This window comes from Alosa pseudoharengus, unplaced genomic scaffold, assembly GCF_046254945.1.
Source record: "Alosa pseudoharengus isolate Yale_2024_CS ecotype anadromous, Long Island Sound unplaced genomic scaffold, YU_APseudo_1.1 YU_APseudo_1.1_scf_20, whole genome shotgun sequence".
NCBI classification, from domain to species: domain Eukaryota; kingdom Metazoa; phylum Chordata; class Actinopteri; order Clupeiformes; family Clupeidae; genus Alosa; species Alosa pseudoharengus.
Window position 1 is genome coordinate 8,036,611 of NW_027468664.1, and position 60,948 is coordinate 8,097,558.

At 43.4% G+C, this 60,948-nt stretch overlaps 5 protein-coding genes across 6 annotated transcripts in view; 2 read left to right on the forward strand and 3 right to left on the reverse strand.

Moving 5' to 3' along the window:
• LOC143136015 (serine/threonine-protein kinase 38-like) overlaps window positions 1–9,427 on the reverse strand; it is a 14,891-nt gene extending 5,464 nt beyond the window's left edge. The window contains exons 1-7 of the mRNA XM_076296441.1: window positions 9,180–9,427; window positions 4,628–4,767; window positions 4,206–4,257; window positions 3,760–3,882; window positions 3,084–3,167; window positions 2,729–2,852; window positions 1,036–1,190 (exon numbers count right to left, since the gene is read on the reverse strand). Of these exons, the coding sequence (XP_076152556.1) occupies window positions 1,036–1,190; window positions 2,729–2,852; window positions 3,084–3,167; window positions 3,760–3,882; window positions 4,206–4,257; window positions 4,628–4,761 (672 nt within the window). The 5' untranslated portion in view covers window positions 4,762–4,767; window positions 9,180–9,427. The remainder of the gene's footprint in view (window positions 1–1,035; window positions 1,191–2,728; window positions 2,853–3,083; window positions 3,168–3,759; window positions 3,883–4,205; window positions 4,258–4,627; window positions 4,768–9,179) is intronic.
• Window positions 9,428–12,359: 2,932 nt separating this feature from the next.
• On the reverse strand, window positions 12,360–17,350 carry med21 (mediator complex subunit 21). Its single transcript, XM_076296443.1, has 5 exons — window positions 17,296–17,350; window positions 16,894–16,991; window positions 16,475–16,589; window positions 13,365–13,465; window positions 12,360–12,859 (listed from the first exon to the last, which is right to left on the reverse strand). Exons 2-5 carry the CDS (start codon window positions 16,963–16,965, stop codon window positions 12,680–12,682), a joined length of 468 nt encoding a protein of 155 aa, XP_076152558.1. The 5' UTR covers window positions 16,966–16,991; window positions 17,296–17,350; the 3' UTR covers window positions 12,360–12,679.
• Window positions 17,351–17,433: 83 nt separating this feature from the next.
• On the forward strand, window positions 17,434–30,830 carry tm7sf3 (transmembrane 7 superfamily member 3). The gene is made up of 12 exons (XM_076296442.1): window positions 17,434–17,732; window positions 21,111–21,265; window positions 24,328–24,478; window positions 24,949–25,069; window positions 25,709–25,880; window positions 26,239–26,416; window positions 26,632–26,718; window positions 27,234–27,314; window positions 29,090–29,242; window positions 29,648–29,745; window positions 29,888–30,050; window positions 30,509–30,830. The coding sequence occupies exons 1-12, from the start codon at window positions 17,660–17,662 to the stop codon at window positions 30,760–30,762; spliced, it is 1,686 nt and encodes a 561-aa protein (XP_076152557.1). The 5' UTR covers window positions 17,434–17,659; the 3' UTR covers window positions 30,763–30,830.
• A 2,662-nt stretch (window positions 30,831–33,492) lies between these two features.
• Window positions 33,493–37,187, reverse strand: fgfr1op2 (FGFR1 oncogene partner 2). Of its 2 annotated transcripts, none has more exons than XM_076296445.1 (6): window positions 37,101–37,187; window positions 36,035–36,171; window positions 35,772–35,889; window positions 35,375–35,517; window positions 34,552–34,656; window positions 33,493–34,432 (listed from the first exon to the last, which is right to left on the reverse strand). In XM_076296445.1, exons 2-6 carry the CDS (start codon window positions 36,167–36,169, stop codon window positions 34,295–34,297), a joined length of 639 nt encoding a protein of 212 aa, XP_076152560.1. In that variant the 5' UTR covers window positions 36,170–36,171; window positions 37,101–37,187; the 3' UTR covers window positions 33,493–34,294. The 2 variants fall into 2 exon arrangements, with proteins under 2 accessions (XP_076152560.1, XP_076152559.1); XM_076296444.1 differs by having other exon boundaries at window positions 34,552–34,665.
• A 2,177-nt stretch (window positions 37,188–39,364) lies between these two features.
• On the forward strand, window positions 39,365–60,704 carry gas2l3 (growth arrest-specific 2 like 3). Its single transcript, XM_076296446.1, has 9 exons — window positions 39,365–39,511; window positions 47,176–47,231; window positions 51,279–51,453; window positions 52,478–52,596; window positions 52,771–52,912; window positions 54,451–54,514; window positions 54,934–55,072; window positions 55,844–55,951; window positions 58,026–60,704. Exons 2-9 carry the CDS (start codon window positions 47,208–47,210, stop codon window positions 59,250–59,252), a joined length of 1,998 nt encoding a protein of 665 aa, XP_076152561.1. The 5' UTR covers window positions 39,365–39,511; window positions 47,176–47,207; the 3' UTR covers window positions 59,253–60,704.
• The last annotated feature ends 244 nt before the right edge of the window (window positions 60,705–60,948 follow it).

Below are 60,948 nucleotides of genomic sequence, written 5' to 3' on the forward strand. Positions count from 1 at the left end.
TGGCATTGTGAGAACCATGCCATGACAAAAGCAGTGTTATGACCAGGGAAACTGGCCACAACATGAAATGACAAAAAAGTAAATTGAGCTCGTTTGTTAAACAATAGGATAAATAAAAAATGGGAGGTAAACAACAAAGTAAGGAAAATGCGGGAAGACCAACAACAGGCATGGTAGCCAGAACCAAAGTCAAGTGCAAGATGAAAGATTGTGCAGCAGCGGTGTCACGCAGGATGCGTACTGGAGTGAGATGTTGGTCACCAAACACAAAACCATCACTTAGAAAAGATTCAGTCTTCACCCACTGAAAGCGCTGTCTTTATGCTTCGGGAACCAGTTGGTAACAGCAAAGAATATGTTTCTTAACCAAATCATAATCCACACTTTGTTTAAGCGAAAGTGACAAATAAACTTCCTGAGATCTGCCAGTTAAAACTGACTGAATCAGAAGCATCCACACCTCTTTAGGCCATCTCAAGGTAGATGCAACTTTCTCAAAGTGCGGAAAACATTTTTCCCACATCTCTCTCAATAAAAGGTGGCACAAGCCTAATGTATTTGCTCAAATCGAAAGACCCAGTGTGAACATTAATATTCTCTTGTTCAGCTCTGAACTCCAAATGTTTCATCTCTAGCTCGTTCTCTGTGGCTTTTAAGTGCAACATTTTTGTCATTATCCAATTCTTTACAGTAAGGGGTACAATCAAGCACAAATGAAAGTAACTAGTAACTAGAGGAACAAAGGTTTTGACTTTAAATGAGAGTTGGTTGTTTTTGTTTGGTAGAGGTTTCTTGCAAATGGTGTGGCTTTGAAGGAATTCAAAGAAAGAGATTTCCTCCAAAAGAACTTCTTCATTAAGCACATACACCATGTTTGCATGCCCCTACCATGTTGCGTACAAATTAGAGTTTAGCAGTGTAGCCAGTGAAAGTAATCAAGATGTTTTCATTCCTTTTTCTTGTTTGTATGCTAACAAGCAACAGTAATCACATTCAAGATCAGTGTGCGGTGTTGGGGATAAGTGTGTGTCTAACCCTTGAGTCAAGCAGGAGGTTGTCCGGTTTGATGTCCCTATGAATGAAACCCAGCTGGTGAATAGAGTCGATGGCCAACACGGTCTCGCCAATGTAGAACTGAGTAGCCTCTTCAGACAACGTGTCCTTCTTCATCAGCAAAGTCATCATATCACCTAAACGAAGAGGGAGTAGAGATGAAGACAAGCTGAGGTGTGAGGTGGGACCGATAGACAGAGATGGCCCAATGCTTTGGCCCAATCCCATCTCTATTTATTACCCCTGCGCCTTCCATTCTGAAACTGAGTTAGAAATTTTCCTTCACGAAGTGGAACAACCCTATGAGAACTAATAGCCTTGTCATGCAAACATTTATCTGCACAGCTAGGCAATGAGCAGAGCAGGGCAGTACAGAACATTTGTTGCAGACTGATTTTTCAACCTTTATACATCAGACATAGGGGTCATTCTGTGGCTACACTGACATTATTGTGGATTCGTTTGAATCCGAAAGACTGGATCACCCTGTGTCAGATCAGAGAGAATCCAGGAAAATGGTGGCTGTCTCAGATTTCGCTCAACGTTTTTCTACGTAATGTTTAGGTCCCAAATGAAGATCCGTAAAAAAGGAAAAAGATTCCTTGCCTTCCCAAACTCAGAAGGATGGAAGACAAACATATTTTCAGTATGACTGGACCACTGAAAGTTTGAACTGCATGCCCATTGATTTTGAAGAAGATTCAGAACAAAAAAGCAAAAAAGTGTTAAGTGCAAAAAAGAGTGATATTGATGAACAACATTTTAGTACCTACATGGCATCAATCAGTATTGTGTCTGCAAATACAATACTGTATTAATGTTTGAGGTATCCACAGGATATAAACATAATTATGTGAAATTAAGGATAAAACGGCATAGGTGCATTTTTTTTATAATTTGCATAGGACAATGGCATGTGGGGTAGCAAGTAAGAACCTAAAAATATATATGGGAACTGTTCAATGTTTGCTCATTTAGTGTACAGTCACAATGTTGTACCATCTTTCCTTCATAGATAAATAAACTTAGTTAGCAACGTCTCAGGTTTTGTTTCAACCATGTCATGAATGGATTCCAAAACCAAGGCCTGTAACATATTTCTGCCCAAATCCTGTCTTCACAATTTTCCAGCTCTTGGTATCATTTCAATTTTACAGCTTGAAAAACCTTAAAGCAAGCCTTTCTGTGAATTACACACATTAATTAACTGTTTCACCATTTTTATTCTGCAAACAAAAAGCCTTGTGGATTGTAACTGTGTTGTAAAATATTTGTTTAGCTATTTTCACATACATATGTTCCTGCTAGTTAGCTATACCACATACCATTTTAGTCCTTTGAGAATGACCGAAACTGTTTGTGGATATATTGTATAGTTTGTGGATATTGTAGTTAAACACAAAATATTACTGATATCAAATGGATACAAAAAAACAAGTTTGTAATACCCTTCATTTTTGCGCGTTTCTCTCTGAATCTAGGGCCTTATAGAAAGTCAATAGAGTATGTTGTGCAAACTTTGAAAGGTTCAGGCACACTGACACTAACTTCAATCCTACAAAGTTTGGGCTGGCTATCAATAATATCTTTCATGATATTGAAATATGGCTTCCCAGATATAATGTGTTTTACTGCATAACCTATTTAACTCAGTGAGTAGCTACGAGGCACCCACCTCCAGGGAGGAACTCCATAATGAGGTAGAGGTTCCTCTTGTCCTGGAAGCTGTAGAACATCTTCACCACCCAGGCGCCATCTGCTTCCACCAGTATGTCCCTTTCTGCTCGGATGTGTGCCACCTAAGAGGAGTGATGCCAGGCGAGGTGCCAGGTGGGCAGTATGGAGTAGAAGGATATGGAGTTATTGGAATAGTTGGGCAGTTAAAGGGTAATTATTCACAACAGTCCATCATAAGCAACAGGTGTAATCTGACTTAAATAAATGTCAACTAAACCTCCAAATTTGAAAACATTTTACAATATCTTTTGAGTCCTCATCAGTACTTAGAACCAGATCATATTATAACACACCTGTTCTTTCTCCAACATGTCTGCTTTTCGTAAAATCTTCATTGCATAGATGTGTCCCGTGTCCTTTTTCTGAACTAGGCGCACCTGGCAATAAGAAAATACATGCATTAACATCTTTGAACACAGGAGAGCACTGTGGTATTTTCACCTTGAATAACCCACCCAACTTGCAATACCCAAAATAGCCTGCAGGGGTCAGCTTTACATAGCAACCATTAGAGTTATAGCTCCATTTACAGCTCTGGCAAACATCAAAGGGTGTTAAAAAAAAGTCAGTATGGCTATTAAAAAAATTTTCTCTGACTGAATGACCATCGGAGCAGTACAAAGCCTCTTGGACACCTGGCAAACATGTTATCTTATCTAAGAGACTGAAACTGTAGCAATGTTTAAGTGAGTCAAAAGCAATAAAACTAATGGCAGAGCATTAACTTCTTTTTACCGCATCGGCATTATAGTCATTATGTTTTTGGCGGGGTTTCCAGCATTTCTAAGTGCTTCTTTATCAAGGCAAAAACCAGCGGTATTCACTGGTAGTCATCAATTGGCTCACATCACATCACAGTGGCTGCCAAATGTACACTGATGTAGCATCCTCTATTAGCATTTATTAGTAGGATTTCCTAAATAGCAGGGAGTACGCCAAGTAACATAACTCCAAGGAGAGCATGCATACTTCTCCAAAGGCCCCTCTGCCGATGACTTTGAGGGACTCGAAGTCGTCCAGGCCGAGCCTCGTCCTCTTAAGCCGCAGGAACTCTGTCTCCTTCCGGGCATGCTGAGAGCGCCTCATCACCTTCTGTGACCCATACAAAAAAACACAGGTTGTTTTGTAATATTAATATAGTGTTGCCATTAGTTCATATTAACATAGTATGGCCATGCCCTTAGTTACAGTTCATGAGTTCATGCCACACTGTCTTGACTAAATGATCTTTGCAGTCTTTGAGTGTTTTAACCAAGGTAAGGTTAACAGGCTACAATAATAAAGTAAGCTACACAAAACTTTAACAAAGGACCTCTATTCATTTGTACACAAGGGTGCCAGAACAGGAAATGTTGTATCCAGGAATTTCCCAAAAATCCAGCCTCACGCCCTTTAGCAGCACAATGGTCACTCACCTCATCATCCAGCAGGCCCTCTTCGTCCATGACCTTCTCCAGTTTTTTCTGCCTGCAAAGAGAAGCAGTGTTAAGGGTTGATAATAATATGGCCATGGTGAGCATGCTTTTCAAATAATTTAATTTAATTTATTTAAAATCATAGTAAGAAAATATAATTACAACCAAGGTTAGTATATAATGATTTGGACAATGCCTCAACCTAGATCAAAACGGTCATAGAATAGAACAAACATTGATTGCGGTGTCTTCTCTTAGTTTTATAAATTGATATCTTTAACAAGCTTGCTCATGCCATAAATCTTGCAAAGATATGCTTCACAACTCCACCTAGGCATAAAGTTCATAGGATTTTATATATATATACTATATATATATTATATACTTTTGTGACAACTACAGAAAGCAGAGTGGGTGAATACCTCATCTCCCGCTCCTCATGTTGTGTGAGCAGGGTGCTGTAGAAGTTCTCCAGCGTGAGTTTGGCCACCGTGACTCTCTCTCTCGTATGGTTGCTCATGGGGAGGGGGGCGGCCGTCCCTCCAGTCATGGCCATACTATCCTGTGGACGAGACACAAGCACAGGCTGCTCTAGAAAAAAAAATGTACAAGAAAGAAAGAGAGGCGTCTTCCTAAATATCAAACTCAAGGACCTTTCAAGGACTTTTCTAGGTCCAGTTCCCTCAAACTCAAGGACCCAACTGGAAAAATTGTGAGACAGAAAAGAGAAAAAGAAAGTGAATAGTTTATTCACCAACAGACAAAAACATTCACTCAAAACCGTGAATACGCATCATCAACTATGAGAAGTTAGTTTAAAGCCTCCAATAGCTTTGCAAATGGCACTGTTGATAGTAGCTTCTCTAACATGTCCTTTACATCAGCAAACAAAGCAAGCACTTGGCCTTTGTTTACATCAGCAAACAAAGCAAGCACTTGGCCTATAACAGGCAAACAATGCTGACCTTTGCATCGGATGCCCTGTCACCATAATTATGGCAAACCAGTACAGTCTACCTACATCCCAACCTTTGTCCTTCACACAATCTAACAGATATGGGTTAACCAAGTGACACAAAAACTGATCAACTGATCATTGATCCAGATCTCATTTCTTCCCTAACCAAATTGAAAACATGAAAGGAACTGTAATGTTAATCATCAACAATCCTGCTGTGGGGAAACACTCTATTTAAAGGAACCATATGTAAGATTGTGGCCAAAACTGGTACTGCAATCACTTTCAAATTACTGTAAAGCGGTGTATCCCCCCCCCCCCCTCCCCCCTGACTCGAGGTTCCAACACGGATGCGGAAACACTACTGCCTTTGTGATTACTAGATAGGTGGAGGGTGGTGCATCAGGCCAAAACGCAACATGACATGACAAAACACAACATCAACATCAGTTGAGGGCTGCAACTTCACTTTTTAAATGACAATATCCTGGCCGGACTACTGTTGTCAGTGATATAAGTATTTGAAATCAACATGATTTCTTAATGTCTAGTGACTTATCAGGGCCATTTTATGATTAATTGAAATACATTTCTTACATACGGTTCCTTTAAGTGTCTTTTTAAGTAAAATAATCTTCAAAAGGCTTAAATTCCCGTTTGATAACTTCTGTAAAAAAAGGTGACGAAAGAGCGTTCTCATAAGTTTCAGAGGCTGATACATCCTGGCAGGATGTAAACCAATCTCAGGACTTGGTGTTGTTATCGTTCTTTTGTGCATAAAAACAGGATACTGCTGCATACCAGTCACATGAGCTGGATGGTTGCGCTGCCGAATCTGAAATTGACCGTTCCTATTCCATAGTTCCAAAGTAAATGGATTTGAAATGTTTCAAGCTTTTTAACGTCACTTTGCTTTAAAATGTTTCTAAGAGCAGCAGCCAAGAAAGTGGCTAAAGGTGGTTCAGGGTGGGTGAGCCTCTGGGTAACCTGCTCTGCTGGTTCCCTGTGTGAGGTTTCAGAGGGTAGGTGGCTTTCACAATGACCACCAACACAATGAGTCTACACGGACCACTCTGCCCATAGACCCAAAAGCATACATAGTCATACAATCAACAGTAGGCCTCTGCACCCATGTGTCTACAAAGCCACTTTCTATCTTCCTAGAAAGAGTAAAACAAGGGTGCTTCTGTAACTAAGGAAGGGTCTCTATGTCACACATCCAGGGGCATGTCAAACAACCAAGCAGTAGGCCCTACAGCTAAAGTATCTCCTTACCTTTTAACACCTGACCTTCAACCAGTCCACTTTTGTGTAGTACAGGAAAACATAGGCCTACACGCCTGAGGAAAAGACAACACGTGTAACCAGGGGAAAATGCCAGATAATGCTTGCAACCATATGCCAATGGCCAAATGTCAGGTTCTGTGATAAGCCATTTGCTAGCTCCAGTAGGAACCAGTCTGTGTCTAGGTTTTATGTGCCTCCTCAGGCATTATTCAAGGGGACTGAATTAACAAAATAGCAGAGCTGAACCGGCAAGCCACCGTCCCACAGAGTAGAGAAATTACTGAAAAGGCAGCACGGATGCAGAGCTTACGTCACACAAGAGGTCGTTCGGTGCTTATTTGCAACGTGAACACATTTACTTCAACAATGAGGTGGGTGTTTCGAGGGGTGCAGCTCAGCACCCCGTTCACCTTCCCAACCCCTTGGGAACGCTCCAGAGAGTGTGCCGAGTCTTCAGACCACGGAACTCAGCGCCCAAGACTGTGTTCGGTAAACAGGGGACCTGTTGACAGGGTGGCCTCCACCCAGCTCCCAGACAGGAAACTGCTCCCCTCCGGAATGAAAAGGACCCAGTCAGAACGACAGGAGGAGGGAGGGAGGGAGGGAGAGAAGGGGTGCTGGGAGAAGGAGAGGGGAGCAGCAGGCCACAAGCTGAGCCAAGAAACACACACTTCACGCCAGCGTGGGCTCCATGATGACCAACTACAGTACACACCTCCGTTTTTGGTCGTCGGAGTGGGAGAGGAGGCAGGGGAAGGGCAGATGAAGGGAGTGTCAAGCAGAGGAGAGCGCTGCAAGCCCACTGAGACACAGTACGGCCGGCCATGCAGGCCTATACCCAGAGGAGTCAAACGCCTGTGACAAGCCTGATTAGTCATTACAGTGGCAGTACAGGACTCGGGAGGGGAACAGGCTGATTGAATACCCAAGGCAGAGTGTGCATAGTCGGGGAGTGTTTGGGAGGATTGGCGCTAGTGGAAACCACAGCAGCCTCCAGCATCAACATGCTGCAGTGCACAGAGTGATGGGAGGAGACAGACTGGTCAAGCACATGCCACTGACAGAATGGGGAGATTGTGAAGTTGAAGGCCATTTTCGAAAGCATCAGAAGTACCCTACCATCACCACTAGGCTAATCGGCCAACAACAACTACCATCCCCACCTCTACTACTACAACTAAGCTACCAATAATCACCATCATAAGCTAACAGTAATTAATCTTCATAAACTGGGCCGAAAAGAGAAGGAGGCTGCTTTAGAGAGGACATATTTTTTGTAGATTATTTGCATACTGGTAAGTATAAAAATAACCTCTTTGGAGGAAAGAATGTCTTTGGGTCTCTTCTATGCTACGTAATCATCTAAAACTAAAATGTAACTATGGGATGTATGCATTCACCAACCAGACCTCCAAAGAGACCTGGCAGTTCTGAAGCCGCTCTTTCTTATTTGAATTTAAACATATCTTTTTTTTAACGCAGAGATCTGGTTTCAGGAAGCAAATTAAAAGAAAACTACACCATCAGTGTGAGTGTCTCCAGGCAAACTTTCTCACACCCACCTGAGTTGGCTGCTGTGAAATAGATCTGTTGACAAAGAGGAACCACAGACATCAAGTCGTATGTCTACTGATTCTCTTCTGTACACAAATCTCAGCGCTCAGCACCTATCAGACAGTGTTTGGACAGGCACCTGTGGTTTCTTCTACTTTCCTGTCAACTTTCTGAGGATAATGTTCCTCATTCGCCTTGCCTTCTTGGGCAAGTACAACTGCAACATCACCAAAAGTGTTGAGATAACATCAAGTTACCAATGTTTACCCTAATTTAAAATCAGTAAATGATACCTTTATTGTCAACATGCTTCATTCGCCATTACACTTAATATCCAGCATTTAACAGCCATAATAGTTCACCTGTCCTTAATGTATGAAGCATCATCATCAGTCATTGTCTGGAACCAAGCCCATCCAGTGGCACTCTGCATAACTTTTGAATGACAAGAATTGTGCCTGTCTTATCTAGGTAGATAACAAAGTCGTTTATAGTGAACAGGACACACACAAGGTAGCCTACCAGACAGGATAATAAGCATTTGCGCGATTGCCAAAGTAACAAATATATTTTCCAAGAAAGTGATATTAATCAGTAGTCTTACATTAGAAGCTGCCATTCGTTACTGAAATTCTTTCAGCTGAAAGCATGGCTGAGTCAGTGATGTCACATGCTACATGCGCACTGTGGTAAGTGTGCCCTAGGAGCGTAAACATGCAGCTTTACAGGTTCACAAGAATGCGTGTTTACATAGCTGACATGAAAGGAAACAAACAATTTGCATTTCATCGTCATATGGCTAATGTTAGTTTAACTGTCTCGCCATATCGGGATAATACATTATTCTGTGTACAGTCGGAGGTGGTGAAACATACGATATCTTTAAAAATACCCATACTCATGATGACTCCATAAGGGAGAAAGTCATATTATTCTAAAATTAGGGTCTGAGTCGAGTTACTTATTTTATCGCCATATTTCCTGAGGATTTTAATAGTAATTCCAAAAATACAGCGAACGCTAAATCCGTGAGAACAAGCGGTAACCTTACAACCGTACCGTTAGCTTGGTAACTGTGCTAGTTCATCAGCTAGCAAGCAGTAGTCACCATTGAAAAAACAAAATAGCAGACGTCGTTTTTAAAATCACGTTTGTATGTTTGTATGATCACTTACCTCGGTTTCCTGCTCCAGAGTCTAAAGATGGCTTGCTAGCTAACTAGCAGTCTTTATAAGAGAAATGAAGTAACACCAGTGATTTGATGCTTAGGCTATTTGTAATTTGGTCTGGCCAGAGGACAGCTTTAGAAAGCTTCCCCGTCCTCCAAACAAATGATTCCTCCTTATGTTTTTCTTTACAAATCATACATTTAAAAAAAAACTTGAAAATCTCTATGTCTGTCTATGCACAACAATACCCGATCCCTAAGCCTCCCTGTTAGAAATACAATTTCTAAGCTTTCCTGGTTATGTGCTAATATTATGTCCAGGCTACGTCAGACATGAAATGGCATTTACAGCATCCAATGATAAGAGAGAAACAGTAACGAATGTTGATTCAAACCAATCCGACTTGGAGGCGTTGGTGGAGGTTGGCAAACAGGCAACCGAGTTGCGTGCTATTTCATCCTAATGAGCGCTTACTATAATTATTTGTTTGCTGTTCATACAGAAATAGGAGAAAGGTTCAGTTTTCCACGAACATTTAATGCAAGTTTTAAATCGAGAAGCAACTGAAATACAAACAGGTTGATTACACTAATCAAACATTGTATGCGCATTTGTTTGCAAAAAATATATATAATGTATGAATAATCATAAATGTATCGTGAGGGATGGCTTTATTTGGATTTTAGACCTAGCCAAGGGCCAATACTTTTTTATTATTATTTTAAACTGTTTTCAGTAAGTTAATACAATGTCTTTGACATAAACCTAGTCCATAAAAATCAGTAGTTTATGTTTTTTGAGAAAACACCTTTTACATATTTCATAGCTCCTGAAAAAGAGCGACTGATGAAATACAGAAACCTTCTATTTTGGCACAGGGCTGTTTCCCAGATGTCTAGTGCTTGTCCTAGCCTTATAGGGACTGCTCCTATTGCCTTGAGTTGTTCCATTCCATGGATGAGGTCACTCATGCCAAGGCATAGGTCTATGCCCAACTAACACACTTGGGTGTGCCTGCCTTTTCTCTTTCTTTTCCAGTCTCTTTTGAACCTCCTGATTCACATTGACCATTATTAGCCTGACTAGGGAAAACCAATGATACTGTCGCTATATTTAGAATCTGAGAGAGCCGTCTCAGCGGGCAAGGCGTGCTAGTGTGACGTTAATGTTTGGCTTTTCTGTCTTTTCCCCTCTATGTTGTAGGACTTTTTTTTCTCCCAGCAGTACTTTCAAAACCACTGAATGAATTACACTCCTCAGCAGGTGGATAACCAACATTTAAACATTTAAAATGACCAAAGACTTTTCAGAGACAGATTTTCAGTGTAAAACAGAGAGAAGGGAGAGAGGACGAGAGAGGGAGAAGGGAGAAGAGAGAGAGAGAGAGAGAGAGAGAACAGCAGTGAGTTATATCATTTTATCAATATTATTATAGTAGTATTATATCTGTCTGATCAATATCAAATAGATCTTAAATATCAGATCTTAAAGTCTACAGTTCAGTATGCAACAGTACAGACCTCAGGCAATCATGGGCGGATTATGAACTTTTGGGCCCCTGGGCCCAGATGTATTAAGGCCTCCCCCCCCCACACTAATTGTCGTATATGTGGGAGGGGGGGTTTGGGGGTCCTCCCCCAGAACATTTTTAATTAGTTTGATGTGATTTCCTGTATTCTGGTGCATTTTGGGGATGGTCAATACTAAATTCAATCAGATTCATAGCCTACATCCTGATTTGTTGATATTGAGGCAATGATTTCATGCAAAGGCTTGGGCTTCAGGGCCCCCTGACCATTGGGCCCCTGGGCCTGGTAGGCCCGTGCAGTAATCCATCCCTGCAGGCAATCAGTACATTTGCTGTCAAAGCAGGGCATCAGGTCAACTTTGGGTCATGCAAATTTCTGCAGTGACCAATCATCAAAAGTATATTTTGCATTTTGACTGGTCTCACACCCTTTCTCTCCATGATTGTCCATCTTACACAACGCTACATCCTTGTGTCCCGTTTCAATATAACTGGACATGGTGTGGGTGTGAGGAAAATGGGAGTGGCTGGTTTACCTGCAGGCCACATGGGATTTCCTTCCTGGTCCTCACGTAGCTTTGGCTCTCAAATGAGCAGTTATGACACACACAAGCCAGTCAGATTGGAAAACTCTTTTCTGAATGGGTACAAAAATACGGCAAAGGTCAGCTTTTTAAAACACCCATATCAGAGGAACAGCATCACAGGGGTCTACCACAAAGGACTTTACTTGTTTATAGAAAACAATGTCAACTGACAACAAACACATAACTAATATTTCCTTTGAAAAAAACTTAGTTGTAAACAAAGTAACTACTTTTTACATTTGTCCTCCATACAGAAAATAGAAATACTTTTTAAAAAATCCCACTAAGTAAAAACTATTCAAAACAGTTGATAGACAGGAGTTAGGCTTGTTTTTGTTTTAAATCACATCTGCATGGGACCCACATGTTTATCACCTTCAGCCAAGGCTTGAATAAACAGATGTGGCGATGAAAACAAACATCTAGGGAGTAAATGCAAACAAATGGCAATAAATATGTTATAAGCTTCAATTGAGGTGCATTTCAGTGACGGTGTCTAAACATCTGTCTCTGGAAAAGTGGGTAGCTACATCCTTGTGTCCTGTACAAAATGGCAAACAGCTCACCAGATAGAAGCTGTGAGTTTGACGCCAGCACTTCAGTTTGAGCCACTCATGGAACTGTACAGGCTGAGGAGAACACTATGAGGGTCATACATTCACTCAACTGACTTACTCGGAACACTTACATTTACTGGGTATGACATCACACAGAGATATATCTCATCTCCTAGATATTCATTTGATGTGAAAAATGGTGGTTGACGTATGATGCTCTTTCTTTGCAGACATTCACAAAGCAGTACGTCTAGTGTATTAATAATGGTAACCTATATTCTACATCCTTTGATCTTTCTGTCTATATTTACCAGACATTGCACTTCAGATGACCAGACCTCTTGAATATTCTCAAAGGTTCAAGGGGCTTCATCTAAAGGAGATTACTGCCCTCTACTGGAAATGGGGAAGTCCACCCACGGCACAAGGCCTGATTTTGTAAAAGCTTATTCTTGTACATGGACATTATAATGTAGGTAACAAACACCTAGCACGCAAAAAACAACTAATAAAAGATTTTTTACAATTTTATTATTTTTCTCACAATTGCTCCTAAATTGCAGGTGGTGCAGTAATGACATGACCATTCAGTAAGTGAATGTGAAGATGAAATTGTTAACAAACTGACCGTCATGTCACAGACACAGACACACACACACACACGCACACACACACACACTTGATGGCAACAACAATTTTCCATGACTGTAAACCAAAAGGCAAAAGTACAAAAATCCAAAGTTACACTATTTTTTTACAAACTGTACAAATTACAGAAGGGCACACATCATTCAGAAGAGTCCATGAGTCCAGATCTCATCAGTCCCCCTGTAGTCATGACTCCGGAGGTGAAGGCTGGCTGGGAGCTCCACTCCGGGTGCGGAGCTGGGACTGAGCTATGTCCGCCAAGGCGCTCTGGATCTTTTCAAGCAGCACGTCCCCGCGGTACACAACCTCCTCCAGCCGTGCAGCCGCCTCATGGTTCTCCTCCTCCAACTGACGGAGGCTGGCTGCCTACGTGGCAGAAGGCGGGAAAAGTCAACAGGAGGGAGAAGAATGCAGAGGACAAGAGAGCGTCAGTGCTGGCTGGGAATACTGGATATGTTATTTATGGACTATTCATAAAAATTCAACAACAGAGAGCGAAAAAAACTGACAAGACAAAAAAACAGAAAAGGCGATGGAAAATGTAGCAATAAGGACAACTAAGCTCGAGATCATTAAACACAAGACATGGATGAAGATGAATACCATGAGGGTACCATGAGGCACACTGACAGCAGAGGAACAGACTAAACAGAACATGTGATGAGACAGCGAAACTGAAACTGAGGTAAGGGGTGTAGCTGACTGACCACAGATAACAAATTCCCAACATGCAACAGTGGCTGGCAACCATCTCATCAGCTGGACTAGGAACACAAACTAAAGTGGTCTCGTGAGCTGCATGTAGGTCCTATGATGGGGGTAAGACCACCATCACTGGCCTGGTGAAAGAACATGTTTTGACTTGACATACCTGGAGTGCTGCCGTAGATTCCTCACTAGGTAGAGAATCAATCAACACATCCACGTCTTTGGCTGTCCTTGCGATCAGAGCAGCAAACAGCTGGGCATACTCTGCAAATGCATAACATCCACTTCAAAACTGGAAATTGTAGTATTACTATGATGTTTACAACTGGTGGCATTTGGCAGGCACGTGCACACATAAGGGGGCTTGAGCCCACTGCCCTTTTTTCTTCCAGGAGAGAAAGTGCCCTTTTTTCTGGAGTGCTTTAAAAAACATGACTATACATATTCCTGTTTGCACACAGCTTCCCTGTCAAAAATATTGATTAAACTAAAAACCTAAATATGAGGTCGAGAGTGCCCTCCCTCCCCTCCATCCACGTCTCTTGTGCAATGCTGAGCACACGCAGCCAGGCTTCATGTCAGGCAGACAGGCAGCCCCTGTCAGCGCCCAGCCCAATGGTGGTGTTTCCTGGCTTGTGTGGAGGCGAGTGGTGATGAACGGGTAAGTAAAGTACCTAGGTTACAGCTTACTGGCCAAGACAAAAACAAATGTAGCCTACTGAACATGATTCTTGCTAAAGTGGACTAAAACATGAGCTACAATTTAATAGCTAGCTCCTTCTCTCACACCTTTAGTCTAGGGTGACCAGACGTTCTCTTTTCCCCGGACATCTTTTTGAGACCTAATAACATGCGTCCGGTTGGAATTTCAAAATCGCCCGGGATTTTGTTCTACCTTAGCTGGAGCATCACTAAACTCTTTCTACTCGAACCCGTGCCCCAGTACTGAACTGCTTCGCCCCAGTAAAATATTCAAGTCCAGGTTCAACTACCCTAAATATATATCGCAGAGTACTCGTTACACAGATGTCACTCAGATAGCATGTGAACAAGCTAAATCTAAGCTATGCAGTGATATTCACGGCAGCCTAAAATTAGAGGAGTGTTGATGCTGCAAATTCAGCACATGTATGTGTGTTTTTGAGTCATGCTGGACGTGACATTGGGGGTGTGGCTGCATCGTCGATTCTACCATTGAGTTCGAAGTTTGAGATTGAGATGTAATTTCGATCGATATCGATTTAAAATCGCAATCGTGACACCCCTTATTCCTGAGTCTACTTACTCTCAAACTTTGTAAATTGCTTAGCCATAGAGTATCCCATGGTTATTATATTGCCAGATTCCAGACAATCCCACTTACAAAGCTATGAATAGATATTTCTACTGGCATGCTTCCTAGTGACGTTAATGCAAACACATTTCTTGATATAAAGCCTGACATAAGACATGCAAATATTATCACATCATACTTTCCCAGATATGGGTAGCCCAGACTGTCCTGAAAAGGGAAGATATAGCATGTGTATGTAGTGTGACCACTTCTGCATAATTTCATGGAGTGGTGAAATGTGTACTATTTTCGACTTTTTTGTTTTGTGATTGTATCATTATACGGTAACTATTCCACCTGTGTGTGCATGGTTAAAGTTCTGAGGTGCAAAATAGTTACAGCATAAATATTTCCATCCATAGATGATAAAAAATAAGCCAACTTAAATTATTTTCAAAGTGCACCATATTGATGATATTTGCAGATAGATCTTCATCATACATGATAGACAGCCCTGCCTTACATGTGAAAGAAGGGAATGTATAATAGTACTACTGATTCTTTTGTAGAAATCTGTTGAGTATTAAATATTTGTGTGAGGGTATTTTAATAAATCGGTTAGTCAGACATTTGCTAGCCTATATTACCCACTTGTTTTAAAGCTATTTTTATTTGGAAAATTATGAGAAGTGCCCCTTTTTCACTTGAGCCCCCGCCCCCCAAAATCTCTGTGCACTTCCTGGCATTTGGCAATTTACATTACTTTATTTGGAAGCTAACGCAGAACTGTTCAGAGGGGTATTTCACAAAGGCAGAATTAAGACATCCAAGATAAGTGATAAAGCGAGGTTTGACATAGCGTTGTCTGGTCATCCTAGCTCAACTCGTTTCACTAATGCCAATCCAGGATGAGTAGGAGCGACTATGTCAAGCCAGGTGTATGTAATTCAGGATGTGTGCGCGTTCTCGTTTCTGCTCCAAAGTGCCCACGGATGGAATAAAAAAGACGCGGAAAATAGCGTCATTCACACAAAGTGAACAACCGCTTTTGATAGACTAACAATGAAGTAAAGTTATCCTTTTTGGAATGGGGAATCATGGCTATTTCTGTAAAACAGCAGAAGTAGGCGTGGTAGACAAACTGAATGCACATTTACGTATGCACCCACGTGTGAGTGCTTCCTTGTCTCGGCACGCAACATCATTAATGCGCTTGCCACTGCAAAGATGCACATAGTATGATATACCTTAATATTATAGTTGAAAATACCTTCGAAAAATTGCCCCTCCACTTCCAATCAACTACAGTAGGCTATTCATGAAACGTCTATCAATAAAATAAGCAAACAATGAGTACCTAGGCCTATGTTAATAATTATAAGGCTATCACAATTAAAATAATAAACATATGTTAGTAGGCAGACAATCTGTTTTGTTTTGCGAGCAAATACATTTAGCAAATAGTTTCTAAATGGAATAAAGCTCTTTAAAAATTAGCACGGAGGTCTGATGTGAATGACAGCTAGCTGAACCAATGAGACAACATAATTACCATTAGAATTAACTTAGCTTGGCTGTTAGCCTGGTCGGGACCAGGCTAGGTGCAGAGAATAAATCCCCATGGTAACTTATGTGCCATCTCTTTTGTGAAACCAAGTCAAGGCTAAATTCATCCAGGATAACCTAAAAATCCCAGCTTAATCCCTTATCTAGGTTTTGTGAAATACCCCTCAGCTTGGGGTTATTCCATATACATGGTTTAATGACAAACCTGGGTAAGTTCACTCAAAGTAAGTGGTAAACCTCCTAATAGAAGAGCTGTATGACTTCATTATCCTAACAAAACAATGTCATTAGGGCTCTTGTTGTAGGAGGTTTACACGTACTCTGATTTAACTTACCCAGGTTTGTCACTAAACCACGTACTTGGAATACCCCCATGGAAGGCATAGCCATAGTCAAAATATATCCGTTAACGTTAACGAGGTAATTGAACTTACCTTCTGTAGGGTTCGATGGTTGGTCTCTATTGATGGCTGTTTGAATATTGCTGAAAGAGGCTGGGGGAGCGCACTGCTGTAACACCCCGATTGCGTTGCAGAACTGATCAGCAAGCTAGAAACATGGGTGTAAACAAGAGTATGGCCTTATACTGAGGAGTATGAGTGCAATAACGTGAAGTGTGGAATGGAAGTATCCCTAATAATTGTATGTGAGATTATGGTGCTAAAATAACTATAGTGGTTCATGTTAGCCATATTCACATTCACACATCACTTTTACGTTAGCTTCTCAGTGAGTTCACTATTGATAGAGGAGATACTTCGTTTTCAAGACCATCTATATGTGCTTCGCTCGTAATATCAGAATTATTACTCTACTAAAATGCATTTAAATCCAAATTGTATATTTATCTTACTGAGTTGACAGCATCTTGTAACTGCGTTAGCCTGTCCGCCATCTTCAACGTCGTCAATCTGCCAAGCAACATCACGCTCTGCTATTGGCTTAACCCAACTGCAATATGGCCAATAGAAAGAAAGCTACGAAATAGTGCATTTTCCATATATTTTTTCTAATCCATGACGAAAGATCACAGAACAAATTCTACATTGTCAAATAACTAATTCATTTACATTTGCCAATAACAAATTCCCTAGGCCTGATTGTTTAATCTTAATTTAAAATAATAAGTCAGTCCGCCTACCACACGCAAATAATTTATCTAATTAAAAACAAATGTTGGTCTATTTAAAGTTAGATGTATTGATGTGTGGCATGCATGGTGGAATGCAGACGTAAAGAAAGATTAAAAACACACCATGGCATCAACCGCGACCATCACCAAATCTCTGGTGGAAAAAATGCAGGAAGAAAAGACGGAAGTAGTGCAAGTTCTGACAGTTCACGAGGGGTGGTGGTGGTGGTGAAGGGGAGTTGCAGTTCGTCTTCAGCTGTGTTTACCGCGCGGCGGCGAAGGGAGAAGACAAGGAACCAAGGAACCGACAGACCTCACACCATCAACCTACAGTTCAAATATCTGCGTTCGTCAAGCTTCTTTATGGCAGCAGTATGCTACTGTGATTTGCGGCGGAAAATTCGTCGGACAACGGCCCGCAATAGTAAACCAAGAGGCATTTGCACATAGAGGAAACGTAAGGAATTGCATCGTGGGCCCTAAGAAAATGCTTCATTTTTGGACGTTTGTTTTCTTCATCTTCTCCCTCCTATGTGATGGGTTCTTTGCGCAAGACGAAAGTAAGTCCTTTTGTCTTGGTTTATTCGCATATTGTGGTTTGTAATAGACTACTAGACCCCAATAACATTAGTTTGTCAGTAGATCTAACGTAAGTTAACTTTACAATTTTGCGGCGGATTTCATCAAGATGTGAGATAACTATCTGAATTTGAACAATTGGTAATAACATAAATACACTTTAAATACACATTGTCGAACAAGAATTGCAGTCAGAGATATACGCCTTCTAAATCTTACAGTTACACAAAGCGTTGGGCAGCCTAGCATTGTCTATGTGTGTTAAATGACCTTTTCGACCACCGATGCTACCAAAACGAAAGCACGTTGATCTCTGTTTTCTTTAAAACTCCACTGTAAGATAGGTTCCTGTGAAATCGCGCAACATGTCAACGTTAGTACACAGCACCATATACGTGCAAGGAGCTGCCATTCTGCATTTCTAACTCCATTTGCACTGCAGACTAGTTAAAGTTTTCCATAAATCGTGCACGTTTTAGGGAGTCATAGAGATAGTAAGGACAGAGAGCTGATATTTTCTACCAAAACGAAAACACTTTGATCTCTGTTTTCTGCTAATATTTTCTTCACGTGTTAGTGGTTTTTCTGTGTTTATCATCTATAAGTCTGACATTTTTATCCGAGGATTCTTTTACTCCTTTATGATGGCAACAGAACAGTATTGATCCCTTGACTGTGTGTGAGTGATGCCACATAGTGTCTCAATTGGTTAATCCAGGTTTATTAGGCTATTGACAGTGTTTTGCTGCAGTAACAGTAGTCTGCCCCATACTCTGTAAAACCATAGTTTCACTTAAGCCTGGCAATTCTCAGGGTGAGGTGGGCAGTTTCAAGTATTTAGAAATTTGCCCATTGTCGAGGACCAATATTGTAGTCCTTCTAAACTTTAAAGACAGTGCTTATGACTGGTGACTATTAGTCTACATGGCCAGAGGTTACTGATTGGGGGAGAATTGGGGCATCACAAAACTGGCATGTAGTCTCTTGATCAAAGGCCAGCCCTAGAGCCGGCTTGGTAATCTCTGTGTTTGATCCACATTTGAAACTGTGTGTTTCATTTTGGGGACATCTAATGCATACAACATGGATATTGGTCTTGTACACATGAAGAGAGGATGGATGGAAACTGTGTTGAATGAATCTCATGTGGTGAGAGAGACTACTTATTACAAAGAACTACCCATGACCCTAATAGAGCTATCGTTGGGCTGTAATGGGTGGTCATAAGGCAGTAGCAGTTTGAGAACTAGGAATTATGACCTGCAAGGAGAAGTCGATAAACGTCAATCTGTGGATACAAGATATAATACATTGAGACATACTCATTTTCAAAACATGTTCCTTGGCCACCTTCTAATAAGGCTGGTGTGTTCAAGCAGACGGAGGAGTTGCCTGATAAATGTCGGGTGGTTAGATTACAGGTCTCGCTAGATGAACAAACAAAGCAAAGAAATCTAGAGAATTCCATCATGTAGGCTCATCATTATAGGCCATTATCTGCTACAAGACGTGCAGTATTCCGTTCATTTGTTATTGTCAGTAAGCATGTGACAAGAACAATAGTTCTCAGAGTTGCATGCTACAAACAAGCATTTTTTTCATTCACACAAGACTGCCGGAAAAATAATAATGGATCAAGTTTGTCCAAGCAGTTGGACATAGGTATTTGCCATGCATGCTGAGCCTTCCGAAAATGCTGTGTGTTTGGCTTATGATCATAATGTAGCTGTAATCACATTAGCTCGTTAGCTGGTGCTTTTCTTGGTCGTTACAACTGCCTGGATTTGAGAGGTTTGCGAATTCCTTCAGGTCACCCCTCGTCCCCTCTCAACACACACACACTCACACACACACACACACTCACACACACTCACTCACACACACACACACACACACAGATATAGCACACACATGCAGTCTGCATTAGTTTGTTCAGGAATTTTTTGCTCAATTTCCTCCCCACACCATGACATAAGTGCAAGACAATGCACTTTTGTGTCTCACACTGTTGAGATCCAGTATCGAAATGAAACCATTCTGTAGGCTATCACTGTCACACATTCAACAATGTGAGGAAGTTATTTCTTTTAATATTTAGTTGGGTGAATCTGATAATGAAAGTGTTTTTTAACCTTTTTTAACCTTTAACCTTATTACCTTGTATTTATAAGTAAGTAATATTTATTTCTAATGCACATTTATACACAGCTTACTCTGACCAAAGTGCAGTATACCTTGCCTGGATTTGTTCAGACATCACACTCAAGGGTAGGGTACCAGATATAATGCCACTTAAGATGGCTTAATTACCACTGCAGCACGTGTGCACTCTATGTGTACACATGTATGACATTTCTGGTGACTGTAGTGGAAACTTCATTCTTTAATGTCTCCATTCTTCATTCCTCCACATTGAACATCAGTATTCTAGGCCTATAGCAGCTCTTCCCCTGGTTCGGAAACCTCAATTTGTGTCAACACTGTTTTTATCGGTGATCAAAACAGAGTGACAGAGTGCAACAGGAAGTGATTAGATTATGATGTATCTAAGACATTAAACAGGGGCCAAGCAAAATCTCTTATAGTTGTATGATGGCAACAACTTTTCAGAAACAATGGCTGGCTGTGGAAAAATGATCACCTGACTTATTCTGATGAGGAAAAATTGAGTCACCAGTATAAAGCAGAGGGTCTTCTAGTGACTGAAAAGGTGTGAAGCGAGAGCCCTGACCACATGTGGTTTAGTAGGCTATGCGTAATCACAACCACAGAATGTCAGTAGTCATTGTTGAGGATACCCCAGATTCACTGAGTCAGAATGAACTTCCTGTTCCACCAGTGAGTCCCTGTGAGCAGTTACTCTTGCGACACTCTTTTTTTTTACATCAGCTTTCACACTTGACATCAGGGCTGATACCCATGTCATGTCAGAAGACTCAGTGAAGACTCAGGTAATCAGAGACCCCAGTCATCCCAACTTTAGCCTCTTCTGTGTGCTAAGGTCTGGGAAATGTTACCGCTGCCTGAAAGCCAGTACTAAGAGACTGAGGAGCAGCTTCTGCTTACAGTCTAGCCGCATCTTAAATGAGGACTGTACCACTTAATAACACTTATCTTCTATCTTCTTTTTTACCCTATTATTTATTTATTTCTACATTAATATTAATATTGCACATAATAATAATATTATTATATATATTAACATTGTCATTTAAGTCAGAGGACTAAATGAGGGGACTATAAATGCATGTGACGAATAAATATCTTGAATCTGATACCAAGTATGCATTCTGTGTGATAGTATCTTTGTGTGACTGTATCTTTGCAGTTGCTTGACATTCGTCCTCTGTCTTCCTCAGATCGCGTGGTGTTCTCCTTTGGAACCTTCCAGAATGTGAGTGTCCCTGAGAATGGGTCCGTGCAAGCGGTGGTCACCAGGATCCCCACTGACGTCTCCTTCATCACGCTGCAGTTTCACACGCAGCACCACAACGCCACGCTGTCCTACACAAGGGTAGGAGGCGGCGCACATATACAAAAGTGTTTGTGGTGGGCCAGATGGAGGCTAGTCACACCAGCTCCCACACAAGCACGCACCACCCACACAGACACGTAGCATAGTGATAGGTGTTTCTCAATGTTGTGTTGTTACAGATTTGTGAACCTCAGTATCCGTTATCTAAAACCAGTCTGAAAGCCACGCAATGATATTTTCAAAAGCAACGGAAATGATAAACAGTAATGTTGTTGATTTCCGTTCTTAATAACCTGATAATAATCTTATCAACCTGAGAAGTCCACCACTCTGTAATTTTTGGCATTTGCACCAGGGTCACCCCAATCAAAATAGCAAAGTTAAGGCCCTTAACAGTTAATGGTCATTGCACTTTAATAGCACTCCGTTCAGTATTTGATGTACTGTGGAACTAATGGAGGGCTGATGAAATGGGTAACCTATTAGTCAAGTCAAGTCAAGTCAAGTTTATTTATATAGCGCATTTCATACACAGAGGTCATTCAATGTGCTTTACATAAACAAAACCAAACAATAATAACAAATAAAAGCATAGAAGGGCAATATAGTCAAAGAATAGTTAAAAGGTAAAGATCATAATAAAAAGGAAACATAAAACAAGGTAAAATCATTTAAAAATAAAGAATAATTAGTAAGCAAAACAAAGGCAAAAGTAGTAAAAAAAAGTAGTAAAAGACAAAGTAGAATAATTATCAAGGCAGATTCAGAATTTGTTACTCGGCACAGTTAGCAGAAAGCATCTGAGAACAGTTTGGTCTTAAGTCTAGATTTAAAACTGGCTACAGTTGGGGCCTTTTTGATGTCATCCGAAAGTTGGTTCCACAGCTGAGCCGCATAGCAGCTAAAAGCTGCTTCACCATGTTTAGTTCTAACTGTAGGTTTTACTAGCAGGTTTTTCACCTGGGACCTGAGAGGACGAGAAGGTGTGTACTGCTGAAGCATGTCTGACAAGTATTTAGGTCCTGCTCCATTTACTGATTTATAAACAAGCAATAGTGCTTTAAAGTCAATTCTGTGACTTACTGGAAGCCAGTGCAAGGACTTAAGAATTGGAGTAATGTGGTCAGTTCTTTTAGTTTTTGTTAGAATCCTAGCTGCTGCATTTTGTATCACCTGAAGCTGTTTAATAGTCTTTTTAGGAAGGCCTGTGAACAGTCCATTGCAGTAATCAACCCTGCTGGAGATAAATGCATGAATGAGTTTTTCTAAGTCATATTTTGACATCAGCCCTCTGAGTTTGGCAATATTTTTGAGGTGGTAAAAAGCTGATTTAGTTATCGCTTTCATGTGGCTGTTGAAATTTAGATCACTGTCAATTAATACACCAATATTTTTAACAGTATCCTTTGCCTTCAACCCTTTTGTGCCAAGGAGAGTGGCAACCCTAAGTCTTTCCTCATTTTTTCCAAATATAATTACTTCAGTTTTTTCTTTGTTCGGCTGAAGAAAATTTTGAGACATCCAGGTGTTGATTTGTTCTATACACTGACACATAGATTCAAGAGGACCATAGTCGTTTGGTGATAGAGCTAAGTAAATTTGTGTGTCATCTGCATAGCTATGATATGAAATCAAATTATTTTGAATGATTTGTCCAAGTGGGAGCATATAGAGGTTGAATAATAGTGGCCCCAAGATTGACCCCTGGGGAACACCACAGGTCAAGGACGTTGGTGTTGAGGTACAGTTTCCGATGGCAACAAAGAAGCTCCTTTCTTGTAGATATGATTTTATCCAGCTGATAACTATGCCTGTAAATCCAACCCAGTGTTCTAGTCTGTGTAGTAAAATATTGTGATCAACAGTGTCAAATGCTGCACTAAGGTCCAGTAGCACTAGGACTGATGTTTTACCTGAATCTGTGTTGAGGCGTATGTCATTGGAAACTTTAATGATCAGCCAAATGTCCCGTGTTTTACTATTGCCAAACACCCCCAACATGCTTGATTCTGACTCAGAGAGATTGTCCCTTTTTGTGTAATGGAAAGAAAATCAAGAGGAAATCAAGTGATCAACTCTTTTTTAGCTATTGAGAAATTTAGTGTGTGTGTGTGTCTGTGTGTGTCTGTGTGTGTGTGTGTGTGTGTGTGTGTGTGTGTGTGTGTGTGTGTGTGTGTGTGTGTGTGTGTGTGTGTGTGTGTGTGTGTGTGTGTGTGTGTGTGTGTGTGTGTGTGAGATCAGCTGGAGAGAGAATATGAGCCTGGTAGCACATGGTCCTAAAGTCTTGTGTAGGACACATGCTGTGAATAAAAGCCTTTACGCTTCAGGGCATTGATTCTTGTGATCACACATGATAGAAGGTCTTGCGTGACTCAGCTCTTTTGTGTGAGAGAGAGACAAATGTAGGTAGTGTTTACACACACACAGGCACACACACACACACACACACACACACACACACACACAGGCACACACACACAGGCACACACACACAGGCACATTCCCTCAAACAGACAGTGGCACAGCTGACCCACTTGTGATGGAGTCTTCTGACGAAGGCTCTGGATGGCAAGACTCAGTTAAACCCGTCATGTGAGAGAGTAATCACAAGTTCCCGCTCAGAGAGGGAAAAAGAACTCAAAGGCTGGTCATGCTTCTGGGCAGCCACACACTAATGTGAATACAAGCTTTCTGTGTCCACTAGCAGGACTGTTGACTAGTACTTGACTATGACTATAACTAGCCTACATATGGTTAGAATGTAAAATTGTCGGAATCATGAGAACATTAAGGTTTCCTCCAGACATTTTGGAGCAAACAAAAAAGGCACTGAAATGGCGAAGAATTTGAGCGGTAGGCCTAATCTCTCTAAATTAGAAACTGCACCGAGAGTATATTTTTTTCTCCTAATCTAGTTTTTTTTAGCTATGCTGCAATGCTGCAATGCTGTGTTAGTGAGCTGGTTTGTGAAGTGAGCTATTGAAGTGCCTGTCTTTTAATACTGCTTTGAACAGTGGCTGGCTGGTATAGGTCATGGGTTGATTTCATAGTAGTAGTGTTTACACTGGCATAACTGATCAAGTGCTGCTGTGTCTGCGCAGGTTCCTTTGCCAGGATTCTCCCTCACTGCTGCTGATACTGGCCTGCTGTCCACTCTCACGCCCACTCAGTCCTCTCTGTCCTGGTTCCTGCTCTCGCCCGACGGGGACACGGTGGCTGGGACCGGCGTCATTCTCCCCTACAGGAGCGGAGGTCAGAGCAGCCTGCGATCACTAAGCAACGCTGATTTATCACTGATGACCATGATGTGGTTTCAAATCACGTACCCCGAGGTGTCTTGAGTAGGCAGAAATTCTGGTGAATCAATTACTGAGATTCGCTGATTGAAGTCACTTAGTAGAAATAGCTGATGAAGAGAACGGTTGAAACTCAAAACTTGCTCAGACACCAGTAATCTGAAACATATCACTGCAGCTACAAGTACTACAGATAAATATCAGGCTTAACTGCCATAAGGGCTTCAGTACTTTTTGACACATTTATTTTCACTCACATAACTTCGCACAGTTGGTACAAATTGTGTTGCCTAAATATATTGCTGGTGTATGTGATTTGTTAATAAGCCTAGATTGCAGTTATCATGGAAGTGGTTGCAGGTGGGGTCAGAGGGTAGACTATTCGTCATGTCCTGCAAGCTGAGATCCATTTCTCCTGTCCTGCAGATCCTGTGCCTGGAGCCTGTAACATGGAGTTTGCCCTGGACATCGACCCAAACGTCTATGTGCACTACAACCTCTTTGAGACCATTATCACTTTCGCTCCAGCAAATGTTGGATATAATCGGTAATGACTTGCAATTGATATACAAGCTGTAGAAAGAATGTTGCCATGTTAGTTTGAGTGTGGGAAGCATTAATTACAGTAGAAGCTCTGAGCTCCCAACTGACTAAACTTTGAAAGGATTTCCATATGGCAAACAATAACCAGCACCTCCTATCTAAAGAGATAGCCTGCGTGCATGTTTGCTAACACATGAGTGATAAAGGCTATCTGTTGTAGGCTGTATCATGTTCTTGTGATGATAGGAGGGCATCAGTGAACAGGCAGAATGGATTTCCATTGGTTTGTATCTTGTGTGGTGTTACTATAGGGCAGTGACAGTAAAGCCAAACAAAAACAACGCCAGAGTTAACCTAAGGTCATTAGTGTAGCCAGCCTGCCTGCCTTTCTAGAGATTTAGAGACAGGTCATGGGAAAGGGCAGATTAGGGACTGTTATATCCTAAAGAAACAACCAACAACTACATTTGCATGCATGAGGCCGGCTAGTGACATTGGTTTAGCTATGGCAAACATAGCAACAGGTCAAATGGCATAACTTGATGTCACTCATCAGCTGGTGATGGGAATAGCTTTCTGGACAGCTTCCTGGTAAAATACTATTTTTAACCTCTGGCTGTTTGGACTCCTTTCTCCTCTTTAGAGGGTCCATTCCACCTGAGTGTGATGTCTCCACGGGACCAGGGACACGCTGGCGCCTGGTGTACGACATCTACCAGTACTTCCTTCCAGAGAGTGACCTCTCAGAGCAGAGCCTCATTGTGAGCCTGGAGCGCGTGGCCAATGTCCTGAGCCTCAGGGAGCATGGGAAGAAGGTAGGACCCCGCTCCCACATTCCCTCACCAGCGATGGGGGGTCGTTGGTGGGGTCAATAAAAGAGGCGCCTAAATTTAACGCACCAATGGGAAAATGTAACATTGGATCATGTGGGCCAGCAAATTAAGTATAGTGTGTTGTCCATTATGAGTCATGACTATCTTCATCTTTCTTCTAAATAGGTCTTACACCCCCTGTGTTTTTTTTTTTTTTGAGGGGGGGGGGTATTTTTGGTTATTTCTAACCTAAAATGGCTAATGACAGTCTCACTATCTCACTATGCGTAATTGTAATGTCATACTGTGTCAGTCGATTTAAAGGGGTTTCCCTCTTTCATTCATGTCTTTATGCTTCCAGGTTGCTTCTCTTACCTCCAACGACAAAAGCACCATGTCCTTCTCCTCTATCCCGGGCCAAGGGGTCATCTACTCTGTTATCGTGAGGGACCCAGTCCTCAACACCTCAGCCTCCTACATTCCAGCACACACATACGCCTGCAGCTTTGCCTCCAAACTAGACGACTGCAAAACTTTAGGTGAGTGTGTATCACATATCGCAGGTATTTCAGGACCGCAAGAGAACAGTTACAGAAGAGAGTACATAAACAGTAAAGTTTTGCTAAGTATCCTTTTACGTCACAGATGTAGGATTCACTTCCTGATTCGTTTTACCTACTGAACTGATTGGGGGGGGGGGGGGGTCAGATCTCTTGTGGCCTTATAAAAATAAATATTTTGTTTTAACCTCCAGGGAAAATATCGACCAAAGTGTTTTTCACCTTTGCGGGCCTGGCAGGGCTTTTAGTGTGCTTCTTTGGCCACCGCTTCTTCAAGTGTGGTGAGTCATAATCTCATTTTTATATTATTTCATTTCATTTAAAAATGTTTCAGATGTTTATTATAGATCCTTAAATTGAACCCACTGGTTCTTTCAGATCATCTGCTCTGTATACTGTAGGTGTTGACCATTGTCTGTAGATTATTGGGCCATGTGGTCCACCAGACAACAATGATTTGTTGAATGTATGTGGTCAGTGGGACAACAATATTGGGAGTTCGTATGAGATTATACTACAAAACTCCCCTTTGCCTATCTCCTTGGGAATTTTTCAATGTTGGTGTTATTGAAGTCATAGTTTCTACCTGATGAAATGATTTTGTCTTTAGTTTTGCCTGATAGAATAATCTGCTTTCATCACAAATAGATTTTTTTACAAATCGTTTTTGGGAACCTTTTTAAGGGGCCTCGGTGGAAGTTGTGTTGGGTTGCCAAACTCTGTTGCCTCTTGCATGAAACCAAACTCTCGTGTTGCGTGTGAATGAAACCTCTTCTCCCTTTTTTCCCTCCAACAGAGCTGTTCTGCATGGGGTTTGCCTTTTCTGCTTTTTTCTTTTTTGTCCTCATCACTCGGACAACTATACTGGATTATGACAGTAAGTGCAACTGTGAGATGTTAAACAATATTTTAGAGGAACTTCTCTCCTCTTTGCTCTGTTTTCAGTGACAATCCTGAATGTGATCTATTCATTTTACCCTCTTTATAACTGTCAAAAGATATCAGTCTTTGTCAGTTGAAGTCCATTAATCTGTCACTTGTTAATTACACTTCATGTGGTCATGCTTACCCATTTATGTCTTGTTGGCATAATATTTCCAAAGCAGATTTGAAATGGAATTACTTGTTCAAACTGGTTTTGCATGCACCCAATCACATTATTTGTCACGGGATGTAGATATTTGTGACCAAAAACATCCAGACATGCTTGTAAATGATTTTGCGATTTTCCAAATGACTACTTGTGACTCCAAAACCCTGGCTCCATCTCCATGTGCATTCACTTCCTCAGTTTGGTTGTTCTGTAGAACTGGGGAAAGGTCAGCACTGCCCTTTGGTTGATGTTTGTGACCATAAACAATTAAACATCCAGACATGCTTGTAAAGAGCAAATGAGGACTTGCAAAAACCTGTCTCCACATGTATTTGATTGTGTGGGCGGGCTCAGAAAAGATCATAGATGCTCTTTCAGATGCTGCACACATCTCATACCCTGATCACTTGCACAGCTAGTTTTGCTCTTTTCTAAATGCAAGGCCTCCAATCAGATAACCCCGTCTCGTGTGCTATTTAGAGATCAGGCTCACAAAGAAGTCATCTGAACAGTACATGTGAAGGAGTCTGGCTGTGTGGACGATGGTAGCTGTATTAGATATGCTGGGCAGATTAACTGGATGTGTAATTCTGTTTAAAACTAGGCTGCACAAAATTAGGTATGTGACTAGCAGCCTCAGTTGTGGGGAGTTGGCTGTAAGCCACATCAGTAATCTGATTCAAGGCCCAGAGTCTATGCAGATAGTAGTTGAGTAACTAAAACTGATCTTGTGTAGTGGTATCAGTGACTAAGTAAATCCCCATCCCCAGTAGTTAGCGATTCATCTGTGAACATTCAGCTACCCATACTCTATACTATGCATGTAGTCATTCAAGTGAGTCCAGTTTGGATTTATTTGTTTGTAAAAGAGCATGACAGGATTTGAAGGGCCTCCTAATGTGATTTGTTTTTGATCCAAGCCAGGCCAGGCCAAAACTGGCAGTAAACACTCACCAGCATCTCATTGAGAACTTCCTCTGATTTTCCATCAAAACTGCTTTCTGAGATTTGGCTAGTTATGATTGTATCAATGCCCAGTCATATTCGTAATTCAAATGAGCTTTAAAGACTGCTTGCACATGCATGCGAGCACATTTCCTTCAGCACAGTTTGATAAGACCCCTCCAGAGATTGTTATTCAATATATAAAAAATATTGGCAAGTTGGTCTTTATCAAAGGAACTTGTTATGTAATGCAGATGGATACAAATGATTACTAGAGTATTTCAAGTGATAACCAGCGTACTGTATATGGTAAAATAAGAACACCAGTAAATGAAAGCCCTGGACTGATTAAAAGCATACATAAAATCAAGTTGTTATTCTCTAGATCACCAATTTAAATTGAGAAGAAATAGTGAGATTTCAGATTTCATCATATGATTTTCATTTCTCATTGACTTTGGTACACTGATGGCAAACATTTGGATCTGTCATTGACAGCATATTCACCTCTGTAGTATTATCCAGTCCTTTGTCTCATATGATTATTTTGATGAAAGGCAGCTATGACGCACCCTGAGCTGAACTCCATTTGATCTCTGTCTCTGTTGTGTTAGTTCGCCTGGCTCTGACTGCCTTGATTGGCACAGTTGGCGGTGTGTTCCTGGTGATGTGCTGGTGGCGCTTTGGCTCAGTGATGGCCTGTGTCATGGTGGTCGGACTCCTGCTGGGCTTCCTGCTGGCGTCAGTCGTTTTCTTCACTCCACTGGGTAAGAGAGTAAACAGAACCCCACTCTTCATTTAGATAGCTTCTGGTGATTAAGCAGCATCTATTTTCTCGTACAATTACTAATTTTCTTGGATATATTATCACAGATTATTGTGACCTGTGTGTGCGGCTGCCACTCCGAGGACCCTCACTCTGCCCCACCCTGCTCCCCCCACTCTACTAATGATGTTACACGGCCCCACTCAAACACAGTTAGCCACGTCAGCTCATGCTACTCTTGCCCCCCTGCTTGCTATACTGTCATGGTGTTTTGACCCAGATAGTATGGTTCGTCACCAAATTTAAATTTTGTACAGTAGTTGAGAGTAGAGGAATGCATTCACACTGCCAGGAAGGACACAGTGAGAAAATAACAGGGGCCAATTTTTTTTTTTCTGTCTCCTAGGTGACCTGGACGTGTTCCGCTCCGATGTGGTCTTCTGGGTGACGTTTGGCTGCATCGTGGTCATTGTGCCCATCCTCTTTGTGCGCTGGCCAAGAGAGGTAGCCATGTTGCACCATTTCATTCCCTTTTTCTTGCTTTCAGCCTCCGACTGAAATGAGTTGATGTGCATGAGATGAAATGAAATTGTGCCTGGATTTGAGTGAGCAGTGATTGATTGCATTTGTCCTGTGTGCCTTACAGGGTAATATAATCACATGTGGGGTGGCGGGGGCCTATGCAGTGGTGCTGGCCGTAAACGCCTACACGTACACCAGCCTGTCATACATCACCCTGGACATCCTGAAGCGTTTCCTCAATAACAACTTCAGCCGAGCCTTCATCTCTGTGCCCTTCCAAGACATCGGTGGGTGAAATACCCAGCTGAAATGCATTTGTTGTAGAGTGCCAAAGGCCACTTTCTCACAGACAGTATGACATTGTATTTTATTCATACTGTGATAAATGAACCTCACTGTGTTAGGAATGTAGTAATTTAACAATGAAATTGCTATTTGTCGGTAGAGAGCATGGTACAGACTGCTAGTAGGTTAATAAAGTGGGTTGTTGCTAACTAGATATACACACTGACAAAGGCCATCAGGCTGAAATGTTTGTTCGTTTACCCCTGTTGCTGAATGGAATAAAAGTAAGAAAAGAGTTTTGGAGTGCGACCATTCCGTGATTGTCTGGTAACTAGATAGATAAAAAGCATATAGATGAAAGGTTATGAAAAATATTAGAATAGCTGTGAATCATTTCCTTTAGACCTAAAGACTTTGTAAGGATCTTGAGTTGGCTAAGAGTTTTGCATTTTACTTCCAGACTTCATCCTGCTCACAGTCTGGGTTGTGCTGGGCGTGTCGGGCATCGTCCTGCAGCTGTACCGGGAGCGTAGCCGTCCCTTCTTCCCGCCCAGCCCTTACCTGATGTGGCGCCAGGAGCGGGAACGCCGCAAGACCAACGTCCTGGACCCCAGCCACCACACGCCGTCCTTCCCCGCACGCTTCGTGTCCCGCATCCGACAGCTCACCTGCCGCCCCGAGCCAGCCGGAGAGCGCACCCCGCTCCTGCTGTGACCACTTCCTGGGAAAACGTCTGCGTTGTAGCAGCCTGTCCAGTCATCACCGCCCCCCCCCCCCCCCCCACCCCCCCACCCCCCCACCCCCCACGTCTCTCCTCCACTAGTCACAGGGCCCTGCTGATGCTGCCCCTGTTTCAGTCTGCAGAGGTCCAAACCAGTCCCTCGCGTCTCTGAAATACGGGCCAAGTTCAAGATGGTGCTGATAGTCCGTCTCTTTCTGTGTAGAGAAAGGGATGCAGTTGAAAACCCATGTTTGTACCGCAGAATCTGCTCCAGACAAACTTGTACCCAGCCCAGTGTGTTCCTGTGCAACAGGCCACAGACAAGACTCCGAGAGGGGAAAAAACCCTCAACAACAGCAGGTCGGAAGGAAGTCGCAGGCCATTCCTGTGCGCACTGTGTGACTTTCGTTTTGACAGTGCGTTGTGTGCTGTGCCGCATTGGGTTGACACAGCCAAGGTCTGTCCTCCGAGTGGTGCCAAGTTTCTCTGCGTCTCAGCTTGGGTTTCTGGTGCTCTGCCTACTCTGTCTTTTGTACAGGCCCCCGGGGTCATCTTGCAGTCAGCCATCAAATCTGCCCAGGCAGCAGTTTGATCTGAGGGCAGCCCTGACAAAAAGCCTGTGCGTGTGTTCTGTTTCAGTGCCATCTAGTGGACACTGCCGTGAACACTTCATCTTGGCTCTAGTGCTGGCAACATGAAGCCACTAGTCCGCGATGAATCCTGTTATTTCTGCCAAAGACGACGGTAGGCTTTGAATTTACAGTACCTTACGTTTTTTAACTACATGTAGGCAGAGTGAAATGAAAATATGTCTTGTTAAACAAAACTCCATAGCCACGTCACACAGGATGTGTATATACCGGTATATATGGCAGGAGCCAGAGTGAGTTTAAGAGAATGTAAGGTGATTAGGTAGTAAAGGAATCATCAATACAAAAACTAGCCATCAGTATGTGCATGCGTTAGTGTATGTAACATGCATCATGGTGCAACAATAGTGATCAGTGTAGCATAAGCAAAACTTAAAAAGGGTTTCACTTTCAAACAGATGATCACTTGAAATCAGACAAAGCCTAGTCTGTTGAACTGAGGTTGTTTTTATGAAAGGTCAGTATGTTTCTAGTTCTCACCACTACTATGCTTTATTTTGTTTCATAATGTGAGGCTTTGAAGGGTCAAGGTTCCCCCCTGTGTGGCACTGTTCAATTCCAATTCACCTTGTCCACTGTGACAACACAAGCTCTAATGTGTCAAGCACTGACATTTGACCGATATTTTTAAAACGTCTGGTGTGGTGACTTTTAATGTTCTGTAGATCCACTTTTTTTAAAGCATCATGGTTTTACAATGCCTTGTGTGCACTGTCAAGTGCTGTTGTTTTGATGATAGTCATGAATTCTTCTCTCTAACAGTATTTTCAAACCAGTAGAGCAAATCCACAATGTTAACATTTTAAGGTTTTCAGTAACAGTCCTCTTGAGGAAGTGTGGTGCACACGACTTGTAATGCAATCAAAACCTCCGATTTCAGTCTATAGATTGTCATCAAGATTGTTTGTTCTGTGACGAGGGAGAGACATTGTATTACTACATAACTGAAATCAAGCCTGCAAGGTTTTTGTTGCTGGGACTTGATCTAAACTTCTTTAGCACTAATGTTTGTAAATGTGCTACTCAGGGACGTGGCTCTCTCTCTCCTCTTTAAAACCTTTAAACAGAAATGTGTTGTCTGCCACAGCTGGACTTTGTTTTCCAAATAGGATGTGCCACTATGTGTGTGTTTGCCACAAATTCAGGCGTGAAGCCCCCTAGTTATCTGCACCTGTCCAAAAAGGGAGATGTAGTCCTGAGACACAGTAGACTGCACCTCACCTACATAGGAGAATCCAGAGTGTCCAAGTATATGTTGTATCACGTATGCCTGTGTGATGCAGGAATCGTGCTACAATGGTGCATTTAGTAAATGTTGCACTCTTTAGGACTTTCATGACCAAAAAATGGTGAAAGGTAGCAACTCCCCCCTACTCTTAAGCTCTAAAGTGCCTTTAATCCCTCTCTGTGTTTCTTCAGTTAGTGTTAACTATTCAGTTGTGCCCCTTAACTTGATAACTTGACACTCAAATCGTTTCTTTGCACCTAAATGGATTCGGATAGTCTTTAAAGGTCTTTCCCGTACGTCAAGCAGTTCTCCGAGTCCCATTCAAAACAGTCATTTTTAATTAAGTGTTTTACTTCTTTGTATGTGTGTAATTTAGCCATTGTATGGTGTTTTTCAATAAAGGTGGGTGTAACTGTTTTCAGTATTCATGGGAATTCTCTTTTCTTTTTGAGATTTTGGCACCAGAGAGAATTCACTGGCACATAGAGCAGCAATACTTAATCAGTTGTCAAATATCACCAACTATTCTCTATTTGATCACTTTGAGTATTTTTTTAAAAAGAAAAAAAAAACAGTTCAACTTCTGATTCTTGCTTGTTGAAATTGATTATTTTCTGGTTTCTTTACTCTAAATCACTGAGTATCTTTAGTTGAACGTGGACAACACAAGCCACTTGAGGACACGGTATTGGTCTTTGGGAAACACTGATAAATATTTTTCATCTTTTTCTTTCATTTTCTATTCCAAACATCAGATTAATTAATCAGAAATCTGATTAATCAACAGATTAATCGACTACTTACTTACATTTCCTTAATCAAATAACACTGAATAAGACTTGTGATAACATTATCCTAGAAGGCTTTATTGACAAATCAGAACCAAAATTCATTCATTCACAATGAAACAATTCAAAAACACAAATCAAGCATCGTGCCTGACTAAAGAGCCAAGGAGCAGGTCACTGAGACATTGTTGCAACTGCACTACCTACCACTCTGGTGTCTGTTGTGCATTTGCTCAGTGAGAGCTATGTGAACTCAAACATAGCACACATGCACACACATTTACTATACTTATCCTTGGCTCCATAGATGAATGTTGTAATGGAGGAGGTGACTGTGTCCATGCCGAGATGTGCTATCTGCAAACTCCACAACTAGCCTTGCAAAAGACATGTTAAGGCCAGACACTTGTGCAAGGGATATGTGATTGACATCTTGTTCCATGCTTATGTCACATTCTACTGAGCACGTTCTTTGGGATCGACACCCGCCCACACCACCACCACCACCACCCTGATTCAGCTTGAAGCTGTCCTCCCTCTCCACATAACGTGAAAGGCAGTTTGGAGTGCAGCTCTTCTGCAACTCCTAATACTACAGGGAGGAGAGCATGAGGCGGGAAAGGTCATGAAATGTGCACAGGGATGGGTGGTATACTTGTGACTGGAGTTTGGCCGTTGCCATGGCATTGTGCAGTTGACGTGGTAGGGCTTTGTGTGTGAGGGTGGCCAGTCTCCCAGTTCATGGCTGTGGTCAAGGGAGAGAGTGCGAGGAAGCGCCTCGCCACCCCCGCTAAAGTGTCTCAGTAAAAGCGGAACGTCCAGCGGTCCCGGTCCTCTGCTGCCTCCCACCAGGGGAGACTTAGCTCTTCCTCTGGCTGAGGTCGGCACTGGTGACCAGCGCCGAGAGCGACGTGCTGTCCGAGCCCTCGTCCCTCTTCAGTACCTGGAAGGCCTCGCGGCTGATGCCCAGCAGCTCGCGCAGGCCCTGGTTCTCCAGCTGGACACAACCATCCAAAAAGAAACACACAGTCAGATACACATAGAGGACAGAGAACAACAGAGAACTCTGAAAATGGCCACACACTCCATCATGACACGTGCGTCAGACTGTCTCACCTCCAGCTGTTTAATTCTCTCTTCATCTTCACACACTCTGCCCTCATCCACCTCGATGGCCTTCCGCATCACACTGGCCATCTCATTAATCTTGTCTAGGTGAGCCTGCATTTCCTAAGAGAAAAGGGAAAGGGGGCGGGGTCTTCCATTAGTTTATTGTACACAATGCACATTTATGTCATATTTTGACAAAGACTGATTCAGAAGACAGGCGTCCAAACTGAATGTAAAAAAACAGGTTTAGAAAAGGTGATGTCACAATAGCAAGTTCACCAAAAAGAAAGGAACAAAACAAGAGTACAAATGCACAAAATACTTCACAGACTGAGTCAGCACAACAGGGCAAACCAGAAATGAAACGGGCACATAATTACAACACAACTAGGTGTGCTGTGAACAGGGAAGTTGAGAACAAGATAACACACAAAACACAATTATGCTGACAGAACTAATTATTCAGTAAGCAGCTGTTTTAGTCAAAAGAAAGAGCTACCTACGATAATACTCCCCACAAAGAATGATCAAACTAACTTTTTCTATGTGATATTCACTAATTGTGCATCTGTCTGATATTGCCTTCTGATAATGGCTATGGTTGAACAGTAGTATAATTATTGTGGCAGAATGTAGCTAGAAGGCATTCTCAAACCTCCTGAGAATAGGAAGAACTTGCTTCCCCAGATCAGTTCTGCTAGCTGCGCAAAATACATATGAGTGGGAATTGAGAGCATTCACTTTCCATCTTCTCTCATAATATGTTTAATAGCAGTTGAAACATGAATCTTTCAGGGGTGCTATGACAGCAGAGCCCAGTGGCACTCACGCTGGTGTGCTGCTCTTTGAGCTGGGTCACAATAGCAGGGTCATCTCTCTTGCTGGCCATCAGCAGCCTGAACACCTGCTCTCTGTATTTACTCATGATCAGTTCCAGAGCCGACTGGTGCTCCTCAAGGGACGTCCTTAACTCTGGGAGAAAGAGGGAAATAGGAAAGCCATTAAGCTTACATTTCACTCGTAATGGATATCATCCTGTTCTATTATTTATTGGGTGCGTTCAAAGTAGCAGCTGGACATCACCAGGCAATTGTCAGGAGATCTCTGAGAGTTTTGGTTAGCTGCATGCAAACACTACCGTCATGGCAAGCGCTTGTCTTTCTTCCATCAAATTTTAACCAGTGATTAGCAGCCGACAGATGCGTGGGTAAACAGAGAGGGTGTACCTTTGTTTTCATGCTGCAGTTCTCGGATTTGACGGTTTTCCTGTTGGATTCCCATTACTAGAGTGGAGCGAGGCCGGTGCCTGGCCACAAGGTTAAGGGCTTCAATCTCTTCCTGATACTATATGAATTCCCGAGCATAGGATAAAATGAATAACCGACAAAAAAAAAGGTTGGTTGCAATAAATATCAACCTACTTCTCTTCAAATATCTAATAGCTTTTAACATGTTTACAGGCACAAATACAAACTTATTCGTTACCTACCTGTTTCATGGCCTCCACTCGTTTGTTTAGAGAGGTGGTCTGCTCAATTAACACTTCAGCTGCATTGTCATGGTCGCGAAGCCGCTCCACCAGCGATTTGGCATCTGCCAAAACCTTTTCAAGAGTGCACGCCATTCCTGACAAATACAAAGAAGCATCAACAACGTATCCACGTTTTCATTAAATAAACTGCTTACAGATATGGAATGCTTTAGTTGTATGATAATCGGCGTAACAAGCCCGCTTGTTTTTAGTTAATTAATCAACAAGTCACATATTACAATTAGATGCTACAGGTTAGGGAGAACAGTCGGATAAAACCAAAATCAACTGTTTGACAAGGACAAAACAGATGGAAGTAATACAACCAAGGAATCGATATGGCCATGACATGACCCCAACATCTACAGGTAGACTATAAACCTGCAGCTGTCGTTTATGTCAGACCAAGTGGAGCTGTCTTTCGTAGACCTAATCTTGGCTGTCTCCACCCGGCCGATTATACCATCTAAAACACTTCGGTGACAAAAAAAATAGACCATATCAACGCTTACCTTCTCAGTTTCCAAATGAATATTTGTTACCAGTAATGCTAGCTAACTGTACTGATTTTTGGCTTTTTTGTAACTGCTATTACTAGCAGCTAACTGCTAAATTACTAGAATCTAGTTCTAGGCGTCAACAACTTGGCATGAGATGGTAAAGTTAGCTTACTAACATTAGCTTGCTGATTTGTGCAAACTAATTCCAAGCGTGACTTGTTAGTAATATTCCTTTGGCTGAACGGTCTTGGGCTGCCTTGTCAAGCTAAAATGAACCGTGATGACTTTAGATGCTACTACTCCCCAAGGTACCGTTATTAAACTACCCAACCTAGCTAACAACCTGTTCTTAGCTATTATACAGAGCGCCATTTAATAACCAGCTAATGTTAGCTAGCCTGTTATAACTGTAGACGTCAACTTTACACATTCGCTAACCTAAGATCGTCTTGTGAACTGTTCTTATGGATGTGCAGAAAACGAAATAAGGATGTTGTCAAAAGTATTCTCTCAAATGAACTTACCTTCAATACATCAAACACAATTGTAGAATTAAATGTTTCCCAGCAAAGATAAGATTCATGTACCCAACTCTTCCTGTTGTTACTGCTGTAGACGTCATACTACAAAGAGCATGATGGGAAACGTCATTCAAATTGAAGGAGCTCCATCTATGTCGCAAATAGGCTTTTTATTTAAGGAAATTTGTCATAATATGCATAAACACAAATATATGTATTAAATATATTTACTACGCGACGTGAAAGATTGAAAGGGGAATCTCAAATAAGATGTAAGTACCTGAACGTACACAAGGTGGAGCTGTTGGTAGGCATATGACATGCCCTATGTGCTTTATTGAAAACATAAGAACTGGATGGACAGCACAATACACTTCTCTGTAGCTCCCATTATTATCTGTAATGGTAACAGGGTATCATTTGTGTAAGATGTGATGGAATGTGTGTGTGTGTGTGTGTGTGTGTGTTGTGGGCTATGTAGCCATATGAAACAATAAAGAACAGTATTGTCAAAGTGTCCCTACAGGCAAACTCATCCCAATGGCAAATGAGAAAAGGATTACGCAAAAATTAATTAGTTAGTGTTACTAATTTGTTATCAATCTTATTCAGATCCTGAGTCAGCTATATTAGCCTACCATGGACAAGTAATTTCAGTGGGTAATTTCCACTGTGGCCTATGCAAGATCATAATAATCAACAAAGCATTATACAATCACAAGTCATAGCTAGTGATGTGCACACCTCTATGTTAGGCTAACCATACATACTGATGTGTGTGTATTGTAAAGTAATACATAGACATATCTTATCACAGATGTCTTATTCCGTGTCTCATCTTGACTGGCTATCTTCCTAATCTAATGGCCTTGTTTTACCGTGGGTTACTACAAATTTGGTTAAAGATGGTTGCTGCCAAATATTCTAGTGCGGAGCGTAGCACTCGGAATCTTTGGTTGCTGCAACAGTTATCAAGTGTAGGGTATGTAATCCTATGTATGACCCTCATACAGAACTAATCAGATTGTTTTAATCGTAGAGGGGCAAAATCTCTGTTATGACTTAACATGCAGTTCTTCTAATAAGGCTGAGGGTCTTAGCAAGCCCCAGCTGCCCAAAGGAACATGGCATCCTAAGCTAATTTCCTAAAGCTAATTTATAGCTAAGTTTTTGTAATCATTAAAAGCTGAGGGTAGGGATGAACTTTGTACTGTATTTACTTACTTGAATGATTGAATCTCTTGTTATCCTGTCTGGCTAAACAAGCTAAATAAGGATATCTTTAAGTGTGTCAATAAAAGAAGGGTATAGGGGTAATTGAACTGACTGTGATCCATGAGTTCATCTTCTTGCATAACATACTGTATTACTGTCCATATACAAACACACATTAGTGTATTTAATCATGATGACAAGTAAGCCGCACTTTCTGAAAGCATGTTTTCCAGGTGGAATCAAGCAGAGCTGCCCTCAAAAAAGCGGCAGAGTGAGAAACGATTAGGCCTAGAAGCTACCGTAACAATGACCGCTCCAGCCTAATCAACTTGATGCTGATGCTGGTTTTAGTCAATCTTAAGCTGGGATCTAGTGAGGTTTGATAGACCTGTTAATTGGCCACAATGCTGACTGACAGTTAACTTCCTTGGATAGACCTACTCTGTACTGGAGTAGAGGAAAACAAATGCAGGGATTCCAAACTGAAGTTGATTCTAATTCTGAGAAGTACATTTAATCTCCTGGTATAGCCTAGCCTACTCAGACAACATGTTTTTTTTTTTTTTACTCTAGAGGCTTTCCCTTAGATTGTATAGGCTACGAAATAGCACAGGTCTATCAAATGATAAGTATAACATTTTCCATCAACACTTCCCCTCTTTAATATTCAAAAACATTGTAACTCAGGTAGGCCTATATAGATTATGTGCTCAGATTCAGAATATAAAGGCGTAACAAAATGATGAGGAAAATTACAGTTTTGTCCCCAGACTATTTTATCCGTTGGTCCAATTATATAGCCTACCTCCTGGCATCGTTACTGGACAGAATGATGTGATGCTCTTACTAACTGAAAAAACGTACTCACCAAGGCATCGTTTGCTTTGGTTAGCTGGTGACGCCCACCTGCACTTGCCACTTGGCAAAGATGAGGGAAAACCTCTCATTTCCCGCCCCTGTTCCATTGAGAGTTATGCGTGTGCGCTCTGATTGGTTGTTTCGAACAGCGCTGCTTGCCCAGCAGTAGTTACATTCCATGGCGCTGAGGAACAACAACTTTGGAGAATGCTGGTTAACTGACATCCCACACTACAGCGTTACTTTTCAACAACTTTGTATCTGTTTCTGGTTCAACTGGATGCCTGAACTAGCCGTTTGACAACACTATAAAGCTCTGGAGAGATCTTCTTTGACCGCTGGTAAGTTATATTTTTTCGTCTTTTTACACGCGTTCCCTTGCATTTTTTCTTCTGAAGCCACGAGAAAATGAATGCAAAGTCGTCAACACGCGTTGATGCTGCTAGAATGTCTTTCTGGACATGGCCAGCACACTACAAAATAGCTCGTGTGGATATTTTTGATTCAGTGTATCCATACGAGCTATTTTTCAATGAATCTCCGTTTGCGTGTGTTTCCCCCCTTCCCAGAGACGAAAAAAGTTACATCTGTAACGTTGTTTGAAAATGCCACGCGATTTGTAAATCTGCACGCCATAAAGGCCTACTTTTCCTCATCTTTCACGTAAATGATAAATGTACATAAATGAACTAGGCTAATATTTGATTGTATTTTTTTTTTTTAAAGTTTGGCTTTGGTTGAAAAGGTGGGAAAAAAACATCATGGCAACATTGCGACTGAACAAATGAATCTCAAACATATTTAAATGGTTTTGGACCCTTGGATTTGGCATGCTGATGCTGAGTCTCTCTTAACTAATTATTAATTCTCTCTTCAGAATTGTTGCAAAAGCTGTCAAGCATAATTTTATTGTTCAGCCTTTTTAGCAAACAAAATGTCATGTTAGTCATGTCGCTGAATATTTAGCAATTGGGTGTTTTAGAAGAAAATCCCTTATGTATTAATTTTTAATGACAACATCCTCAAGGTCTCCCTGTGTCTCCTGTTTCCTTTCAGGAGGAGGAAAGGGTTGCAGGTGTTTCCCTATATAGTGTGTGCCACACCACCACAGGGTACAGTGTGTCAGGGCCATGAAAGGGATTTAAAACCCCTTCTTTGCCTTTCAATGGTGGCCACAGGAGAGCTTAAAATGCATTTTGAATGAGTGCACTCCTGTGGTCCTTATCTAGCTAGGCCCAGCTTGCCTGGCTGATGGTCAGATTCACAAATATGGAAATCCCTGTCTTTTTATAAACATCGACCCTGAAAGACAGAGGGCTAGTGCAGTGTTTATGTTTAAACATTATGGCACACTTTTTCACTGATTACTAATGAGCACACGCGTGCAGACAGGCACTGTGCCCCTTAAAAATGGCCTAGATTTTGCTGCCAACCTCAAAGACCATCTGTCCAAAATAAACTGGCATTAGATTGGGAAACATCATGGAGCACGGGAGCCTCCTGGACAAGAGGGGAAAGACCCAAAAAAGCCCATATGAAAAGAAGCGGATAAGGCTTAATGGCCTAACCCTAGCTCTGAGCCATATGGGGCGTGATCTCCACAAGGCACAATAGCAATCATAATGACTCTTAGATTACCCAGTTCATTAGAGGGTCCAGCTGATAGCCAGGCGAGAGGCACAACACTGGATGGTCTTCCACCATGGTCCCAGATGCGTCTCTGGTTCCGTGCCAGGAGTTTGTTGTTGGCCATCTCTTTTTTTATCAATCGTGGTGCTCAGATGACAAGCCTCCAAGCATCTCCTAGGCAACTGTATCTGTTTGCTCTGGAACCAAACAGCATGTCACTGATGCTTTCTAATGAGCCATTCTTTGTCTGTTCTGACTTTGTCTGTTTGAGCAGAAACATGCGAGTCATGCAAGTAGTCATAGGTACAAGGAATGAAAATAGATTTAGTTAACACCTGGTTTCTCATAAATCCTTGCTGGTGATATATCAAAGAAATATTACCGAGTTAAAGAACCTAATGGTAAAGCCTTTGAAGCGTGAAGCTTTGAAATGACTGGATCCTCAGAAAATCATAGACAGTTGGGTAAACGATCATATCAAGATATTTTTGTTATATAAATATTGGAATTGTGTGCAAAAACATTGCCAGTGCCGTGTCCTCTTATTTTTGTCTTGTCAAAAAGGCTGACATCTCGGTGTTTCCCACAGAATTGAATTCTATTTGTGGTGTTATAGGTTTGCAGAATTAACTTGAACGCAACAGTTTTTAACAAATTAGCGCAGTGTGGTTATGATGCTAACCAGATTTAAGCACAATTTAGTACAACCTGGAAAATCATTGTGTGGTGCTCAGTGTTGATATTGTGGTGGTCCGCCACAAATAAGTCAATGTATGCGAAACACTGCATCTATTGGCTTGACTCTGAGCTGGAGTAAAGGCACAAAGGTTAGTCAGAGCGCCACACGGGTCAGTTAGTCAGATGAAAGTTTACCCAGCTTCCATCGTCACCTTTCCCTCCCCTTCCTCTCTGTCCTTTGCCCCACTACCCTATCCCATCTCTATCCCCCGGATTAACATACAACACGCCTGGTCTGGATGAACCTCAAAGCCCCAATGCTCTTTGTGTTTCTAAACCGGGTGAACCCACTATCCATTCACCTTGTCTCTCCTTGACCCAACCGGCCTCCTTGGTCAGTTAAGAGTAAACCTCTCTGAAAACATCAGGCTGGGCTTACCTTTGCACCGGTGGGACTTTAGTGGACTAGTGCTTGTCATTAGTCTAGGATGAGATAAGCTACCCCCAAGGCAAATACCAGGTCCAGGGGCCTCGTATGCTCTGCACAAAAATGATACCATTTGAAGTCAATATATCAGGCCTAGTGAAGATTAGTCTGATAGGTAGACATTTAGTGTGCTTCTCTAAAGGATTGGTTTAAATTGCAGCTCACCATTGAAGGTTGTGTTTGAGTTGCCTTGGTAATTGCAAAGGACAATTGGCGTGATGGTCTCCTTCACAGCCTAGTGCAGAGTTTAACATTTTAATTAGCTCTCCAAGGATGGTGGCAGGGAAAACTAAAAGACCATCAACATACCCTTTAGAATTCAAATCTTTAGAATCTGGGCCAAGTTCACTTGTACAGATGACCATAGTAAAGACCGAGTCTATTTTTACTATTCAGATGGCTAAAAAAGAGTGGAGCAAAGGTGATCTTACAGAATGGAAAAAAAAACAGTTCTCTGGTTAAGAAAACCGTCTGTTTCTATGGGTGTTAATCTTTGTATGTTTTAACACACTTTGGTGTCTTTGAGTTTTGAATGATGCACAGTGCCATGTTATTTAGAGTGATGAGATCATTGGCTGGCAAATGCATGCACGCTTGTACTCTTTGGCAGTCCGCCAGAGTCCTCTGCAGGTCCAGGCTTGATGACTAAGTAATACCCTTTAACTTCATTGGGCTGTCTTTCGCCAGAAGTGGCATTTATTAGGGTTGGTCATTAATTTTCAACAGTACTGCTCATATCCTAGTCTTGCAATTGTGCTAATAGACTATGCATTGACCAGGACACTCCAATCAAATGCACATCCAGCGCTGTGGGATCAGGTGTGGCTCTGCATGAACGATCCCCTCATCAGGGAATAGGATTGGCAGGTGGAGAGATTTGGTCAGCCACGCTCTGGTCTGTTAGAGGGGCTTCCCTTTGGGGGAGGAGAGGTGGCTGCGGGCTGAAGGATGCTTTATGGGCCGCCCAGGGTCTCAGGGACCCCACTAATCTTCAGAGCCTTTGTGGACCGTCTCGCTGATCGATGACAAGAGGACCCTAATGAAACTAACCGACAGGCCAATTAAGACCAGGGACAAAGAACTCATCAGCGACAAAAGGACTTGCATAATATTGTGTGTGCGGGGGGTATTCCCTCAGGGCAGAGTGTTTGGTGTGGGTGGGGGTGTTTAGGATGTGTCCCCACGTGCAGACCACTGGTGCCCACAAATACACACACAGACACACACACACACAGACACACACACACAGACAAATTTGTGTGTTTACATTTACACACGCTTGCATGCATGTGCCACGTGCCGCCTCTCCCGTGCAGGATGAGCGAAGGCGTCTCATTGGGGGAAGCCATGTCTGGGATGGATGTGATCCTCTTAGGCGATTAGGGCAGGCTGTAAGATGACCTGCGTGATGGAACATGTGGGCATCCCTCCTCTGTCTCTCTCTCTCTCCATCCTGTGTTTATTCTCCGGGCTACGCGCAGACATCTCCCAGGATGTAATTAAAGCCCCAAATCTACTGTGTTCATGCCGAGATTCATTATCGTGGGATTATTATATCAAACCACAGACCGTGCATCCGGCTTTGACGTGTACAATGGCAAGACGTTGGCAACCCCTGAAATTACTTTTCCACTGTTTTTGTTTGTTTGTTTATTTGGGTGTTGGTTTGTTACATTTCAAATAAGTCAGTGTTATATATCCTTAATACCTTATTGTTCTAGTTTTAAAAAGGGGCCTATTTCCACTGATACAATAATTCCACTTTTGCTTTTTTAATCTTTTGCTTTTTTTTCTTTTACGTCATGAACTTTGCATGAGTCATGGTCTTCCATGCTTATTGTACAGTTACACGGGAGGACAATTGTGCTAGGTCATGCACAAGCACAGATGCAACGATGAGCTGAGGCAGCCAGTGCCACGGGGACAGAGCTGCATCCTCCCCCCTCCATCAGCCTTCAGCAGCAAGATGATCATTACTGCCGTGGAAAATGTGCAGCCAGGGTGTCGTCATGCAGCAGAGCCATGGCTATTCTTTTTATGATGCTTAGGCACAATGCATGGATGGTGTCCGTGTGGAATTTCCACTTAATATGCCAGTGACTTCTGGAGAATGTGGCGCGGCCTCACCCTGGGGTCGGTGTCATGTCGTGCCCTTTCCCTCTCTCCTCCAGCCAAGTGGTGCAATAGTTGGGCACATAAAAACACGTTTTTGTTGTTTTCCTCTCGTTGACGTTGTTTCATCCCTCTGTTCCTGCCTTCAGCTGACATTTAGTGGACCGGCCCATCCGCTGTGCTGTCAAGCTCTTTGCCAAGAGGCTCAGATGCAGATCATTCTACAGAGGGAGTTTGCCCTTTCCGCACCATTGTTTCCCCCACAGTGCGCCACACTCAATTAAGTTTCATTGCGCTCTCTCTCTCTCTCACCCTCTCCTGCTCTCTCTTCCCTTCTGTGTCTTTCTCCTTCTCTTTTTCTTTTCTTCTCTCTCTTTTTTCTCCCCCCCCCCCCCCCGTTTCTTTCTCTCCATAGATCCCTTGTCTTGCCGCCCCCATCCTTTCTGTGGCATCTCCGCCAACAGAAGTATGCAGAAAAGGCGTATTGTGGTCTTATTCTCTCTACCCACCCCAAACTTTCCCAACACTGTTGTATTTTTCAAAGGGGGAGGCTCCTTTGTTGCTAAGAACTTGAGTCTGTCCATTGGCTGTACTGTTTAGGGCTTACGTGTGTGTCTGTGTGTGTGTGTAAGCAGGAGAGAGACTGGCCTGGTGGGGGGTGTAACAATGGGTGTATTGTGAGATGGCTTGGGCAGGATCAGGGGGTTTGAGCACCAAGCACAGCGGAGCTGCTTCATTAGGCAAGCCGCTGCTCCCTGCCCCCCACCCCTCCTCTATCCCTCGCTCACTCCCTCCCTCCCTCTCTCTCTCCCTCCCTCCCTCCCTCTCTCTCCCCATCTCCCGTTCTCTCGCCTGCTTGCTCACACACTCACACTCGCGTTCAGGACCATCGCTGCCCGCTTGGCCGGATGCTCAGCTGTCTCCTGCACTGTTCCGCTGCTGTGTCCTGCTCAGCGTGCCCTCTCCACACTAAACCCAGCCTCCAAGGGGATTCTATGCTCTGACCGGATTTTGTTTTCAAAATCAAGCAGGCTGGTATTGTGCTCTTTTGTTTTGTCCCATCCTTCTATAATCTGAACAGGACTCTTTTGTTCAGTGAGGTAGGTGTCATTTCCTGCTGTCATTGTCACTCCTCCTGGTATTTTACCAGTCTTTTGCATGGCAGAACGAGCATTTTTGCTTACATGGCATGCCTTGGCGTTGGTTTCCAATCTAAAAACAAACAAAAAAAACACATGCATAGTTTGGATAGCCCTGACAGAAGCATTTTATTGAAAGAATTTCAATGTAGCCGTTTGTGGGACGGATGAGAAAGCTATTGATTTGCAGTCTCTCTCAACTTCTTCGATTGCCAGTGACAATCAGTATGGATGCCCCGTCGCTGAAGTGAGAATTGAACTGAGCGTTTGTGCAGGACTGGGTGCACTCTGGTTTTTGTTTCCTCAGCTGGGGCTGTGTGCGTTGACGGGACAGCCTGAATCCTGCATGCTGGTCCACAGGGACGACGCAGCTTGCTCTGCTACACACACACACACACACACACACACACACACACACACACACACACACACACTGCTGTTGGGTGGCTGGGGGGATGAATATCAGGGTAATCCCTAACATCCTGTAAGAAGTCTGGGCTCAGGCCCATTCTCCCCCTGAGAACAGAAAGGCTCAGCCACTGACTCACTCCCAGATGTTTCACTCACCCAACTGAGGCTAATGGAGTGCTGCCGTCAGGGGACTCTATCCATATCCATGGTTAGTCATCAGCACATTTTCCTCTCAACAACAACAACAACAGTGTGTCTCTGCTCACAGCCTCATAGGCTTCATTGGCTTGGAAGGGACATTTGGCAACTCTGTTCTTTTTTTTAGGTATGCAGGCCACACCACTTTTAGTACTGTAATATGGAAAAGATTTGACTGTGTTGGCTTAGATGGATTAGATATGTAAATATCTTGAAGGCTATATCTGCTATGATGTTGACCACAGGATTTGTTTTCTGTTCCATTAGGCTATTTTCCTGACTTTTCTAGAAAGTGGCTTCCGGCTCTGGCTTTTTTTTCTTCTTCTTTTTAAGTGTTTTGTCTCTAGTTTCCTAACAGGACACTTGATTTGATGGATTCCAGATCAGGGCCTGTCTTCACAAAGCATCCTAAGACTAAAAGTAGTTCATAACTTAGGAGAACAAATTCAAGGAAAGAACTAGTTGTAACATAGGGACTCGTAATTGTTTTTGACTAAGTCAAAGTCCCTAAGCACAGAGTCTTTGAGAACTAAGAGTGAGTTGAAAAGACTCCTCACTAAGACCATCTCCCAAATGCAAAATGGCAGTTCAGTCATTCCATATTACAATGTTTTTAATTGCTGTACAGAATTATTTAAACGATAACGTCTTAGTCGTGAATGAGCAATTATGGAGTTCTTCTCAGACACTTTCTGTGGGCGTGTTCTGCTGTCAATTCCTAGCCAGTTGTACATTTATTTTCTTCATTTCTTAATTGAATGATTGATGCAACACATGCCTACCCATTGGCAGACCTGTCAATCATCAATAATCACCAAGGTTATTATTGTTCTCACTCTTAAATGTTAAAAGATAAAATGCTTTGTAAATATGGCCTCAGGTCTTTACACGTGATCTGTTTCCCAAGCTCAACCACTGTGAGGAAAAACAAGCATGACTACCCCACAAGATGAGTCAAACTCGACTCCACAAAATGTCCTGAAGGTAGTAGTGCATCCTCTGTGACCGAAAAGGCTAATAAAGTGTAGGCCTAGTGGTGGAGGAGCTGTGTGGAAGAGTGCACAGTGCTTAATATAGCTTGATTGCAGGCACTGGCATTGGCATGAGGGCAGGCACACTAATTAAGACTGACTATTGTTGAGAGAGAATAGCTAAAAGGGTTTTCGTCAGGACATGGCTAATGCCCTGTTCAGACGGCTCAGTCTTACCATGGGTACCTTTTTTCACTTCGTTCCCCCCCTGTTAAAACCAGTTTGTTTTGTCTGCAGCGCAACCATCACAATTTCTTTTTTAAGTGTAGTCTGGATGAAATCAACATGACCAATAACCGCTCTTTCTCTTTTGCCTGCAGAATGAAGAGGTGAACGTCTCGTGAGCTCAGCGATGGCAGTTCAGGCCGGGCTTCAGGTAAAGAACATAATACATTTCTCAAAGTGTTTTGCTTGACTTGTTCTCTGTGTGACAGATGTAGGGCTACAGTGCACGTGATGAATGATGGGGAGATTTATGAGTCAGCATTTCCCCCCCCCACTGGTAACCTTTATTGGCAATGATTTATGGTTATTTGAAACTAAACTGAGATGCAGCTTCAAAGTTGGTCCAAATGTCAGCACCTTGGTGTGGAGCGGGGGAGTAATGTGGCTGACATTCTGCAATGCACCTGTGCTTTTGTTATATAACATCTTATTACGCATCATGTGAAGCATATAAAGTTATATGGAAAATGCAACGCCTGAGGCTGTACTCTTGGTGTTCACATGTATTGTATGCTAATGAAACCCTTGTTCTTTCAGCAGCTTGCACACATGACTAATCAGTAGGCAAAACTGTGCACAATGTTCCCGGACAGTCATGCAACACATTTCATGACCTTCAAAGGCCGCCATCATTTTTAGTCTCTTTAGACTTTATATTTTGTAACTGTGGAAGTCAGAGGAGCTTCCGATCCAGAGCTGAGTGGTCCAGGTGGTCTTCATGGTCACTCAAGGGCAGGGGGCATTTGACAGACGACCACCCTCAGGTAAATTATAGGATCAAAGGTGGACTAGGATGAGTGGAGGCTTTAGGAAGTTAGGCAGCATAAGCTACAAGGAAGATCTTGTCTGTCATGCAAATGTCTTTCCCACAGATGGTCAGCTGAAGCTGTTATCCACCATGACGAGCGATTTCGTGAACGCAAGAAGGGAATTCCTTCCGATTCCCATGTTACAGAGCCAAGCTTCTGTTTTGACACGGTTGTAAAGAAGTTTTAGACTTCGTTCAGCTGAAACTTAGTTTCTTGTCCACACACGGCCTGCATCTGGTCAGGTGATGGGCTCCCACTGTAATCTGCCGTGGTATGGTAATCAGGCGTGCCTGTGTAAGCCCTCACTCCTTCCACTCCATTTTGTATTTTCATGTCTAATTAGCTGACCTTTGTGCAAGAGAGGGAAACAGTACATATGTGTCGGATTTGCCTGGAGCCAGTGGCTCACGCTCTCTCTCTCTCTCTCTCTCTCTCTCTCTCTCTCTCTCTCTCTCTCTCTGCCCTTGTTCCTCCCTCTTTCGCTCTCTCTTCTGGGGATCATGGTTACATGCGTGGGAGTCACGGGAAACATGTGCAGAAGCAAGCAAAGAGGTCATGTGATCTCCCTGAGAACCCCATCCAGTTCACTGCGTCTGATTTGACAGAGGAAAAGGAGAGGGGGCTTTCAATTGCCATGAACAGACGTGGTTTTGAGCTTTGTGCTATGACAAACAAAGTCATTCTAATGAGAAACTTCCTCTAATATCCTCTCCATCTTCAGGCTACCACAGCAGTGGGGGGGTTTGGGGGTGGGGGCCGCAGCGATCCACACTGATGTGTAATTTGATACCCCCCAGACAATAAGCAAACCCTCCATTCTTTTTGGGCAGAAGAGGTCAGAAAAGCAGGTCATGGAAACATTCCTGTGTGTGACCAGTGCTTCGTTTGTGTTGGGATGCGCTTGTTCAGCTCTCTGTTTAAAGAACCCTCCTTGCCCCCTTGACCTCTCAAAGCCAGTGTGCACGAAAATTCAACCCCCACCAAACAGAGGTTTACTCATTTTTGCAGAGGCAATATAGGATGGCTCATTACCCTGTTTCGAGCCCACTGCCTTTGTATTTTGGTGGATAATTTTCCTGTTTCCAGTTTTCCTGGGCTCTTAATATTAGGGCAAACAAAACCAATCATTGTCATCAAGAATCATCCGGTTTCACCCCAACTGGAAGTGATCTCGTGCCCTTGTGTCTTTCATAGTGCTCAAGTTCAAAACAGGAAAGGGAATATGTGCAGCCTCCATGTGAGGGGCCCATTGTTGGACAGACAGGGAGGCTTGTGTGTGTGTGTGTGTGTGTGTGTGTGAGTGAGCGCTGCGCTGCTGCTGCACTGGGCCGGGGAGATAAATCTGACACGACTCTGGGAGCGGACAGCCGCAGCCAGCCTCCCTGGACGGGATGAGAGGCGTGCTCCAGGCACTCTCACCCACCGTGAAAGAACCCCTTACAGTCCAACCAAGCTCGCCCAGCTTTGCCTGATATGTGGAATATCAGTTGGCACTCTCATTTGGCCTGACTTCTAAACGGGCGAGTTATATTACTTCATTATACCCTCTTTGTCACCAGAGCAGCAAGCTGACCTTTTTGTTACTGTGGGGGAAAGATGGGCTTTCATCCTGAGAGTTTCACTCTTGTCGTTTCCTTGTAGCCCACAGTGAGGTGGTTTTGAGGAGGGTGTTCTAGTTGCAGTGAGGGAGCTGGCTGTGGGTCTCCGTCCCAGTCGCCTGTGTGGGCTGTGGAGCATGTCCTGATATTCCCACTTGCTTCCAGCTCCCTCTGGATATTCTCAGTGCAAATCAGCCCTGACAGGGCACCGTAAAGGCAGTGCAGTGTTGCCCTTTGACCCAATCATCTCCCTCCACATCCCAGGTCCCGTGCCTCAACATGTCTATTTAGAGCCTTCCACGGCTGTGTTAAGGTTGTGAACAAGTCACAAGTAGAAGCGGAGAGGTTTTAAATGGCATGGTATTTGGTTGGATTAATCCTAGGGATACAAATGAGGCGTAGACCTGCATTTTGATAAATAGGCTTATGGGTGAGGTAAACATGCAGTCCGTGTTTCAATGTTCCAAAAGGTTGATATTTCAACATCCATTCGAATGACCCCTCCCATCCAGGCTCCTAAAGCACAGTCAGTGCGGTTACATGCAAACAAACAATCCGATTTCAGTCTGATTATACTCTTTACTCATGCAAATTGTGTAATTGGATTGAAATCGGAATAAATAACTTAAATATTAATTTTCAATCTGATTACATCTGTCACGTAACCAATAGATAGATACTTTATTGATCCCCAGGGGAAATTCAAGTATAATAATTCAATAGTATACTGATAATATGTGGTGCTTTAATCAGAATGTTCTACACAAATAACTGCACTGGGTGTTGATTGGCTAGGGTGGTCTGTGGCCGAGCCACTATGTTTGTTTACCCCTCACAGAGCCAGGACTGTGTATGAACACTGGAGTTTGTCCTCAGCATGAATACTGAACAGAGAGCTGGAAGACTGAAGAGCAATTCACAGAACTTGACAAAGTGAATGGGAATCAACTGAAACCGTAATTTCAACCTTATGGTATTGAGGGCACCTGTGAGAAAATGCATCTGAATGACTAGCAAGCTTACGTTTGGTATTCTAATACCAGAAAATCTTGTTTGTGGCCTCAGAGAAGGCATGCAAAGCTTTTAATCTGTCCCTAAGGCTCTCAAATATGAGGTTGCTTCAAGGAAGAACACTTATTTGCATTGTGAAACTGCTTACTAGCAATTAACCTGCTCAGCCACCAAAGACTGTGAATTATAGCCCTGCTGATTGGTTTCTAAAACTAGTTTTGTGTTGGTTTCAACAAAATCCTACTTCATCTTCAACCTCTCCCGCACGCTCCTATCTCCTAGATGGGGCTCGACTTCACTGAACACTTTCCTATGAAATTGGTTGAGGTATTTATTGCTTATACAAACAAACAGTTGAAGATTTAGTTTCCAGGCGGGTATTCCAAGTACGTGGTTTAGTGACAAACCTGGGTAAGTTAGCTCAGAGTAAGGGGTAAACCTCCTAATAGAAGAGCTGTATGGCTTCATTCTCTTAACAAAACAATGCCATAGGGCTCTTGTTGTACGAGGTTTACCACTTACTCGGAGTTAACTTACCCAGGTTTGTTACTAAACCACGTACTTGGAATACCCCCCAGGTTCATTGTTCAGCTAGTTACGTCAGCTATGAGGTTGTGCTGTGCCATTTTGTTAATGAATTCAAATCAGCTTGGACACAAGACAAAGACCATTTTGTGTGATATTTGCACAAACTCGTTGACTTTCTCTCCATCTCCGTCCGGCACTTTCATTTAGTCTCACACACGCTCACTGTGTTTATGTGGTTTTCTTTCCCTGCAGTCGTGGTTTGAGAGGTTCGACTCTCCCGTCCAGAGACCGCATAGTCCCCTGACCGGGCGCCATGGCCCTGGTCTGGCAGACGTTAACCAGTTCGACCAGTGGCTGGCTGTGCGGCACGAGGCCACCCTGGTGCCCATGCAAGAGGACCTGGCCATATGGCTGACCGGCATGCTGGGTATGTCTCCTCCTCAGCAGTGTTCCTCTGGTCAAGTGCCTATTTAATATCTTTGGCCTGTTTATAAAAACATGACAGGTTTTTCAATTGTCAGCTGTTCAGTTGTGATCGTAGATATGACCCTTGGACTGCTGATGGGTCAGTTTTTGGTTCTTGTAGCTCATTTGTTCACACTAAAGAACCACTTGCATAAGTCCAACAGTTTCATTTACTTGCTATTTCTCAAAAGTGAATCAACAGTTTGGTGATTTCTAAAGCCATGCCATCTTGAATTCCAGTTTTCTTCTTGTTGTATCAAGTGTTGCATTTCAAAGAGTGCAGATTTCTAAGCCAAGCCAAACCAAACCAAACCCCAGACACTTTGCTGCTTCCTAGCCAAATTTGCATTCTGTTTGTACAGCTGCGTCTGGAGCCTTAGTATCGTATCAGTCTATCGGTAGGGTGGGAGAAGTTCACATTCACACAGCCTGGGGCTCCTAAGATGCCACAGAAGTAGGAGGATGGGACTCTGTTTCTTCATTTTTAACAAAAGAGAAATTCGAGCCAGCTTTTTTTATTAGTGGCATTGAGGGTAAGGGGAGAAGACCCTATTATGGGAAGGATGTAAACAATTGAGGGTGTTTCTTCTGGAGAGAATTGACTCTGGCTGAATGCTGGCCTCTAAATATAGGCTGGTGAAATTCAGCATACCAAAAAAAAGGTAGACTGAAAGGCAAGCCATCCGTAACTTTAGATTTCCCCAGGGGCTCAGCCGGACGTGGAGCTATAATTTGCACCCCAGCAAAATTTCAATATATTGTTGAATTTGACCTGTCTGTCTTTGTTTCTCCTCTTGTCAATCTTAATTTTATTTTTTTCTCTCTCCATTTTGCCCTCTTTTTCACCTCCCACATTAAATCCTTTACACACACACACACACACACACACACACACACACACACACACACACACACACACACACACATACCACATAACGTTACATCCACACGCACTCATCCTCTCTCTCTCACACACACACACACAGGAGATGAGGTGCGCGCAGAGCACTTCATGGAGGAGCTGCAGAATGGTGTGAAGCTGTGCCGCTTGATCGGAGCGCTTCAGACCAAAATCTGCCAGAGCTGCCCCTCGGACAAGTGGCAGGTGAGATAAAGGCACCGCTGGGGGAGAGGTGGTGCTGGGGGAGCGGGGGGGGGGGGCCGGTGAGGGGCCACCCTGTGGCCAACAATCGCTCATCTGAAGTGCCTTTGTGTGCTCTGTGAGCTCACTCATTCACATCTCTCTTTTTACGCCTCTCTCTCTTTGTGCCCTTTGCAGCACTTTCCCATGAAGAAGGTGCCATTCAAGGCGGTCGCCTCTCCTGGGTCCTTTTTCGCCCGCGACAACACGGCCAACTTCCTGAGCTGGTGCCGCCAGATCGGAGTGGACGAGACCTACATGTTTGAGTCTGAGGGCCTAGGTGAGGGGGGGGATTTTAGTTTTAGGGGAAGTTTTGTCCCAAAAGGAGCATAAAATTGGTCCTTGTGCATTTTAAAAATTAGGTTCTTTCATACTGATATGGGAAGTGTCAATTAAATGAAAAGTCATATTAGTGCCTGTTCAAAAGAAGTCATTGTTTGCCTCTTATTTGGGTGAAATTGGTATAGCATTTCAGTTTTAATCTTCGTTGTGACCCTTCTAGCTGTCAGACAGAGAGGATAGTTTTAGCATGTTGCGTTGCCCATGGAAACAGCAACCATGTGTGTGGAAGCAATCCTTGAGTCGATTCCTAGCACAAAGCTCCATTTATCCCTAATTCATCCAAGAACTCGTATAGCCAGACCGATGGCTCCAGCTTTAGGTGACCTGCTCACTGAAAGGATCTGACCTGAAAAACAGCCTTGAATGCTTTTCCACGACAGATTAGTGTGCAAATATTGGGCGGACCCTCAGTATTCAGGCCAAAGGCCCAGCATGAACCCCACCGCTGTGCCAGCAGAGCAAACTCTATGGCATGAACGCGGTCAGACTGAAAGTCAACGCTAAGAGCATGGAGAGTCCGAACCGTACCTGGCCCGTCTTCAGATTTCATGCCAGACCTCATGGTGCTCTGGTATAATCTGAGAAATTCTTATGAAATAAACACTCAGCAGATTTTATATAACATGGCAATATGAGTTACAGACAGGAAAAGATGTTAAATTCCTTATGCTATTGGTTGGGGACTTCTCACAGCAGCCTATTAATGACCAAGCCTAATTATAATACTATGTTCAACATGGTGTACTATACACCACAAAATATGACATTTTGTATGTTTGTCATTTTTTCCCTTTATCTATATTTTGTTATGTATGTTTTATGGTTTATGGTCTTTATGTATTTTAAAGTTGATAAAGTAATTATTTGGTCTGAGCAAAACGATGTGAGGTATAAAGGTTTCTTTGGCTCTTTTAAATTCATTCGACCCTTAAGTGATCGAAATATCATAAACTATGTTTTATTCCAGCAGCCATATAGTCTAAAGGTAAACATCTCTGGCAGTCACTAGATTAGTTGGATAGGGCACCACTCAGGTTTATGTGTTCTTGTCAGTGCCGTCGGCTGAGCTAATTAACATGCTCTAATTGGAGTAGTAATCAGTTCAAAGGAGCATGGTGCTAAAGGTAAAGCCTGCATTGCCAGCGTGTGCTGTGGCAGGTCGTACACTGAAGAACCACATGTCATTGGCATTAGTTTAATCCAAAACCAAGTGGCTTCTTGGGATCCATTGTGCAGACCAATTAACCAAAGTGCATTGTGCCATCACCATGGCCACCAGAGAATAAGAGGCTTGCCCACCTGATCCCCAGTGTTGCAACAAAACAAAATTATACCATGAAGATATGGATAATTATACTAACAGGGTTAAATTGGGTATTCTATTGAAATGGCCTGAATTGCTCCAGAATGGATAAATCTGGGTAAACATTACTTAAATGCAAATTGCCTATAATTGCTCTTCATTTTCCTCTGTAGTTCTGCATAAGAATCCTCGGCAGGTATGCCTGTGTCTACTGGAGATTGGCCGAATCGTATCCAAGTAAGTGGTGAAGTTCTGCAACAGAGCGTAGGGCTGGGCACCAGGGTGGGTAGTCGGATAATCTTGTGATTTATTTTTTTAAGAGTGGGTTCGGCAAAAGGTCTGAAAGCTTGGGGCTGTAGTCTTTAACCGCAGAATTGGGATGGGCAAGCGGGGGTGGGGCTTAAAATGTGTGCTTTGCCTGTCCAGAATGTGCACCAGATAATTCTACTGTAAGTATCACTTAATCGGTAAATTCTAAGAGGATTCTAGGGGTGAATCTGTAGTCATCTGTGGTTCTAGAGCTATTTTCTTTTTTTTTTTTTTTTTTGAAGTCTTCCCTCATTCCATGAGAATAGTTTTGCATGTGGCATGCAGTTCAGAGATGTGGTTAAGTGATACATCACTCCTTATCTCCCTCATCTCTGATGTTCTCACAGGTATGGAGTGGAGCCGCCGGTTCTCGTGAAACTGGAGAAAGAGATTGAACTGGAGGAAACTCTGCTGATGACGGGAGAACCAGCCCCTGCTGTCAAAACCTTCACCGTCTGCTGTCAGCACGGCAGCCTTTACCAAGGCGTGAGTATGACGCCCCTGCCCCCCTACACACACACACACACACACACACACCTCACAGCCCTACCAAACCACACCTGAGTGAGACATGGAGCCGATAGATGGTAGATCCTCTGGGACAAGCTGAGGCACATGGGATCATTGTGTTTGCATTGTGTTTTTGAAACGTGACATGAGGAGGAGAGGTAGATAGAATGGCCTGTGGTACTCTCCTCTTCCCACAACTGGCCCTTCTTGAAACGTCAGTAAGAGGAGATGGCCCCTCATTGTTTGTTTGTGGTTGCGGGGCCTGACTGTTTAGTTGTTTGTTTTCCTCAGTCTCTCTCTCCCTCTCTCCGTTCTCTCTCTGTTGGTTGCTGGTAAACAGTCCCCCATTTCCTTGAGATGCGCTGAGTTCCTGTGACGGCGCGTGGCGTGGTGTCGGGGCCCATGGCCCGCGGGGCCCGCTGCGTTAGCCGCCTTCGCTCAGTATCAATAAACACACTGTCCCCTCTCCCAGAGCTCCGTCAGCATGACCCACATAGCTCGTCCTTGAAGTGCTAAGGCACACACACACACACACACACACACACACACACACACACACACACCCTCACGAGATGCTGAGTCGGCCTGGCTCTGCTTCTGACTTTCTTGAACCCAAACAACACCCATCCCCCTGGTGCATTATTCTCACGCTGCCCCTGCCCCTCTTGACTTCAGATCATTTCATCAGTGTTCAGGCTCACTTATGTGCCCTCGTGTCCCCACACCCTTCCCTCCTCTCTCCTGCAGGACCATGACATGAGCGACGACCCCCCCTGTAACTGTGCCCAGAGAGTGTCCATCGAGTATCTCTCGGAGGGCCGTTACCGACTCGGAGACAAGATCCTCTTCATCAGGGTGAGTTGCTCAACCCCCACCACACACACGCACGCTCTCTCTTGCTCTCTCTCTCTCTCTCTCTCTCTCTCTCTCTCTCTCTCTCTCTCTCTCTCTCTCTCTCCCCCCCCCCCGCTCTTCTGCTTGAGAGCAATACCATCTGTGAAGACGAGCTGGGCCTTCGCAGCTGTTCCTGCCGCATTCACTGGACCAGAGCAGCGTGAGGAGAGCCAGCGTTCTGTCCATCACGCTGGAACACAAGAGGCGTAGCGCATTCTGCGTCTCGTGCAGTGCCACGTTTTTTTCCACCTCACACTTACCAGAAAAGTACAATCACCATCTCGCCATTTGCTATTTCTCGTAATCACACTCGGTCCTCCTGTTTACTGGTCCGTTTGCTGACTGACTCACTAGAAAATGCTGATTATTGACAACAGGAATGATGATCTCAAATGACTCTGTTGGCTGGATGAAAGCAGTGGAGAATCTCTGCCTGTAATGCAAGTCTGAGCTCCTCTAATACAGTTTACCAAAAAAATGCTGAGAGTCTAAATGAACGGCCGGCGATGCGATTCAGCCGGCAATCCCATTCACAACCATCCGCTAATCCAGCCCTTCTCACTGGGAGCTCTTGGAACGCACGTGGGTTTTGGTTTAAAGAGTGCCAATCAGGTCCTCAGCCAACACGTCGGCGCCCACGCGGTTCCAGTGTACGATGCGCATGTGCGCACACACACACACACACACACACACACACACACACACACACACACACTCACACTCACCTTAGATCCCACCACACGTGCTGGTGCTGTACACGGATAATGATATGATATATCATGTTGGTCTAATCACGTTCACCACGTTCACCCCTAGTCTGTCCGAACGTCCACTCTGGCCAGCTGTGGTTTTCATACTCACCTAGGCATGGCTGTGAAACTGTGTTGTTTTGCACAGCGAGTGACAAGTGCACAGATGGGGGTCTAAGCTGTGTGTGTCCAAATAGAGATTCCCGCCGCACTGAGGCATTAACAAAGCCTAGAGTCAAGGTTACATAATCAATTACATCAGCAGCCAATAGGATAGGCAAGCTGTCTATATGGGTATGTATTTAACAGGACATGAATCTAAAGATAGTTTTCACTCACAGATGGATACGGTAATCAACCTCATTTAAGTTGGAACATTTTACTTACAGACTCATGCCCTGTGTGTTGAATTAATGTGATTATGTAATGTTTGGCAGGTGCACATGTCTCCATACGTTTGTAGTGTAGTGTTAGTGACAGGATTATGAGCTGACACATTATCTAGTTAAATGAATTAATTTGGTTATGTAATTGGAAATATAGATATAGATTATATAATGCATGATCCAATATAGTACTTTTTTTGAAAGGTAGATGGAATGATTAATTTACATTGACAGTTTAAAACCAGATGGTTGGTTATCTATTGCCATTTTTAAATTAAAAATGTTTTTTTTTTTTTTTTAGGTTAAACGATGGTTGAAGTGTTACTGATTTCCCCTTATTTATTGCTTTTAATTCAGGTTAAATGACAACTCCGGTCTACTGCACAAAGTCCTTTTTTTATAACCTTTCTGTTAACTTACAAAGTTAAAATTACTTTACTCCCAAGGCTATCGCTATATGCTATTTCGTTGTAAATGCATATTCTGGTTTTACTAACGTCATTTTTGTCCTAACGTCAAATTTGTTGTCATCATCCAAAAATACACCCTAGGCTGTTCTTAGAGCAGAGTTGCCCTTTAAGATGGGGATGATTGAGAGATGAGTTGCTTGAGTTAAAGGTCAAGAGAAGCCTGGGTTTGTTTACTCCAGTTCTTTACTGGTTTGTTGCCCCTTATTCATTGCTTTTAATTCGGGCTAAGATGGAGATGATTGAAAAGCCTTGAAATTGACGTTGGCCCAACTGGACTCAGTTCCTGGTGTTTACATAAGATCTGGTGTTATGTAACTTGAGTGATCTTTCTTTTCTTCTCTTCTGTCCTCCGCCTCTCTCCCTCCTCTCTGGCCCCTCTCTGGTCCCCCTTTCTCCACTCCCTCTCCCTCTTACTCCCTCGCTCACACAGATGCTCCACGGGAAGCATGTGATGGTGCGGGTGGGCGGGGGCTGGGACACGCTCAAGGGCTTCCTGCTCAAGAACGACCCGGGCCGCGTGCTGCAGTTCACCACCCTGGAGCAGAAGATCCTGGCCTACCAGAAGGGGCCACCAGGCCCGGCCCTGACCACTCAGCAGGTCCAGCCTCCCACCATGGACCCTCTGGCCGCCGTCACGCTCTCCGACGCGTCGTCCACCACCTCCTCTTCCTCGGCCTCGTCTTCCTGCTCGTCGTCGGCGGCGACCTCGAAGGCCCCGACGCCCGGGCACTGCACGCCGCGCTCCTACGCCGCGTCCCCGGCGTCCACTCCCACCTTGCCGAGGAAGGCGCCGGTCCCCAAAAAAGTCTTCCAGGCGACTCCGTCATCGCCGAAGAGAACCCCGCAGTCTCCAGCGCTCGTCCCCAAGAAAGCGGCCGCGCCTCAGCTGCCTCCATCTACGCCTGTGCCGTCCGGCGGAGTGGCCACACGGAAGGTCCCCGCCTCCTCCAAGCTGAAGCTCCGCCAGGCGCCCAACGGGACCCCACCGGTGCCTCGCAGCCCCGTCTGCGCCGAGCCCACCCTCAAGCACCCCAAATCGGCCCCGGTGACGCGCCGGGCCGCCGTGCTGAACCAGCGACCCGGGACTGGCCAGAAGGACGGGAAGCCTCCGGTGGCCCCCCTGCGCTCGCGTCTGGACCAGCGCCGCGGCTCGTCCCCCGTGTCACGGCTCCGCCTGGACGGGCGCGCACGCCGGCCCCTCTCGCCGCGGCCCATCACCTCTCGGCCCGCCAGCCCGGCCAGCTGCGCCTCCTACGACTCCAAGTCCTCCTCGTCCCCCGCCCCGCGGCCCAGAGCGCAGACCCCTACCTCACGGACTCGCATCCCCGCGGCCCGACCCTCCCCGCTGACCAAGGCCAAAGAACCCGCCGGCAAGAGCCCGGCCTCGTCCCGGCCCGGGACCCCTGTCCTAGCTGCTGTAGCTCGCCCGACCCCCTCCAGGCAGACGCCGGTCAACTCGCCCCGACTGCCTGTCAGAAAGCAGCCTCTGGCCAGCCAGCCTGCTCAGAAGCCCGAAGCCCAGCAAAACGCAGCGGTCAAACCAGGCCTCAAAACGCCCCCCGTCTCCCAGAAGGTCACACAGCGGACTAGGCCAGTGAAGAAGGAGGAGCCGTACTTTGAGATGAACAGCAGGAGGAGGCAGCAGCAGAAGTGCTAAGCGTCAGCACAATCTCAGCACAGGCAGACTCCTCCTCTGGCTTCATGGGAATCCTTAAGATTAGCCGACCAGGTAGTGAACAAGCACTTGTGAGACACAGAGGTGTTTTCTCACGCTCACACTACATTACCAACTTTTGAAGCGACATTGTCTGTCTGTCTGTCTGTCTGTCTGTCCATTTGATTTTATATTTGTGTTTAATTTATTTTGTTATGATTTTATTTGTGCCATTATCAAAAGGGTCAAAGAGGTAAAACCTCTGCATTGTTTGGACATAATCTTTACCAAGTGCAGGAGTGGGAATGCATGAACACAAAACATCTGATTTTTATATCAAAAGCACAATCACCGTAACTTTCACAAGACCTTAACATTCCACTGAGATCTGTTACTGCAAGGACATCAGAGACTGCTAGAGACTGTTTTTGTAGGTATGTGCGTATGCTAGTGAGCAACCACCCTAAACGGCTTTGGCTGTCCTTGTATGCATTTTTTACAACTTCTCTCAACCCGACTGTTTCAAAATGGAAATCAAGTCCAGCCAGGAATATACCCTGCTCAGTGGTTGTGTAAAACGTTACGACACTATCAGAAGCAATACTCAAATCCATGGTTGGTGAGCAACGAACTTGACTCTAGTCCATGGTCACAAAAACGTTTTATACATGCCAAAGACTTCATGAATCAAATCTGTATTTTTAAACTATTTGGTGTTGACTCAATATTTCCCTGTCAACAGTATGTACTAGCCTATCTCTACTGGTCTTCCTGTCAGTGACTTTGCTAACGTGTTTTTGCTAGAGTGAGTAGGAAGTTCATGGTGTGCCTTTTTTCCAAATGGTAGAAGAGGGGATTGTAGAGTGTTTCCAGGGGGTGATTGGGTGAGATGGGACCTTTTTTAACCTACAAACATGTTACGATGTCAGTTGTCTTGTCAGTAGCCAAAACTAATCCTCACAAAGTAGCCTACCTTGATGGATCATTTTAACCTTTTCTACGTAAAATGTATAAGCTTGGCTTGATAGCAAACGTGGTCATGAGTGGTGGGATTGATATCCATAGAGTACTTTTGTGTATGTTTTATATATGAAGCTCTTTGTCATATTTGCAGTTGGTCAAGTTTGTTTGTCTGTGAGGTAGTATTAAAGCTAAGGATGAAAGTGGCACAAAACGGAAGCATTCATCAGCATTTGAAGACCGCAGGACTGGTTTACTTTTATTGAGGACATAACTACTGATTTGACATATTAAAAGTTTAACAAATAGCCTACATGGATAGGATCCGTTCATGCCAAACGCTAATAAATATATATCGTCCAGTATCACAGAGCTGAAATTTATTTATGAAACTGATTTCTCAAGATCTTTATTTTTAATTTTCTTGTTTCTATCTGTGGTGTGTGTGTGTGTGTGTGTGTGTGTGTGTGTGTGTGTGTGTGTGTGTGTGTGTGTGTGTGTGTGTGTGTGTGTGTGTGTGTGTGTGTGTGTGTGTGTGTGTGTGTGTGTGTGTGTGTGTGTGTGTGTGTGTGTGTGTGTGTGTGTGTGTGTGTGTGTGTGTGTGTGTGTGTGTGTGTGTGTGTGTGTGTGTGTGTGTGTGTGTGTGTGTGTGTGTGTGTGTGTGTGTGTGTGTGTGTGTGTGTGTGTGTGTGTGTGTGTGTGTGTGTGGGTGGGTGTGTGGGTGTGTGGAAGTTGACTG

Coding starts and splice junctions, on each gene's coding strand:
- med21 (XM_076296443.1), bottom strand. CDS start 16,965: ATGTTGCTTGGCAGATTGACGACGTTGAAGATGGCGGACAGGCTAACG. Junction 13,466..16,474: donor ACCATCGAACCCTACAGAAG/GTAAGTTCAATT, acceptor ATGCATTTGCAG/AGTATGCCCAGCTGTTTGCT. Junction 12,860..13,364: donor AATCTACGGCAGCACTCCAG/GTATGTCAAGTC, acceptor TCTGCCACGTAG/GCAGCCAGCCTCCGTCAGTT.
- tm7sf3 (XM_076296442.1), top strand. CDS start 17,660: ATGCTTCATTTTTGGACGTTTGTTTTCTTCATCTTCTCCCTCCTATGT. Junction 21,266..24,327: donor CCACGCTGTCCTACACAAGG/GTAGGAGGCGGC, acceptor GTGTCTGCGCAG/GTTCCTTTGCCAGGATTCTC. Junction 25,070..25,708: donor GCAAATGTTGGATATAATCG/GTAATGACTTGC, acceptor TCTCCTCTTTAG/AGGGTCCATTCCACCTGAGT.
- fgfr1op2 (XM_076296444.1), bottom strand. CDS start 36,169: ATGGCGTGCACTCTTGAAAAGGTTTTGGCAGATGCCAAATCGCTGGTG. Junction 35,890..36,034: donor GAGTGGAGGCCATGAAACAG/GTAGGTAACGAA, acceptor GAATTCATATAG/TATCAGGAAGAGATTGAAGC. Junction 34,666..35,374: donor TCAAAGAGCAGCACACCAGC/GTGAGTGCCACT, acceptor CTTTTCTCTTAG/GAAATGCAGGCTCACCTAGA.
- gas2l3 (XM_076296446.1), top strand. CDS start 47,208: ATGGCAGTTCAGGCCGGGCTTCAG. Junction 51,454..52,477: donor ATGGCTGACCGGCATGCTGG/GTATGTCTCCTC, acceptor ACACACACACAG/GAGATGAGGTGCGCGCAGAG. Junction 55,952..58,025: donor ACAAGATCCTCTTCATCAGG/GTGAGTTGCTCA, acceptor TCGCTCACACAG/ATGCTCCACGGGAAGCATGT.